Source organism: Pollicipes pollicipes, unplaced genomic scaffold, assembly GCF_011947565.3.
Source record: "Pollicipes pollicipes isolate AB1234 unplaced genomic scaffold, Ppol_2.1 Scaffold_4219;HRSCAF=4965_pilon_pilon_pilon, whole genome shotgun sequence".
Lineage (NCBI taxonomy): Eukaryota > Metazoa > Arthropoda > Thecostraca > Pollicipedomorpha > Pollicipedidae > Pollicipes > Pollicipes pollicipes.
The window spans coordinates 22042478-22110307 of NW_023596448.1; the positions used below are offsets into that span (position 1 = coordinate 22042478).

The following is a 67830-nucleotide window of genomic DNA, read 5'->3' on the forward strand; positions in this document are numbered from 1 at the left end:
AACGGCGTCCGCGAAGGAGACGCACGCCGACAGTGTCGTGCCAGCGTCAGCGACGGACGGCGTCCGCGAAGGAGACGCAGCGCGACAGTGTCGTGCCAGCGTCAGCGACGGGACGGCGTCCGCGAAGGAGACGCAGCGCCGACAGAGTCGCCAGCGTCAGCGACGGGACGGCGTCCGAGAAGGAGACGCAGCGCCGACAGAGTCATGCAGCGTCAGCGACGGGACGGCGTCCGAAGGAGACGCAGCGTCGACAGAGCGTGTCAGCGTCAGCGACGGGACGCAGCGGACAGAGCAAGAGCTACGACGATGCCTGGCTCTGGCGGTCGTGACAGAAACCAGTACCGAAAGAGACGTTAACGCGCCCTCGGGTGGGGGTCAAATTGACTCTCTGAAGGTTTTCAGAATGCTTTCCGAACGGTGCGGGGTAGTCGCGCCAACTTTTCTTGATTTGATTTGGGGTTTTAGGGCGCATCGACTGCTGTAGGTCATGCAGCGCCCATGCGCCAACTTTTCATAGCTGTAGGTAATTATGTAGTGGTGATGTAAAAAGCTAGATGTACCTTGCAATGTCACTGGCCTTTGACAGGTCAACATCAGGTTATGGATGTCAGCAAAGGGCATTTATGAGCAATCATCCAACGTGATGCGAAAACCGGGGTGTTAGGCAAAGCAATACACATCTGAAATAATTTATGAGGCAGTAAACCAAGTGAATTCATCATTCCAACCCATCCATTGATCGGGTAAGATGTGAAGGTCAGACCGAGGTCAAAACTAATATGTTTTTTATTCGAGAGCTTGGTGTATGGGGCAGTTTCTGGTGCTCATTTCGAATTTATTGATGACAGGGATCGCAACAGACATGTACCATTGACTTTTGAAAGGTCAGAGTCGATCGCTGACCTAAAATGACCCAGGCCAACATTTTGTTTTTACGAACATACTGCAGTATGTCCCCGTCCAAGAACGTGCCGTGCAGTGGTCGGAAGAAGCCGTTGGGAAACGGTCGACCACCCGTCCTAACCGTATCTTCGTGAGATTTCACTTCATTTGGTTCGTACGAGCGTTTGCACGCTTGCTTCGCTACGCTTATCCTCAAGCATGGATAATGGTTTGGTGTAGGCTTTGCAGTTGGATTCGCCACTCTAGCTACCCTGGGCGCCGGGATATGGCGCATAACGTGAAAAAGCATCACAATTGCAACAGTTCGCCTTGGTAGCTTGCGGTCTTGTGACACGGGCACGTGCGATACCACAATTTGTAGCCAGTGATTGTCCGTTCGATTTCTCAGCGAAGCACGCTGCTTTCCAGATCGCTCCCATGGTCCTAGGTTGGCCGACATCTGACACCAAAAACCGTGGAAACCATCGAAACATCTTGGCGAGCATGTGGACGTGTAACACATGACCCGTGCGATCGACAGCGCATTGGGTAGCGGCCAATTAGTCAAGGGGCTCCCAGTCGTGACAGGGTCTAAAGAACCGGCACATGGAGTTGACACGCTCGTTTTCCGAAAGGGCTCGTCCGATTGCTTTAAAACCTTCACCAACGATTTCATGCAATGAGGAGAATCATGAGATCGCAATGGCGAGACTTGACCTGAGGTCAAACACCTCAAAAGGCCCGAAGAGAAAATTCCATGCAATAGCAGACCGCTTAGATTTCAAAGCCTACAGCGCCGACAGCTGTGAACCTCACTTTGATGCGCCAAACCTGATTCCCTCTTGCAGTTGAAAATGTGTGGACCCTAAGTCCGAAATCTTGCTTACAGACAACTCAGTTCTCAGAACCTACCGAAACGATTCGAATCGTCCGCATAGCCATGGCTCGGGGCATAACTCGGCACATGGCTCGGCACATGGCTCGGCACATGGCTCGGCACATGTCCCGGCACATGGGCTCGGCACATGTCCGGCACAGGCTCGGGTACATGGCTCGGCAAAATGGCTCGGCGCATGGCTCGGCACATGGCTCGGCATATGGCCCGGCACATGTCCCGGCACATGGCTCGGCATATGACCCGGCACATGTCCCGGCACATGGCTCGGCACATTTCCCGGCACATGGCTCGGCACATGGCTCGGCGCATGGCTCGGCTCGGCGGCCCCGAAGCTCCAAGTCGAAAACTTTGACGGCTCGCCACTGCGGTGACCTCGTTGGCGCTCCGCTGTTAAATGCAGTGGTGCACGAGCATCGGGGTCTGAGCGAAGCAGAAAAGCTCTCTCACCTGCAGTCTTGCCTCTCACTGGAGTGGCACGTGACGCGGTCAGAGGTGTACGGTCGACACCGTGAATTGCAGACCCATGCTGAGATTTCGTACTCGGGGTCCTCCGAGTGCGTGAAACGGAGAGTGAGCCTAGGAGCACCTCGACTCAATCATTCTGTGCAACTGACAAGAAAAATCCGTTTTTTGACACATCATGCCAGAAACCCCTTCGAGTTCTGAGCGGATTTTGCATGGAGAATGTTCGGTTTTGAACAATCTTTGGGTTCTGCTCCAACAATCTCGGTTGTACAGCAAACACATCAGTTGGTCGTATTTTATATCTGCTTTTATTACAGTGGCAGCGCGTAAATAGGTCGACTGGATCGGCTAAAGGAGCAAAGACGGAAGTAAGTACATGAAACCACAAACCTTTCCAGACTTCAATCGGCCGCATTGAATGCTTTGCCTACGCCAGTTGGCACACTGAAGGATTGTTGTCGGTGCATTTTCTGTCGTTCCACTTGCCGTATATGAGGTGTTCACTCGACTTCGATCCCAAAATCTCCACACAATCTTCTTCATCGGATGCGTCATCGGGCTGGCCACGGGCCCATGCCTTGAAGTGCTCTCCCGTCAGTGGACGACCTTCCCAATCGACAAATAAGCCTTCGCTATACCGATCGTTGATGCCCAGCCACTTGTTCTCTTCACTGGCCATGACGGCGACGCACAGGTTCTCTTCACGACTGCGTGGCACCGCCAGGTGTGAGTTGATCTGTACACAGCTGGCCTCAGCTTGGTCGTGCGTCATGAACGCCTCTTGCAGTTTGTAGCAGTGTCCAGCGCACCACTTGAAACCCTCAGGGCAGCCGCACTGAGAGACACTGGGTTTACTCTCCGGCTGCTTCAGACTCCCGCAGTGAAACTCCAGCGCCTCGTTGACCACCTCCTGGAGGTACTGCCGCAGGGTGCCGGCCGTGTAGCGGTCGCCACCGCAGCCTGCGAGGCAGACCAGCGCCGAGAAAGCCGGCCACCACCGGATGCCGGCAGAACGCGGCATTCCTCTCGCGCGCGTCTAGAGCTGGCTCAGCCGCGTGAGATACTGCCTCTCCCAGTGTCTGGAGCAGACTGCACCACTGGCACGCGCCGTCCCATGGGCTTCTCAGCTGTCATGCAACGTTGAGTTTCCAAGTACAGCCAACCAGTAGCCGGGGGTCCCATAGTCGTTAAGCACACGTCACGTCTAATCCTGGCTGTATCAGTTGCCAGTGACAGGTCACGTGACGACAGGCCTTACGTGCCATGCTCATAAGGAAACTAAAAAATTACCACCGTGAGAGGCTTCGCATGTATGGTTCGCCGTAACTCCGCTGTTTCAGTGTGCCGAGGACTCGTACACATTCAAACTCCCCTGTGTGTAGAAGGTCCTGTTGTAACATTAATGTCCACCACCACTGGCACGCGCCGCTCCATGAACCTCCCAGCAGTCCCGCAACGTAGATATTCCAGGGACAGCCAACCAGCAGCCGGAGATATACTAACCACACATCCCGTGACGTCCTTCATGAATCAGTTGCCAGTGCCAGATTACGTGGCGACGGTGCTTATGTTCCATGCCCTTGTGTGAAGTTGAGAGGTGAGAACTTTAACTCCGAGAGAAGCAGCCTATCTCAAAACCAAAGTTCCAATGCTCATAGAAGTTATGTCAAGGAGGGTGTACAAGTTTAAACACTACAAAACGTACAATTTGGCTTGGGGTTCCTGTTTTTAAAGATATGACGCGTCACACTCATAACGTTTACAAACCTTTGCAAATCTGCTGCAAATGTATTCATAACATGGCTGATGGTCCTTAGATCATAATACTATGGCAGGATTGTGGGGTGCCGGGGCAATTCAACTTTGTGAAAAGACAGATTTCAGGACGCATCGGTACGGAAAATCCATGAGAGACGCCCTACCGATTTGTGCGCGATGCCTCAGCCCGCAAATTGTCTCCAACAGCCAAACAGCGGGAGGACTGCGGTGTCTGAACGTCACGCCAGTCTGTCAAAGCCGTGTCTGCTTGTCCGCATATCACACAAGCCCAATAGATTGTCTTCCCTCAACCCCGGCACTGGACGTCCTTTTGGTCAACATGGGCTGGGCTGGGGCTGGTCGAATTGGGGGGCTTTGGGGCTGGTCGAATTCGGCAGAGAGTGCAGGCAAGACTAGGAACTGAGCCCGTTCAGCGAGGGGCGCAATCACTTGCTGAGATCCACCCATAAATCGCCAGAGAGGCGACGGTTCTGACACGAAAAGATGATAAAATAGTGATATCTGACAGATATCATTATCATTATATTACGCTTCGATATGAATCCTGCTGAATCGTTGCGTTCAACGAAATGTTCCTGTACTGATTACTGTGGCCGCCGAAGCTACATTAGAAGCGCAAACTTGGTTCAGGCGTGGCTTCATCCCCGCTTTATCATAACTGGTACCGCCTCAACTACGAAGACACTTACACCCACCAAATCGAGAAGATGGTGGCTCAACATTTCCACGTGCGATGTGGGTATTTTGCGTGGCATTTGCGGCTGGGGCAACCTGACGGAGTCGCGCGCGATACGCCAGCGCAGGTTATCGATCGCGGTATTGTATACACGGCACAATACGGCACGGAAATGACGGAGATATACTAAAGGTCAAGCTTATCCGCTGTCTACAGAGGACCTATCAATCCTCACTAGTGTCACACTCCAGCGTGCATACACATAAGCCGGATGTCGGTTAATGCCACTGACTGATCTGGTCACGCGCTGTTCACATACGTCCTTGCACGGACGTAAAAACAACGCATAGATGTCTGTAGCGAATGATGTGCAGTGATGTGTAGTGATGTGTAGTGATGTGTAGTGAGCGATGTAGTAAGCGATGTAATGAAATGATGTCTGCGCGTTAACAAAACATTGGTAAAAATACTCCCACATGTCGTGTCCCTTGAATTGTGAATCTACCGCTCATATAGAGACAGCCCTATGCAATTGCAAACGCACCTTACACGTTTTAAAAGCTAATGGTCATGTTGAACTGGTTCCTGTTTTAATATAAAAGCTTTTACATGAGTTGTAAGGAGCATCTTCAATTCAAGGGCTCCAGTTACCGAACAAAGACATGAGCAAACGTTTGGAAAGAACTCAGTGAATGCTGTCGGACTCTTCCGCACCAGTGCGACTGCGGAAAACAGATGCGACCCAATATATGCTCCTAATTCGAACTGCATGATATTAGAAAGGGTCAGTCTCAGTCTTCTCAAGAGTGGTATGTTCACAGCCCACACGTCAGTATTTGCCACCGGTATCTACCTTGAAGCTTCTTACAAAGGCGCAAAAGTCGGGCAAGTGTTTGGAAGCTGCGTTTCAAGCCACTGTCAGTTACACTTTGTCTTTGTTGAAAACATGTCATTACGCAGCCTCATGTGGCAGCATAACACAACAACAATGCAATTATTTGAATGAGTGCTGTTGTTCAAGCGGCGCTATCATCTTCTGCAATCTTGCTCGCAACGTTGGTTGTTCATGCTGTTGTAAGACAGCACTTCCCATCCGTTAGCCTGCCGCTGCTGTCCGCCAGATTTCAGGAGAAAACACGACATACGTCGGAGCTAATGTCACTTGTTTCACTCTGCCGTTTCTCTGTGAAGCATCCAACCGCCCACCATTTGTACATCCGCGCACACACGTTAAAAGCACGGCCTTTAAGAGGAAAAAACACTACAATTTCGCTCCAGTGCACATTTTTTGTTCCAGCATAACGCTGTCCGAATCGGCAAAGTACGAACACGAAATCAAGCATCTTAAAGCTACCGCTGGATCGTGATTACACACAAGCAGGTACATACGCTCCATTTCACCCTTTGGTTATGGTGGGGAATATATTTATGAGGACTTCCTCTCGAACAGTAGCATACAGTTTTCAAGAGAGTACCATGTAGACGCGCATAATTGACATGCCGAAAGTTTGGCAATGTTATATTCATTCAAATACATCCCCCTGCTCTGTGCTCGCGGGCAGTTCATGCAGCGGGTAGAAGCGTTGTTTATTTCGAATAAACGGGGGATCTAGGACGTCAGTGCTCAGTTCCATTCATCTCACCTCTTGAGTTAAAGACATTTGGTTGATATCATGTTGGTATGGTGCTATCTAAACGCCACAGTACTTGCAACCAAAACCGGGCCATGTGAACGCTGGGTTGGCTCTTGTTTATTTACACAACACACTGTTGACGCGTTAGCCGCAAAAAGATACGAAACAGGGCGCGTCCGCTCCCACCTGCGCTCCAACATTCACTGCCGCCGCTCCGGAAGCGCTTGCTAACGTGTAAAGACCAGTAAATATCACATTGTTCACGGCAATTACACAAAGCACACATAACGGCTGCGTTCAACACGATAATATTCAAATACCCAGCCAGCAGTGGACAGCCCGGTGCAGCGATGTGCCCGGCACCTCACTCTCCTAGTAACAGGGCGAACCATGCACCCGTGGCGGCGGCGACCCTCATCTCTCAACTCACCACTCGGCCTCAAAGCTCTATCGCATGACAGTCAGCCATGCGGTCAGGATATGCATTCGGAAGATAAGTAGCTTGTTGTAATGAATCGCCCACTCGTGAAATCACACCTACACCCAGCGGTAGCCACGGACCTCGGATGTAGCATGCACCCGACAGCATTGTCTGGGTCATAACTTCCACCAACGGTGGGGGAGGGGGCAATCTACGCAGCTACGCAGCTACGCACTCAGCAGCTCTGCGTTGAACTGTTCTCTGCTGGGCAGCGAAAAAGCCAGCGGAATCGGACGCCCACAGCCACCTGAAACAGATAAAATGTTCTTAACACAGTTCGCAAATTCAGCTCACTGGTAATCTGAGCGATAGGTGAGATTTACACCCACTTTATAGTTTTCGTGTGGAATAGTTGGTGACAGTACAAGTCCACTGGCATACTTTGCACGCACAGCTGTATATTGTTTTCTTATAAGTCAACCATAACCATTCATTCTCGCACGTATCTTTCAGGATTTGTTTCCAACCTTTTGAATGGATGGATTTCTGGGATGAGAGCTCACGCTAGACACTGCTTGCTGTGTGAACCTTGACAACTGCAATCTGATCGTGCAGTTCCAGGTCAGGGGCAGAATTTAGCGGCAAAATTTCAACATGCCACAATATCCGGCACGATGCGTCGTGTCCTCTGACGTCATCTGAGCTTTAGCGCGGCCGCTGCCATCGGCCGCAAGCCACATCCGTCGAGGTCATAAAGCGAGAACCCAAAGCGACTCGATCCCACTCCACCACGGATGGGTGGATCGAAAGGTGGGTGCTCTAACCAACTGCACTATCGGGGCAGAAATACTTACCTCTTGTAGTCGACTTATATTTATGTATATCAACACATCCTATCCAGTCCAACCCAACTGCATCTGGGGCAAGCTATACGACCCAGATCTGAACTGGCACAGTGCACCCGAAGCTGCCTTATCGTTGACCAACCGACAGCAAATCGATTTCAGGGTAAGGGAGCATCTTGCAGGGTACCCAAGCTAGAGAAGAGATACCCTGCTCTATTATCTTTGCATCGGGACCTTGCGCTTTTTGCTCTTTGTCCTGCCCCACTCTCCGTTGAACTCCATTTTTTACTTCAGTGACGCACGCGCCTGAATACATGATGGAAGCGTTGTACGCGTCTCAATACATGATGGGAGCGTCGTGCGCGTATGAATACATGATGGAAGCGACGTACGCATATCAATACGTGATGGAAGCAGTTACATGTGATCCCAACACTACAGTTCGTCTACCAATATCCCTCGCAAACCCGGCTGCTTGTTTAGCCCCGTGCCAGCCGGCGGCCAGCGCCAGCTCGGCGCCCCTGCCGCTGGCGTCGTTGCTGGGCTGACCTTCGGGCGCTGGGGAGTCGCTGGCGAGCTGAGAGGCCGTCACCGAGCGCGTCTGCAGTGTGCTGCTTCGAGCCAGGTTGGTGCCCTGCAGGCAGACACCGGACCGTCAACTCGAGACGCCCGGACGGCCTTGCGTTGGCCCACGCATACTCACATCACTTTCACATCACATCACATCACGTCACATCACATCACATCACATCACATCACGTTCTTCACAGCTGCGCGGATCGCCGTCTGCAATCGTCCTGGCGCCGTGCAAATGCATTGTGATGACGTGCGTGCGTGACGAGATGCGCTGAGGCTTGACGGCGCGGAGGACTTTTTCCGTGTTTGTAAGAAGTCAACTCACAAAACCGTGCGTCCCCAAAACGACATAATCCGGTCTCCACCTCATCAACAATTGGCTGGTCTATTCTGCTTTAGCGTGAGTGCGTAATAGTCCTTTTCACGCAAACCTTTTGGGACTAAAACCTTCTTTGGTACCAAATTTGCAATCTCGAAAATATGACAAGCGGGAATGATATCCATGGTTCATCGTCAAACTTGCCAAAATAGACATAACGGTTTGCTCCAGAGGCGCTTTTGTTTCATCATCAAGCACTTATTTGTTAAGTCATAGTTGCAGTACTTAATGATTTGGTCCCATGCAACCAAATGCACAAACGTAAAATGGCGAGTAGGTACATGACGATGAAACAAAAACGCTTCCAGAGTCAGGTTTACCGGCTATTTTGATTTACCTGACGACAAACAAAAAGTTTTAATCGTGACTATCCCATTTTCCGTGTATTTCGGAACTAGGTGCATTTGGAATACTGCGGGGCAAATTAGGTAGCAGTGATGCGTGAAAGGTAAAAAGGCCTAATGTCTGAATGATGCACATGTGGATACCACGTGCAAAATGTGACCTAATACCCAAACCAAACATGTCTGTACAAATTGTTCTATCAGACGAGGAAGGTGCCAGAAGACGCACGCATTCACTGGTACAAAGGCACCAAGATTACACAGAGGGGAAGTTAGCTCCTGTTACTTAGAAACAACTCAGAGAGACTATGCCAGCCGTCACTGGCCCAGGGTACCGTCGAACCGGGCACATCACCGACCATTCCTGTCCAACGTCCCGCGCCAGCACCAGCCCGTTCCGGCCGCCCCCTCCCTTACTCTGTCAGCCCCAGCCCGTCCCGACTGCTCCCATCTCATACCCTCTCAGCCCCAGCCCGTCCCCACCGCTCTATTCGCCGTGTCCCGTCAGCCCCAGCCCGTCCTGACCGCTCCTCTCCCTTACCCCCTTAGCCCCAGCCCGTCCCGATCGCTCCCCTCCGCCGTACCCCGTCAGCCCCACCCCTTCCTGATCGCTCCCATACACCATAACACGTCAGCCCCAGCCCATCCCGACCGCCCCCTCCGCCGTACCCCGTCAGCACCAGCCCGTCCCGACCGCTCCCATACACCATAACCCGTCAGCCCCAGCCCGTCCCAGTCGCTCCTCTCCCTTACCCCCTCAGCCCCAGTCCATCCCGACCGCCCCCCTCCGCCGTACCCCCGTCAGCCCTAGCCTGTCCCGGCCACCCCGTCCCTTACCCCGTTCAGCAGGCGCCGTAGCTTGCTCAGCCGTTGCCCCAGCTGCCGGTTGTGCTCGTCCAGCTCCTGCATCCTGGTCTGCAGGGGGGCCTCGCCCTCGGGTCGGCCGCCGTCGGGCTCCTCCGCCGCCGGAGGAGGTGCGTTCTCCCCGGAGGAGGCCACCGGAGGCGGGGCCTCCTCCTCTTCCTCCTCCTTCGACGACTCTCGACCCAGCTCCGGCGGGGGTGAGGCGGGCAGAGCCGGGGGCGGGTCGGCGTCGTCGCCGGCGCGCGGCGCCTCCGGCTCGGCGTTGGTAGGCGGACCGGCGGCGGCTGCCGGCAGGCCGGCCGGGGCGGCGGGGCCGGCGCGTGCCAGCCGCTGGTACTCGGCCTGGAGGGCGCGGTTCTCCTGCTCCAGCTGGCGGATGACGGCGCGCAGCTGCTCGTCGCGCGTCTCGTCCGACACGCCCTCGGACGAGAGGCTCATGCAGTACTGCGTGATCAGCTGCAGCTCGTCCTCACTGCACAGACATGGGACGCCGGATGGGTTACTGTACGCTCGGCAGTGCTTCGCTTCCGTGGAGCAAGTAACGGCCACGCTGCGGAACGAAATCTGTGACAAAGGCCTATGGCGTGTAACTGCCCAGAGTTGCAATATGTCCAGGGTTCTAAGTGGCTGAAAGCAAACAGTTTCTTCTGAAAATCGCTCTGTAGGTCAAACAAGCAGGAAAATGACGACAAAATAGTAATTCGCTGCAGAGCTGAATATGTTCCGTTTCATTTTCAATTTTTGTCGTTCGGAGCATTTCGAAATATAAATTTTTCATAAACAAAATGTCATTTAACACTAAAACATTCCACAAATGCCGAAGGCCTTTGAGAAAAGAGCGCATGAAAGCGAGCGTGCACAAATACATAAAATCCCCATACTGCAAAGTCAGCCAAATTGACCTTTCAATTACATGAAGATGGGCTCCGAGAACGAACGACACAAGTACAGCTGATGTGGCAAGGATGACACTACTGACACTCATACACAGTGACACCCTGTAAAAAAACAATCAGGCGGCATCTTTTTTCAGAAGTGCCATGATACACTAGTCTATCAAACGTGTTAAACCCCATGCAGTTGAGTCCTCAAACAGCACAACCCCAATCATGTTTCAGACTGCCCGGACCGCCGCATCGCCCGACCCAGCACGAAACGTACCTCTCCGGACTGGAGAAGCTGTGAGCGTCCACTTCGGAGGTTGCGTGTCCGTTCGTGCGCGCGCCCTGGTCCAGTGAGCAGGTGCGCAGATGATCGGCGGAGGCGGCCGAAGTGACGCCCTGAGACGCCACACCATTTGACGTCACGGCATTCAGCAAACAACAGCGCTCATAACTACCAGGCCATGATGTGTTTGGAAATGAACGACCGCAAAAACATGACATGAAGACGCGTTGTTTAAAATAACTTACTTAAAATGACTTGACCGCTTAGAACGGAATTCAACGGACGACAGCGCTCGTAACTACGAGGTCGTAATGTGTTTGGAAGCGAACGGCCGGGCAAAACAGGACATGCATACGTATTGTTCGACATGATGCTTCGAAAAGTCGGGTATATCAAACGATTCTGGCAGAAACGAACTGAGTTTCGTTGAAAGGGAAAGGGTGACAGAGGAACGTCACGATGTGTTTGGAAATGAACAACCAGCAAAACATGGCACGAAGGCGTGTTGTTTAACATGACGCTTAGAGAAGTCGTTGGCCATATCGAACTATTCTAGCAGAGACGAACTGATTATAGTTGAAAGGGAAACTGTATGAGGGAAATATTAAAACAGCATACCGAACTCCAGCAGCCCTGAATGATGTGGCGCAGGTCCATGAGGCCGAAACCAAGGTATAGCTCCTGTGCTTCGTAACGGCAGCACTGATGCCGGCACCGCTAAAACATCGATGTTTAGGGACAACGAACCGGACGATTTATTGGCCAATACCTCAGCCATGGGCTGGACAGGGAGGTAGCCCAGCTTGGTATGCTTGCGGAAGTAGTGCTTCGACTTGAACCGGTTTCGTATCGACCTGGTGAAGTCCTTGATGTCATCGCTTGACGAACTCTGGAACACAGCCATAACGATAACAAGGCCCAACGCGAATCCCGAAAAGACAGCAATAGCAAAAACAAAGTTTTGTTTGCGAAACAGCGTGGTGCAAGACCAATCACGCAGCATCAATGGCACATGACATTCCCGAATAGAAAATGACTTATGAGCCAACCACCACTCAGCTTGATGATCAGCTTGAGAAATGCTTGTGCAACAATCATGTGCTCAGCGTCGCCCTTTACAACTCATCCCGCATTGCCGTTCAGCTTTGACGAACATGGTTCACAGAGGGGTGGGGAAGTAAAACAGTTGTATAAAATGAGTTTATTCAAATTGGCGGCACGCAACTCGGAGCGTGTGCTGAGGCTCTTTCGCCGAGGGAGGTAGTGATCTGGTCCAATGCATGCATCGCAGGCTATTTAAGACTATATTTCTTCCCTCCAGAGCATCTCAGCTGATGTTCGCTTACCTCTGTGCAATATTCGTGCATGGGATGACTGAGTTTGTGACTTTTGGCGACACGTCCGGTGAAGAAGCATTGCTGACACATATCGAAGTTGAAGCATTTCAGACACCGGTATCTGTAACGCAGGTACAACTGGATCAACTCAAGAGGATTGGGAACTGCGTGATGCGCGTGACTGGTTTCATAAAACCATAATTACGAGCAAGACAGTCCTAGTTACAATGAAGCAATGCAGCCCTCACACGGCGTTTAACAACTTTTAAGCTGTAAAGCTGACATATGCCACTTAATAATACGCTCCCTAACATCCCCAACACCGCATCACATTTTGATACCTAGCACATTAAAACCCGATATAATGCGAACACATATTCGATGCAAGATATGGAATTGAAAAACACGCAAAATCACCAAAAGAAATGAGCAGATTGGTCACCAAACTTTTGGTTTCGGTTCGATACCCAACCAAGCTCACGGAAATTTTATAGAATGCTTACTTTCAGAACGTGGACCATTTCCACTACAAAGAAGCATGTGACAACGCAATTTACCTTACTTTTTTACGTGTATTTCTGTAACGCCTTTTGCAAATCGGGCACTGGGAAAAAATCGCCAACACTCAAGTAATGTAAACCTCCGTGTCGCACTACGCATGCTTTCAGACATGCACGCTGCCTCTGCCGGCCCGAACCTGAAACCGACGATGGGGTACTCCTTGCAGCCATTGCAGCGGGCATGATGTCGGGACTTCTCGGCGCCCGCCACCCGGTGCAGCACCGGCAGCCACACCAGGCTCTGCGGCTCGGCGCGCAGCCAGTCCAGGACCTCAGCTTCGCACAAGGTCGTCTCCTGCTCCCCCTCCTTTTCGTCCTCTTCGTCACCGTCGGCCGCGGCGGCTGCGGCGGCGGCGCGGAAGCAGCTGGTGACAGACGGTTGCACGGCCGCGGGGCCGAAGGCGACCTCCTCGCCCATCTGGCCAGGTAGCTGTAGCAGTTGGCTCAGTAGCCGACCCAGCTGCTTCTCGTTCAGCCGCTGTCGGTTGTCGGCGCCCAACTGGAACATGTCTGGGAGGAGGGAGCAACAGGTGAAAGTCTGTCGCTGGCGGAGCCAGACCAGCGATGGCTTTGTGCACAGGGCCCCTTGTAACGAGTGATAGTGGTGAAACTGGACAGGCATGAAAATGCGTTTATTCTATTGTATTGCAGTATACTGTTTTGATCCTTTGGTACACAGTCACACACCGAGACATCATCCGCATCGCTTGATCCGATCCTTTCCCTTTTGTGCGCAGCCAGGCGTATCCCCGGGACACCTCCGCACGGTCTTCCGTGGGCTTTCCGGTTAATTCCTCTGATCGTTTACTGACCCGAGAAGTCCTCGACCCCTTGCAGCTGCTATTGATCAACTTTTCAAGGTCATTCACTGCAGTTCACAGTCATGCCCTTTGTAAGACTGTGCATGCTGTCGCCTGTAAGCTAGGTGCACGCAAACATGTGCAGATTATTTCACGCCGCCTAATTCGAAGTTACCCAAAGATGCACACCGTCATCAAAGCACCATAAAAACTCCTTCTCCAAGGCCATATTGTTGTTCAAGGTCCAGAAAGATATGGCTATTAACTTATTCGTGTCTGAAGTACGTCAGCACGCATCGTCTCGTCAGCGGACAGCAATTAGCTGTCAACTAGCTTCACGTCTTGAATGCGAGTCTCTATCACGAACGGCACGTTTTTGATACATAATACAGGCATCTAAGTAATACTACCAATTATGACCAGCATGATGTTAAGAATCAAATGAGCATGAAAAGCGCCGCCACCGAGAATGCGAATGCACCTGAAAACATGCCATCACGGAAAAATATGGAAGAGCACCACGACAAAGGGCCAAAACATGTGCACATAAATATCGACATCTTTACACACCCCTAACTTAACAAGCCACCTTGCGGCGAAATACAGTCCTATAAGTGGGTCAGCCCGTCCGCTGCAGTGGCAATGCTGCACTTACAACGCCAGTTTGGCATCGACTCTGATATTATAAAAACGTTCCATGACGTAATAACACAAGGCCGTATTGGAGAGCATACTTACAAAACAGTACAGCTTTGTTGCCACAGCAATCTTTTGCACTTTTACCACACCAATAATTATACGTGAGCCCTTTCCATCTCATTTGATGCCTGCCTAAATATCTTCAAATGTGGGACATTCCTTTAAGCCCTACACCGATATCCACATGTAGACAGCAGAATACGCACGGGGTGTACCGCTGAGCCTGCTCGATGGATGGTGTTCATTCCCTCTGGTGACCCAACCTGATCTCCCTGGGACCAGACATTCCGCTCGGAAGCGGTACGCCTAGCTGGTCCGTCGACTGCCAATGCTACTTACGGCCGACGCCGACATCTGACCCGGCTCAACCGTGCACATTGACCATGAATAATGAGCACTTAGCTCTGTATGTGCAGTGCACGATGCGAGCGTCCGCAGCGTTTGACCTCACTTCCATTTCGCGTCGGACTCGGCACTCACAGCGGTATTTCTCCTCCAGATGTGCCTTGCAGAGAGTGATGATGGCCAGTTTAAAGGAGCTGACAGGAATGCGACCAGTCCGACGGCTGCAACGAAGGTGTGATGTCATACTGGATGCCAGAAAACCACGCATGACATCATAGCGAGGCTGAAATACAGCGGACTAAGGAGTGAACGTGCCAAGTGCCTTGATAGTGCACAATATTCCGTGGTTCTTTTTGACATTTGCACGCCAGATGCAAAGTCAATTGCATACTCACGATTCCAGCTCGCATGATACAACTCACTTCCGAACAGCACACTACATCAGGCATCATCATTTGAGCGAGGGGGCAGCAAACCAAGCGATGCTTCGCTCACCCCACTGCGTATCCTCGCACGTCGTAGTCACCGCGCGGCAGCCGAGGCAGTTCCGATTCTCACTTGTAAACGCCAAGCAGCCAGCTGAGAGGAGGTCTATCCTCAGCGCCAGGTCCGCCGTCACTCACTTGTAAACGCTGAGCAGCCAGCTGAGAGGATGTCTATCCTCAGCGCCAGGTCCGCCGTCACTCACTTGTAAATGCTGAGCAGCCAGTTGAGACAGAGGTCCATCCTCAGCGCCAGGTCCGTCGTCACTCACTTATCGTAAACGCTGAGCAGCCAGTTGAGACAGAGGTCCATCCTCAGCGCCAGGGCCGCCGTTACTCACTTGTCGTAAACGCTGAGCAGCCAGTTGAGACAGAGGTCCATCCTCAGCGCCAGGTCCGTCGTCACTCACTTGTCGTAGACGCTGAGCAGCCAGTTGAGACAGAGGTCCATCCTCAGCGCCAGGGCCGCCGTTACTCACTTGTAGTAAACGCTGAGCAGCCAGTTGAGACAGAGGTCCATCCTCAGCGCCAGGGCCACCGTCACTCACTTGTCGTAAACGCTGAGCAGCCAGTTGAGACAGAGGTCCATCCTCAGCGCCAGGTCCGTCGTCACCGGAGGGTCCATACCCCCGTACAGCGCCACCAGCACGGCCACCACGTCGGGCACGGCCACGAGACCGGTCGCTGGAAGGCGCCACGCCTGCGCCTCAAACGCCTGCGCAGCCTCGGCCAGCGGCAGCCGGTGCAGCAGCAGGGCGCGTTGCAGGCGCCGCAGCTTCAGCGCGGTCCTGGCGGCACGGGGGTGAGATGAGATGCATGACGTGCTGAGGAAGACGGAGGTGAGGCGAAAGTCTGACGTGCTAATGGAGACGGGAGTTAGGTGAGACGATTAACGTGCTGGCGAAGCCGGGGGCAATGCGAGAGTCTCGCGTGCCGAGGGAGACGGGGGTAAGGTGAGAGCCTGCCGTGGCGAAGGAGACGGAGTAAGGTGAGAACCTGACGTGCAGAGGGGGACGGGGGTAAGGAAAGATCTTTGACGTGCCGAGGGGGACGAGGATAAGATGAGAGTTTGGTGTACTGAGGGAGACGGGAGTGAGCTGAGACAACTGGCGTGAGAGAGAGGAGGATAAGGTGAGAGTCGGACGTCCTACGGAGAAGGGATGGGGTGAGGCCGATGGTGCCCTGCCGCCGCGAGGGAACGAAGCTGGATTAGACAGCCGCGGTTCTGCCATGATGAGGAGGACAGAGGCGGGTGAGACAGCTGAAGCCCTATCATTCTGACGAATAGGGACGTAATTTCGCAGGTAATTTGAGGTACTGCCGTCCCCCAACTCGCGATGGGGTCGGGGGTCAGTCCCCAAGTCACGACTTGGTCAGCATCGATTGAGGGGGTTGAACGGTGAAAAATAACGTAACCCACTCTCAAAATACGCCGAATATAGGATTGCTGATCGAATTTCGCTGGAGGCCACGTTGGTACGTGGCCGGAGCCCCCACCCCCCTAACTGAGAAGAAAACGTGACTCCTGCTGACGGAAAGAGGTTGAGGCCCTGGCCAGTGTAAGGTCCAGAGGGCACAGCGGAGGGTCTCCTTGTCACAGCAAGTCGTTCAGCAATCCATATATCCGAACAAAGGGGAAGAAGAAGCTACAAGGAAGAAGCGGACGGCTTACCGACCATGACTGGCAGCCCACCGTTCACAGCAGCCCTGCCGGCTCACCTGTACGCCGAGAACCGGACGGCGTCGAGCTGCGGCAGGCCGCGCATGAGCTGGTCGAGCCGCGGGTGGTCCCACTGGGTGCGTCGCTCGCCGTGGTGCAGGTAGTACGGCACGCCGTGCTCGGTCTGGGAACGCTCCCAGGGCGGCTCCACCGAGCGGCCCAGGTCGGGCGGCGCCGGCGGCCCGCCGTAGGCCGCCGAGACGGTCGACGCCACCGAGTGCAGCCGGCCGTTGAGGGCGGCCAGCCGAGCGGCGTGCTCCGGGGAGAGTGGCACGCTGCACCGCACAGGCACCGGGTCAGACCGGGTCGGACCGGGTCAAACGGGGTCAGAGGCCCACCGACCGTTGGGGGCGGCCAGCCGAGCGGCGTGCTCCGGGGGAGAGTAACACACTGCGCCGGGTAAGACGGGGTCATACGGGGTCATACGGGGTCGGCTAGACAGGATCAGACGGGGTCAGGGGTCAGGGTCGGTTAGACAGGATCAGACGGGGTCAGAGGACCGCCTGTCGCAGCCCAACAACGGCGGGAACAACTGAGACAGATGTCAGACGTCACAGCGCAGCGCTGGGAGTCGCTGGGTTGAACAGTGCGCGATTAAGCCAAGGAGCAATTCAAAGCCAGACGTTGATGCATAGTCTCTATGTTGACTTCGCAACTAAAATAGGCATCGATGTAAAGCCAGACGTGGTTCAGCTAACGCGAGTTGAATGACTTCGACCGGGCTGTAGTCAACTTGACTTGAATCATTTCTAGTGCTTATCGGATTCTTCACCAAAGAGCGAATCTTTTCTCGTCGATCATCGACATCAATTACGCCCTAACAGCCCGTCGAACCTGCGCGCATCATATGCAATCACGCCATCATATACCGAGGCAGATCGCATTTACCACAGCCGATAAGCCACAAGCGTACAATCCGAGTCCGGCGAGCAGATCAGCAGCGCCGACTGCCGCACTCACTTGTTCTCTGCCAGCCGGCTGGCCTGGGCATTGACGTCATCCAGGCTTCGTTGCACCTCCAGCAGGCGGTCCTCTGCGACGTCACCGTTGGTGACCACGTCAGGCTGGGTCTGTTCGATGTCGTTCAGCCGCTGCTCGACCTCGTTCATGCACCGCTCCAGCACGTGCCTCTTCTGTGAAACAGGCGTCCGGGGGAGTAGAGTTTGAATAGCGATTGAAACGCCCAAGCCTTCTCGACGTAACCACACGAACGGTTGCAAGTTAATGGCAGTTTTCTTGCCCAAACGAGCAGCAACAGAATCAGCTTCTTTCTATTGAGAGGATGGACATTGGGATGCCCTTCCAAGGAGGTAGAGAGATGCGTGCTGATGCTCACAGGATAACCGACGCACTGAGAAGGAAAGGAGAGAAATGCTCATGTGACAGAGTTAAGTAGGCAAGGATACACTTCAGGGGCAAAATACCAAAAGCAGACTATTAAACGTAGGAGTTAGCGTGACCACTGCCATAGTTCCCACTCAGTTGTACTCCTTCAAGTCAAAAGGTGCTCGTGGCGTTTTTTCTATATCGAGCAGGGTTGACAAAATGCCCCCATTTTATTTTCTGTAACAATAAGGCATCTGTAGCTATCAATCAACCGTTTCGCTCAAAGACCATACAAACTCTGGACGTGGCTTACGGAGTGAATCTAGTTTTATAACTATTGTGTGATTTTAGGAAAAATGTGCAGCGCCGGTAGCTGGGCACACAATTTACGACATGCGATGGGAAATTTGACAAATCTTTAACACGCTTAACACACACTTAATCGTCATTCTCATTATCATGGCGCCAACCATCCAGCGATAATCGAGCACGAGCACGCACACAATATTTCGCCAGGAGACGACATCGTTTTGACCAGGACAGAACGGTGCCTGAAGTCTCCGTAAAGTGTGTGTCCGCCGGTCTCCCTCTACATAGCCGCTGGCTATAAACACGTTGGCTGTTGGCCCTGCCTCGTTTGCCAGCAAAGCCAAGTCACAAATCTCACAGCGGACAGCGGAAGACGATTGGCCTGATCGGCGGCGTCGTCGCCGGAACCGCAAACACCACCCACATCGCTCTCCAAACATTTGTGCACGCTGCGCTGCTATCTACGCCCAGGGTTCTGAGCTTTGGCAGATATATAGTGACGTAAACAAGGTGGCTGTGGTGTTTGCGGGTGTTGAACGGCCTGGTCTCTGGAGCATCGTTTTCTAGCACACGGAACCATGAGTCACTATGAAAATGATGCGGCCGTCGGCCACACCCGTCCCACTGACATGCAGTCGTTGAAAACTTGAACATTCAGTTAGGCACGAACGCCGGGGGCCAGTCGAGATCAAATTTCGGCGCACAAACAGCACCAAAAGCCGAACAGCAAGCTTGCGTGCATGACTTAACATCCCATTTTCCCGCACGCCTCCACGAGCGTGCTGTGGCATGCCACAGCGTGCCACACACCACATGCCACACGCCTTCACGGCGAGTGGCAAGCTCGCCAGCTGCTGAGTTTATAATTCAAATCGACATGCATTAGTGGACCACGACAGCGAGCAAAACATGGCGGCGAAGTTCTCTCGATGAGGGACCGCCATTGGTGGATAACCCGGTATGCCGAGTGCCGCAGTGACGACACCACCTTCGGCGGAAACTGCGCAGTTTCACATGCCAGGGAAAAGGCTGGAGGAAAAGGCTTCCATGGAAAGGTCGCTGTGCTGGAAATGCCTTTACGGCATTCTCCATCCCTGGTGATCACGTTTCCATAAGCTTCCTTGCGCGGAGGACCAACTTACTTCACGCAAAATTTTATCACGTGAGCCATTTCCTGCATGCAAACATGCGTCAAAACCACACAAAGCCAGGATTGGGCCTGGACTCACTGTTGGACCAGGACTCATATACATGACTCATTCCACAGGTGGACGGTGCTCAAATGCAGACTCATCGGTTCAAGACCAATGATCTTGAAATCACATTCCGCCGCAAAATCATAGTTCTCCATCCATAAAGAGCATAGGGCAGAGAGCGCTGGATGCAATGCGATGCACATGAATAGAAAGCAGCGTGCCGAGTAGATGAGAAAGCAGGGTGCCGAATACGTAAGAAAGCGGCGTGCCGAGTAAATAAGAAAGCAGCGTGCCGAATAAATAAGAAAGTAGGCACGATGCGAAGACAAAGCACCAAGGAGCGCCAATGAAAACCACGCGCTGACAAACTTCCCGTCGTCGCTCTGCCTTTGATACAATCTGCGCCTTACCCCCGGGGCCGCACTCAAGCCACCAGGAAGACAAAAGAAACCTCTCATTAAAAATCCGATCCTCTGCGATGAATGGGAGACCACCATCCCGCGCGAGCCGCGCGTCTCCAACGCCAGTGTTTAGGAACCGCCGGGTTTCCGTCCGTGGTCGTCCATTCACGGCGTGTTTTTTCAACCGAGTCATCAAGTCAACGGCATGTTTTTGGAGGCGGCCGGCGACATCTGTTTGCTTTTGGTCGGCGAGGCGGCGCCATATATCAGGGGCCGTCTCATCACCGCGGCTCCGGTGCACCACATGGCGCCGGAGAGCGCCGCGCACCGTCGCTTCACGGCGCCGGCGTCTCTCGTGGGATGGGGCCGCACGCGCCACCGTCACCACCGTCCGCGCCGATAGCAACGCAGGCAACCCGCGCACACCGGCAGCAGTCCGAGGTGGCGGAGCCCAACAGACCTCCGACGGCGACAAGACTGGAGCGATCCTTGCATGCGTTGAGGGTGAGGGTCAGGGTGGGTGGGGGGTGGGGTCGAGGGAGGGGAAAGAGGGGCACGGCCTTGTTGCCCCGAGAGTGGGGTGTCAATATGTCCGGTTCGACCAGCGGTCCAGCTCGGCATAAACCAAACAAATTGGGCGGGTCAGGCCGCCGGCTCCGAGGCCGGCACCGAGTGATGGACAGCAGCCAGATCCGTCTGCAGCTGGTCTGCGACGGCGAGGGGGGGCCGGCCAGGCAGCTCGGACAGCGCGGGGGACCCGGGCAGAGGCGGCCGGACAGCGCGGGGGACCCGGCCAGAGGCGGCCCGGACGGCGCGAGGCGCGCGTGGGACCCGGTCAGAGGTGGGCCGGACAGCGCGGGGGACCCGGCCAGAGGCGGCGGACGCTGGTGCTTTGTATGGATGTTGGACACAATTTTTGGTTGGACAAAACGGCATGCTCATCGCATTTACATGAAGCAAAAATGCGCTTTCGCTGCGCTGTCAACAGGTACGGCGAGGTTCTTTCCCTCGCGGACACCAGAACTGACGTCTCAAAACAATGACCGATACGTAACCTTTCTTCATATATATGTGCTCCCACAACCGGTGGCCTGTGGAGGGGTCCCGCAGCCTGAGTCGTGTCACCGAATTTAACATCACCCCCGTGCGTGTGTGGATGTCAAACATTAAACGCGCGATGAACAGACTGATTGGGCGGACAGACGGCTGCCTCCTCTGGATCTCGCACGCAGGAGCAACGGGCATATTGCAGCACACATCATTCATCACTGAGTCGGTGACAGGTCTCACCGTCCGGCGGCCGGCCGTCCGAGCGGCTCGCCCCACGCACCTCCGTCAGCCAGATGGCGTCAACGTCCCTACGGGGGGCGGGGGACACGGCACCGGCAGCCGCACGCCAGGGTGGCGGCGGCGGTCGGCCGGGGGGTCCCGAGAGCCGACGTCGCGGCAGCAGCAGCGGCGAGCGCGCCGCCCGCCGCTCGCAGCACAGCTCGGCGTAGCCGGAGACGGCGTCCGGCGGCGGCGGCGGCGGCGGGGTCAGCCGCGGCGGCTCAGAGACCGGGCGCAGCGCCGCCGGCGGCGTCCAGGTGATCGGGCGGACCGGCCGCGCTGCCATGGCAACGCCGGCTCTGTCACGTGACCACGCTCACACCCGCACCACGCCACAACGTCGCGAGGCCACGAGCTCCCGCGGCGACGCGTGGCACCGTCGCCGGCGGCGTACTCGGAGTCGCAACCGCGCGCGCGCGGGTCAAAGGTGACGCTCGCCGCCTGCCCGGAGGCGGTGCGCGCGCCGGCCGCGCGTCGTTCGGCGACTGAGGCGCCGCCGGCGCGAGGCGTCGGCCCGGTGGAGGACCGCACAGCCAGCTGTGCTGCCGCTGCAGTACGGCCGCGCTTTTTCAAGGCCCCGCAGATGCGAACAGATAACAGCAGTGCGATTTTCCAGGCCAGATGACAGCAACAGCAATGGCGGTCGCAGGCCGTACTGCTCAGATGCAGCAAGCTGTTAGCCCAGCTTCCTGCTTTGTTATTACATGTCAGTACAAATTCTCAGACATGGCGACTCCAAGACGTCGTCCCACATGCGTAAGTGCAACATGGGGGCCAACGCAAACAAGCCGTGGCCATCTCCCAGCCCCGTCTGCAGGGCCATCACCGCCACTGAAATCAAACGCCAAGTTTCTGGCCACCGAATCCTGCACCAAACATTGGCGCACACATGGCTCACCGCCCCCGCCCTCGTTTCCGGAACATGACCGCTGGCTGGTGGTGATACCCCTACGGCCCAGTGCAGGTCTCCTTGCGTGAGTGCTTGGTTGGCAGCTGAGCACCGCCTGCGCTGCGTTCGCCAGATCCTGAGCACCGTCTTCAGCTCCGTTCTCCGCCCCAGGGGACACTCCCATCGCCAGGAGTGTATTTTCCTATTCAGTTGTGGCAGGGGTGTGTTTTCACAAACAAGATTAGGGATAAGCGGGAGAAATAGCAACACCTGCCCTCAAAATGCAAAAAAGACGTTACAGGACTGGACTTCAGCATCCAAATTTTGGAAATAAAGTGAGCCATGTCTGTGGATAAATACGGTTTTGACTACTCTGGGGTAGACTAAGGCATTTTGTCTTGCTCAGTAGCTCCAACTAAATTTGCAAAACTACGCCTTTGGCCGTAGCGGTTCGTGGGTTGTTGAGCCAGACCAGGACATAGCAGCGGCCCAAGAAATATCATTAGAAAATAAACCGATGATGAGTCCGCAATGCCACTTGTGGCGCAATTTTCTCGTTTCTTTTGCAGCAGTGTTACCCATGTGTGATTCGAAGTCGCCTCGACATACTTGCTCCATGTTCAGTAGAATACATTCAACAACACACACACACACACACACACACACACACACACACACACACACACACACACATATATATATATATATATATATATATATATATATATATATATATATATATATATATATATATATTTAAGCTCACACGCACCAGTTTTCGGAAACATGCTTACTGGCACAGTGCTGCTTCTTTGCGGACCATATGCCGCTGGGCAAGCGGCAGACAGTGGCAAACGAACGCCTCGAACGAATACCAATAAGGGACAAATCGTGATAAGAAGGGGGCAAACAAACGCCTAGAACAAACCCCAAAAACGGGTGTCAACGCATGCGCGCACGGCTGACGACGGGCGCTTATGAGGGCAGATGATTTCGGAGGAGCGGTGGAGTAGCCTACAAAACATTAGCAACCTCGTCAGCGCCGGCACAGTCACAATCTGCCGGGCGGTGAAGCTACTCGGGTACTCGCATGTGTGCTGTGAATGGGTGCTGCACTGCTTCCGACAAGAGCAGAAGAATGCACGCGCAGAGGCTGCGCAGGAGTGCTTGATCAGTACGAAGCTGGCTACAAACAGGTTCCGGACTTAACAGTCACTTATGATGAGACGCGGGCGCATTTCTACGGCCCGCTGGCCGAAAACAAGAGCAAGGAATAAAATAAATCCGACGAGAGGACCTCACCCCAGCCCAAGCTCAGACACATGGGCGGGGGTTGTAGCGATTGGGGGGTTTGGTCGCGCCACTGCTACAATCATATTGCGCTGGCGCGCGGGTGGGATGGCCATGTGTACGGTGTTCTGCGACACAGACAGCACAATCAGCATCGACGTCCTTCCCGGGATAAGACGATTAACTCCACATAGTACTCCTCGCGCTGAAGAAGATTATTGGAGCCATGCCAAAAAAACACTATCCAAGCGAGGCCACAGATTTCAGCCCCATCACGACAACGCACAACCTCACGTCGCCGTCGTATGAGACGGCGACGCTTTTGAGAGGATGTGAAATCCCCACTGCCCAACACCCGCTCTCTTCGCCTGACCTGGCCCCGGCGACTTTTCCATTCTCCCAAAACTCAATTGAGTAAAAAGTGAAAAATAGTCTATCAGTGCCGAGGAGCTGGAACGGTATTGTGGCGCGTTTTCGGAGGCACCAGAAAAGGAGAGGCTGGTGCGGCCCTCAGGATAGGAGTGGAACGGCTTCGTAAGTGTGCACGGCTTGGATGCTAAGATATACTTATCTGTTGCATGTTGGCCTGGACTTTTAAAACAACATCCACAAATTCTGAAGCGGCCCCTACAACTCGAGTACCGTCAGTGGCAAAATCCAAAAATCGCATATGTCTCCAATCAGCGTGGTGAGAGGAAGGTTTGTGTGACATTTTGGTCGAGATCGGACCACTTTGCGTGGTGCAGCGCGGGCAAATCTGCCCCATAGGCTGAGCAATGGCCGGCGGGATTTGCTGCGAGCGACATAGCGACATCACATCAGTATCGAGCTTCTCCAGCCCTTTCACGGATCTTGGCACGGCTCTTGGCTCACTGTGTTCATGGACCGTGGTTGCCGTCCAATTTAAATTATAGCACAATTGTACCGCTTGTCAAAAACTTGTGTTTATTCCAGGAGCGTTTCTTTTGAAAAATCGGCTGCGGGGAAATGAACCGATAAGGTTAATCTAACCTACCCCAGAACCTGATTTGTTCCCGGATTTCGGCCACTTTGGTTTACGTCTCCGATAATGGAATAGAATAACTCTTAAATGATATTTCATGGATGATGACTTTGATGTGGTTGCGAAGGTGTGACTTCACATTTCAGAGCGATGTGAAGGTACATTTTTTAAACGGTTTAAAAGGAGTATGAATTACAGAAAAAAAACATCTGAGAAACTCGAGCCATTGTGATCAACGAACATATGTGTCGTCCATCGTTGATCGAAGGTGGCTCCAGGCGCAAAAGACAGTACGGTGGGAAATGGCGTGGTCTGGCACGTACGGACGAGAGCATATAGGATATTTTGAGTGCACTGCCACGATGTAACTAAATATCATGTGTATCAAAACATCATTTGTTTGAGCATTACATATCTAAACCTAAAACTTATTTTACACGACCTTCTCAAGAAACATGTTGATAATTATGAAGACAATTTGGGGTGATACTGGCGACCGGATGCGTCTTCGCAGCGGCCGCCTTAAAAAAATGTCACGACCAACGCTTTGACATGTGCCGGAAGTTGATATAAGCAAGAAGGGTTGTGAATCTTTATGCTTCGGGGATGATGAGTTGGGAGTTTGCATGCTGAAATTAATAAATCTTGCGCATACCAGAGGGTTGTGATAAAGCCATGTCATCAAAGAGGCATTGGTCATACAGAGGAAACTGTAGGTTTCGAAGCTGTGCACATGGCCAGATATATTCGCAAAAGGTGATCAACACCATCCCAACATTTCTTTTGCTCTGGAACAGAACCGCACAAAATGTTTACATTCCAACCCTTGACACCCTTTTTGTGGTACAAACTGGCGGAAGATACAGCACCGAACTGTACTTTAAATTGTCCTGCCCAGCAGAGCAGTTCAATCTGTTCCGATACATCGGCTGGTTAGAACGCCTGCATTCTGATTCACAGACCTGCGGCGGGGTGGGTTCGAGTCGCCTGAGTCGTGCGCTTTTCCCCTTTACTGGCACAGCCTACGGCCGGTGGCAGCGCGCGCGCCAGGAAAGCAAACAGACTGTGTCTGTGTGAAGCTACCGTTTTCACAAAGTGCCCCAAGTAAAAGTTAACTCACGTTTTACTCAGCGGTGACGAAAGTATTTCTCGCACAACCAAGACAGCGGTAGTATTCAATAACCACTCAATGGTAACGCGTGATAAAAAGCAATGGTAGTCAAACGTGATCTGCATTCGTCAAATCATTACTCCACAGAAGATGTCCCTTGAGGACGAGATTGAGGATCCTGTCAACACCACTCCAGAGAGCAACATCGCTACCGCTCTGATACCCTCCTAGGCGGCCCTGGGGCCACTTCACAGGCTCTAGTGTGACGAGGAGTAGCTTCAGCAACATTTTGCACGGCATGGACTTTCCTGGATTAGTTCAGCACTTCGTTTCGTTCACTGAATCGTTTCGCTGAAATGCACATCCAAAAACTGCCGTGCTGTGGCTTCTCACCCTGTAAAACCTTTCATGATCAGCAACTCAAACGTTCAACTTATTTTGCCTGGGCACACATCGGACAGAACTCAGCGTGGATCACTGGGCTCATCCCTTATAGTACGGACTTGGATCATGCAGAGCTGTGCGCTCGGGCCGTGCGTGTGGTATGCCCTGACGCTGCCCTGCGTGCGACATGACCTAACTCAGCAACCCCGGACTGGCAACGTCATCACCGGAGAGCCCTGCACCTGCTGCTCAGCGCAGTGAGTGAGCAGCCACGGCGGCGGCGGATGCCATTGCTGCAGCGTCCAATTGTGTCCAGATTGTGTGTCAATACGCCCAGTTACGAAAGACCATCTGAGCCTGCGCGGTAATGACCTTGCCCTATACAGCTCCGCTTCGCTCGGGAACTACACACCGGGTAAAATGCGCATTAGTTCGTAATCGCAGCTCAATAAATAGCTATACCGGATATGCGCGAGGAAGACCTCCAGATCCTATTTGTTTCGACTCGTAAGTTTTCATAGTAAAGATGGCCGACATTCCATAATAAGTGAATGCCAGGTTATCAAGCAGCGGTAGGTATGGAGAAAAATGGACGTTTCATGGTGACGCTGATGGTTACAAGCGCTACCATGAAACGTCACGTTTTCTCACAATGTATACAATGTATGATCTGATAAGTTGTTTAACCAATATCTTCTGGTACGTATACTGAACGCCGACCTTTGCAAAGAATTACTACTACGCCAACAGCTGGTAAAAGGACAGTCACTCATTTCAGCCCTTTCGCTCTTTTCGACAGCTGACCACCAGAGATAATCTGCTAGATGGTCCAGCGGCACATGTGACGGTTAGGATCACTAACACTGCAACCTCTCACGTCCAATCCCACGACAGAACCGGTGAAATGTTCGAGCAGTGCGCGGGATTCGAACCAACGTCCCAGTGCTGGACCCGGTATCGCACCATTCACGCCCGCTCCTCGTCTCCCCGTCAGCGCTGGCGAATGGTTTAGTTCCGCAGCTCACCGCCAGGGCCGAGTCAGCGCGTCGTCGGAAGAGTTCGGCGCGTCGGCCGAGCTCTCGCCACTTGTCCTGTAGCTTGGCCGCCTCCCGACCGATAGCCCTCGCCTGCTCCAGACTCTGGTCCAGCTCGGAGCGACGCTCCCGGCCGTAGCCATCGCGCTCGCCTCGACCTGTGGACACGGGTCAGCTCAGCGCGCGCCAATCGCCCACCACAGCCTGTGGACACGGGGCGGCTCGGGGCAAGCCAATCGCTCATCGCGGCCTGTGGATACGGGTCGGCTCAGGACACGCCAATCGCCCACCACAGCCTGTGGACACGGGTCAGCTCAGGGTACGCCAATCGCCCATCACGGCTTGTGGACACGGGTCAGCTCAGCGCGCGCCAATCGCCCATCACGGCCTGTGGACACGAGTTAGCTCAGCGCGCGCCAATCGCCCATCACGGCCTGTGGTCACAGGTCAGCTCAGCGCGCGCCAATCGCCCGACGCGCCAGACCGGCGCCGCAGCGGCGAGAGAGGGACATGATAGGCTAGTCGCCTGTCGGAAGAACACGCTCACTTGGGAGCGCGTGACACGTGACACGTGACGTGACGAGACGCGGGATGTGACGCGACATGTGATGTGACACGTGACACGTGACGCAGCACGTGTGCGATACGTGACACGTGACGTGTCGCACGTGACACGTGACACCCGCCACGTCCATGGATAAGGCATAGACGTGGGAGTTACGGGCACGCTGGCTTCGTTACGTGGTGACTGCTAAAATAAGTCACAATCTCAGTCACAGTTCGACGGAAACAAACCATCGATGGTACTGAGCTTAGAGAGAAAGGTATCCTCGGCGTCGCTGGCCGGAGGCACTTTATGCTGGGACGTTGCTGTCTTGCAACTAGATCAGGAGGGATCTTCACTGCCCCCACTGTAGCTACGAACTACTACGGACTACGAACTTCCACGGACTGCCCCCACTACAGACTACGAGCGTAGCCAAAAAGTAGGGCGTGACCTACTGGAATCCTGTGCACTTCCAGGCGGCAGCCGGGATCATACAACCGTTCATACGATTTGGGCCCCAGATAATCGTGTTGTACCCCCGGGGCTTAAGCCAGTCTCCAGAATCAATCGCCTGGCCATTCATCTGTCCCAGGGCGGCAAATCCTGGTGGACACGCCCTGGCAGGTGCCTCAGCTGTCACCAGGGACGGACACACCTCTCCCTGCCTAGAGTGACCCATACCTTCGCTGTCGCTAGACTCGCAGTGGATGGTTGGCTCAGCGCTATCCCTGCCCACTGTGAGCCATACCATCGGTGTTGCTGGCCTTGCAGTGAAGGGCGGGGGGGGGGGGGGGGGGGAGGGTTCGGAGCTCTCCGTGCCCAATGTGAGCCACACCTTCGGTGTCGCTAGTCTCGCAGTGGAGGGCGGGCTGAGAGCTCTCCCTGCCTACAATGGGGCATACCTTCACTGTCGTTGGCCTCGCAGTGGAGGGCGGGCTCAGAGCTCTCCCCATCACATGTGAGCCGTACCTTCAGTATCGCTGGCCTCGCAGTGTAAGGCAGGCTCGGAGCTGACCGCTCTGGCGGCGCTCAGCTTGCTACTGATGAGCGCCTGGCGGTCCGACAGCTGGCTCAGCAGAGAGCGGGCATCCTCCTGCGCAAAAGCGAACGCTGTGATTCGCAGCCATTATAGCAGAAACACGTAGCATCCCGCAGCAGAGAGCGGGTATCCTCCTGCGCGAGAGCGAACGCTGTGATCCGCAGCCATTACAGCAGAAACACGCAGCATCCCAGCTTGGAGAGAAAAGTGGGCCAGCTCCAGAGATATGCATCTTTTTTGCTACTGCCACAAGTTGGGTTAGATTTTGCAGTTTTCCTCCGCTCGGTCCTCCCAAAACAGTCTATTTTGCGAAATTACACCCGTATCCCAAACAATTTCTATCGGCATTCAGAAAGTGGATAGCTTGGATGATAATTTGCGTCGATTGTATGTGTCGTGGTACTGATATTTCTGCTATATCCAAATGGCATCCGCATGACCCCATCATCTGAATTTGTTGATTTATGTTCGCTGATTCACAGTTGCAGCATGCTGGCAGGCAAAAGTGTAACCGAAGAACAACATTCTTAAGATGCACCTTGACTCAACCATTTCGACGTCCCGTTTGAACCACAAACAAACTCCAGTCCCTTGTTCGTTTACAAAAGCAGCTAAATCGAACCCAACGACCGAACAAACACGAACTCGCCGCAAACGGCTAAACACTGCGTAAAATCAGCTGGCGCAGCGGCGAGACATTCCGCACACAATCAGCTGACAGAGCGGCCGAATATTCCGAGCCGCGTCGTCTGTCGTGGCGCGACGGCGCTGGCCGCTACCCGGGCTGCAGCGGAGCAACTGTCGGTGTCTCGCCGCAGCAGTGGTCAGACCCCGGCTGGTGCCACTGGCCGCTGCCCGGGCTGCAGCGGAGCAACTGTCGGTGTCTCGCCGCAGCAGTGGTCAGGCCCCGGCTGAGGCCACTGGCCGCTGCCCCGGCTACCGACCTGCTGCTGCTGGAGCGCCGCTGCGTCCGCGCGGAGCGGCTCCAGCTGATTGAGCTCCGTCTCCTTCCTGATGACCCACTCCAGCAGCTCCTGCAGGGAGAGCAGCAGCCCGCCGCGCCCCTCGCGGCCCAGCTCCGCCTGCGACCTGCGGACGGCACCGGCGCCGGGTCAGCCGAGGTGGACCTCAGCGGCCACTGCGGCGGACACAGGTGGTTGTATGTCTGAAGGATTGTATATCTGTTGATCTGTATTATTGTATATCTGTTGATTGTATATCTGTTGATCTGTAGGATTGATGGGGGGAATGCTGTGAAAAGTGAAGGTGGCAAAGGTGCGGAAATACACGTCTCTCAAGTTGAAGTAGGATCTTAGGCCAACTTTCATCAACGTTAGTGTGACCGTCGCCACGCCTGAGGCCGTACCTGCGATCTCCACTCTCCACTCATGTCCGCTCTGGACAAAGTAAGAGGAAACGCGTCTAAACGTGACGGAGGACACAAATCGCATGATACTTCCGCCGTGCCAGTCATATCTTGTCTGTTATCATAGTTATCTGTTATCGTAGTTATCTCTGGTAGATCATCAGAGCCTACTGGTCTCCGTGGTAATCGCGTGGCTCTCCGGTTCAAGCATTATGACCTAGCCGTGTAACCGTACGGCTGTGACGTCACTGTAGCCTGGCCGCGTGAATGTCAAGCTGACCTGGTTTTAAAAATCATCCTCAGTAATCGATCAACGATGGCACACACCCAACATGTGCGCAAACACGTGCCATAACTCACAACTCGAATCCTGTGTACTCCCGGCCCACTAGCGCGGCGTCTCGTTAGTTGCGGGCACGTCCGTGCGATGTCGCTGCTGATGAGAACAAGTGTGCAGATGGCGCTAATGCTTCCCCGCCTCGGCACGGATCCTAGCGCAATCAAGCATGCAGGCGCTCATGGATAACATGTTTCTGTCCTAGCCATGGTCATAATAACGTACTGTGCCGTAACACATTCTCTTCATGGAAGTAGACACAGAGCTTCCGTATTGAACTCAGATGACGGAATTGTCAACATGACGTGGCGGGAACGACACGATAACATTTAAACGTCAAGTGTTGTAAGACAATACATGACCGTAGTTGGCCGCTGCAGTTCAATTTTTGGCAAATAACGAAGCACCTTGGAAAATGTTCATGAAGCGCAAAGCGTCTAAGATCCAGGACTGAAGCTTTTCAGCGCGCACAAACAAGGCAGGGATGAAACCAGACGCAAACGTATCGCCAACGGTGCTGCATAGGAGACGCCTTCTCAGATGACAATTCAATTTGCCCAGAATGTTGTTGTATAATCTTAAAAGCCTTGTGTCTGCACCAGAATTAATGGGACAACGGATCAGAAACATGAATTCCTATTTCGAAGTGAAATGTTGGGTTAGCCAGGAAAATGAAGAACGATGTGCGCCAGAGGTCGCGCTGCGTTACTCTCGTTCCTCTTACCGCGATTCTCTCGAGAGCGTTACTCTCGAATCCAAGTGCATCTCACTCCTCACTTCAAGTGCCTTTGGATCTCTCCTCGCTTTCCGTTTGCAGCATCCACGCTCGCAGCGCATTCTAACCGCCATTAATTATTGTCTTTGCTTGGCGTCAGCTGTGACCCTCGGAAACGAAACGATGACGCAACCGTGAGTACCAAACTGGGGCGTGTTTGTCCATCGTTAACTCAGGGCATTGGGGGGACACCGCCAGTTGATTTTGCGAGGCTGGCTGCCGGGGCGGCGGAACCCACAGAGTTCACTGTATTTTTTTCCGGGACCCTGACGCGGTGGACGAGTGGTTCGAGGTGTTGCCCCAGTTGAGTCGAGCGGCATCCCACGGGAGGCCGGCGGCGGGAACACCAACAGGAGCGGGGGAAATCGATGACAAGAGTCACCTGGGAGCGCCGCAGTGAGCCGTCTTAAAAGGAAGGCGGCGGATGAATACGAATGACGCGTCCCATCAGGTCCCGTTTGTGTCCGCTATTGGTGCGGGCTTTCAGGCTATTCGTCTGTCTAGACGTGAGGGCTGACAAAAATAGTTTGATTTGATTTGATTTGTGGTATCTGTTGAGTTCTGGTCACTGTATTTCTGCTGAGATTAATTAAATGTTTTCTGTGGGATCCATATTGCTCGACTGGTAACAATGGTCTTTGCGCATGACCTCGATGGCTGCATGCGCCAAACAATACATGCTTTTACATGCATCTTGAACCTATCACCCGATAGCCGCTACCCTAGTTTTTTGGTCACTGCTTACAGCTCTTTGTGAAAGCGAGAAAAACGTGTTTTTTTCCCGGCGTCGCCTACCAAAACAGGCGACCTTTTCAGTGAATAACATCAGTCGTCTTTCGGGCCCTGTCCTCCGCCATGTCACGGCCCAGTGACTAGACGCCACGCTCTGTACGAGGGACGTGACCCAAGCTAGGCGTGTCGCAGACACGGGCGACGCTGGCATCAAAGCTGGTGACGGCTAGATGACACAATGGCCATTGAAACGCAAATCAGACGCGTGCTGGTCCAGGAAACAAATGCTAGTTTTTGCCAGACGACGTGGTAATAGCATGGTGGCAGGGGCACACCCAAGTGCGGAATAGCTGGGTGTACCTTCCTTCCCGTTCGTGTAGTGTTGTTTTTACCTGTTCAGTGCGTCGTTTGTGCGAATAAGTATACTGCTGATGGCGGAGAAGTGGGAGTTATCCCTGGCGAGAAAACCACAGCGACGATGAAAAGGAAAAGACCAAAACCAAAATGGAAATAAACTGCATCCGTGGTGTGGTATATCGAGAACGAGAACCGGCCACCTTGTAAGTTACACGACCTCTGATGCCTGGTGTCTGGACAGCCCAGATTTTCACCCAGACATCGAGACGTTTTCATGCCGCAGACAGCGGCTGATTGCGAAAGGTATTTGTTTGAAGTTCGTGCAAACATGTCTGTGACCACGCGTAAAGAAACCAGCATCAGATCTTAGAAAATGCCCAAGGTCAGTTGTGTAATGGCAAGTTTAAAAGGTCGTCATCAACTGCATTTAAATCAATAAAAAGGAGTGCAGACCAAGTTTTTTCCTCGTTTGGAATAAACCATGATCTCGATGGCCCATGGGCTGGCTCTTGATCGCGCACCCACGTTGGTGCGTGTGGGTCTTGATGGACGGCACTGTGAGAATGGCGCGCATTGACTGACATTGCGCCATGGCGTGCTTCGCTCTGGTGCGAGCTGACGTTCTACAGAGCATGGCATATCAACAAATAGCACAACATATACTCTGTTGTGCTGTCTTGCGATCATTCACATGCACGCCTGGTTCGGCTGATCGCAGCTGCTGGTCGTTGGTCCCCATTATGCCGTGGCACGCGCTTCATCAATTCGTCGCCTATTCGTGCTGTCGCGTTATGCGTGACACTTGCGGAACTCCATGGAGTTCGTGAAAGGTTGTCGTATGCAACAAGCAACCGTAACCCTGAATAGGTAAAAATAAAGCCCCCACTCGGTGCTGGATCATAACGCAGCTATGCACGTTCTCTCCCCGCCCCCTCCTCCCGAAGCCAATTTTAAGCTGTCGATCAACGTCTGTTTGTGATCGCTCCATCAATCCAGCAAGTGCATTATTGGCTTTGAGCCAGCAAGGTGCCCTGTTCGCATCGCGGACATGACGCCAAGTAGACCATGGCCCATCTCCTCACGCAAAAGTGTTGCATCAACCCAGCGGTCATGCCTGGTAAATGATGACCTCCATGAAGAGTCTGACCCACCCACTTTTTAGGACGTGCTTACTTCGCTGGAAGAGTCCCTGCCCACGTGCTCTGTCGCCAGTGCGTGACTGTCGCCGCAGACACCGCTCCAGACAACGAAGCAGAATTGACCGCCACGCCCCGGTCACGTCACCGGCCGGCACGCCGCCGCGCCGCGATCACGTGACTGACCGAGCTCATCGCTGATCCCCGCCATTGGTCGCCGGCATCTGCGCGGGCCCGGGCGACCCCTCCCCCCTCTCGGTGACCCCTCCCCGCCGGAGGGGTGCTGTTGACGTCAACTGTCGCGGGTGGCGAGGTAAATACGGCTGCCGGGTGCCATGTGGCGGGTGAAAGATCACAAGGGGATGGGGTGAGGCGACAAGTCCGCGTAACCAGTCCATCGATTCGGAAGAGATGAGAAGAGGGCTGACCTGGAGGCAGTGTCACTGTAGCCGGTTATGCACGTGCATTTATCAGATGTTATTGGAACGGTCACTCATATGATGGTATTTGGGGACATTTATTCGGACAGTCCGCCCGACTTCGAAATACTGGGCAGCTTTAAAAAATCATGGAAATTCACACCATACGTTGAGCGGTGGGGCAGGGGACTGAGCAGCAAACGGTAATGAAAGTTGCCCCCAAAATTCGCCAAAAATCCAATTTCGTTTCAGCTGTAGTACACTTTCTTCTCAAAGTTGGGGGAAGCTGAAACCCAGGATGGCGGGCGGATCTGGGACCCCCAAAGTGGGTAGGACATGACAACCACACGTACAAGCCTCTTACGTCTCTGAACTTTAGCTTCGGGGAAACAAGCGGCGTTAAGAAAAGATGGCTTGGAACTCCAAAGCTCCTACCAAATATTTTGAAGGGTTGGTTTTCGAAAGCTCGTATAAAATAGGAGAAAGATGCGGGGCATCTAATTTTGGGATTACTTTTGTAAAAAACAAAACTAGCGGGCAGTGAAACCATGTCGGACAGACAACACGACTCGGTAAACGATGCTCGCGATCAGTTATCGGACGTCCGAGGCACTGCATGCCGGTTTTGTTTCCACATGCAAATGCACAATATATATATATACATACATATATATATATATACATATATACAAATATATATATACGTATATATATATATATATATATATATATATATATATATATATATATATGCATGCTGTTGAATGTAGGAACTATAGTTCTGTGGCCTCAATCATCAAAAAGCCAGGCGAAGAGCCCAAGCACTTCGAAATCACGTCTGATGACTTACAAGCATACGTGTAAAGGACATCTCACTTCCGCTGACAAACTACGCTTAACTGCCGAAAAATAAGGATCTGGACCAATAGCGATACATTTCTTGACTCCCTTTAACATAGCACGGCGAGATTATAAAATGAATAACTTTGTAATTTTCCTGGTAAAACCTAAACCCAAGCCAGAAGTAGCTAGCGGCGCGAACAAACCCTTACAGTGCAATCAGGCTCTACCATAGCCAAGCTCAACCACGAGACAGCCGGAGGGCGCTGCGGAAACAGCGGCTCTGTTTATGTCGTTAAATCATAAAAGGGAATGCATGAAAAACATCGGCGTTTAAAACTCGTCAGCACACTTGCCAGACACATGACGGCGTCTTGTACACGGCGAAGGTTGCAGGATAAACAATTCTGACCTCGCAGACGTCCCAAGCTTGGTCATAAATATTGGCCGCAAACGAAGAGCGCAGGGATCTATGAAACATACATTTCCAGGATGTGTTGGGGTGCATCCTGGTCTATCATGAGCTGAGTGTTATTACACGTGATATCCCCCACGTTCAGAAGGGCATGGCTCATTGAACACGTCTGGCTAGAGGGTGTAAACTTTAATTTCTCCACCGCGCCAACCCGCGGGGCAGGGCTAAGTGCTCATGAAAACAGCAGTTACATGAGACGGGCTTTCCCTTAAAAACAAGGGACTCATAACGAGCGTCGGTACTGCACTCATAGCCTTGTGAGCTGCATTAACCTATGTAAACACACTCCAGGCGCTTGCGGTGTTCAGAACATGACACGGTGAGCAACGAGATCTGTTGTGGGGGACGGCATAGCTTGTCTGGAAGGCCTGCCGCGGGGGACACATGGCTTGTCTGCAAGACCTGCTGCGGGTGACACATGACTTGTCTGCAAGACCTGCTGCGGGGGACAGCATGACTTGTCTGGAAGACCTGCCGCGGGGGACAGCATGGCCTGTCTGGGATGACTATGGGTCAGCTCCAGCCGTAGCTGAAACGGTTGGGAGGCCATGCATACATCATACCTCCGTCCGCAACCGCTGTCATTTCCTGTGCGCTCTAAATAGTACCGCCGTTTCTCACTCCTCATTTGGCTTCATTTGTCATTCCAGCTGGGCTATAATTACTGTCATTTTCATTACATTTCTTACCATTGGTCAATTCCTGCAATCGCCCGTCACCAACGTTTCTCTGCGCTCCTCTCTGAGTTTCTCTGCGCTCGTCTCTGAGTTTTTCTGCGCTAGTCTCTGAGTTTTTCTGCGCTCGTCTCTAGTTTCTCTGCGCTTGTCTTTAAGTTTCTTTGCGCTCGCCTCTAAGTTTCTCTGCTCTCGTCTCCGAGTTTCTCTGCGCTCGTCTCCGAGTTTCTCTGTGCTCGTCGCCGAGTTTTTCTGCGCTCGTCTCTGAGTTTCTCTACGCCATCTCTGATTCTTACTGTTCCCCCCGCGATCTCATCCAACTACGAGCCAGCTCCATCGATGCAAGTAAACGACAGCATGTATGTCAACAGCAATAGCCGACAGAGAACAGCATCCAATGACATCCACACGAGGGTTGGACGCTTTTGTTTCTACATGGTCGCTCCTAGCCACAGCCGTTTTCCTGAACGCATACAATATGCGGGAGTGTAGGCTAAAGCTGTAGTAGCACTGCCGGAGTGGGAATCTTATATTGCCAAATCGTTTTAATCTTGCCAATTTCCCCCAAACTTGGAGTTGTTACTGCCAGATTTATCGAAACGCATTCTGCGCCGCCCGTGATTATCTCCCACACCCAACGCTCATCTCGGAACACCACCGTCTTCCAGTGCGCGCACATCCCCGGCCCATGTCGTTTTCCAGTGCTTCTTTTACACCGATTCCGTTTCAGGAGTCATTTCTGACCACAACAGTCTCCCGTTGCCATTTCTGACCGTTGCTGTCTTCCTTTGCTCACCTGTGACTAGCATGGGAAGTTCAACCATTTAATAGCCCGGGAGACCGATCTTTTTCATGCTATTGCACACACGCGATGGGGCCACTGGCTGTTGCTTCTCCGTTCGCTGGGCAACGACCAGCCTGCATCGGGTCAGATGGCGGTCAACCCGGCATCTGTGCGATTCGGGCAAGGCGAATTGAACGGGCAAGTCAGGATGTGAAAATTCGGGGCCAGAGGGCAACGTATTAACAGTAAGGGAGGCACAGCACGATGGAAGCGCATGCCGCTGAGGAGACAGAGGTCTGACACCATGAATTAATATTGGTCTCAGTGGCGCCCAACTGGACGAATTTAGCCACGCTGTCCCTGATTCCCGTCATCGCCCAGGCCTTATCACGACCTTCGGCCACTTCACAGCGCTTAATCTCCGACCAGCGCCGCATCACAGAGCTCATCCCCGTCCGACGCTCTCCGCCGAGCCGCTCTCTGACCGCCGGCGCGCCAGGACTACCGTTCCTAGGCTAACGACTTCGTTACATCTGACTGCCGCCGGTGCCCGGCGCCCATCTCGGGCCGCCGCCGACTCGCGGCCCTCGTCGGCTAACTGGGGCCGCTCCCGGCGCGTTGCACGCGGCCCGGGGCGTCGGCCGCAGCGGCCTTGATGGTTATTACGCGCGGCGGTCGGCCGGCCGGCCGGCAGAACGCCGCGGGCGCCGCCGCCGGCCGCCGCCCGCCACTCATGGTGCGTCGTTATCCCAACCCGTACACGGCCGGCCCGGTCAACGGAGCCGGCGGCGACGGCGGCGTGCACGGCCGGCCGACAGCGGGGTGGGGCCGGCCGCTGGCCGAGCACTGCGAGAACTGGCAGTGGTCGAGCTGCGTGGAGTGTTGATAGGAGCGAGAGCGTGATGTGGGGCTGGGGTGGGTCACGGGCTGCCCAGCTTGAGAGACAGCGTGTAAGAGAGGTCAACGGGTTTGTAATGCACGGAAAATAAGGGTGTTCCCTTTCTGCAGTAAACGTTACCACTTCTCTGCCCGGCGGTCGCGTCGACTGGGATATCAAAAGACACCCGGATCCCATTTCAAACACCAGAATGTCTGTTAAACATTTGACTGATTGCTAGGTCTAATTTCAGTAAATTCAGATCACCTTATTTCCATGGATGACACGTACAAGCGATAAATGACACAGATCAGCAGCCGGTCCAGGCAAAAACCTGGCCAGCCCTAATTGGGCGCTGGTTTAACACACCTCATTACTGGGGTCGCCAGACCACACGACGACCGCCGATGACAGCTGATATGTGTCGGTCACGGACCGGCACTCGGCAGGTGCCTAGGGCGATGATGGTCGGGTTCGGGGCGGGTAGGTTCGGTGTTCCGTTTTGCTGATTGACAACGCTCGTTTCGGTGATCATTGTGTTACGCTCCACTCTACATATGCTTAGGTGCGCTTGTTAGTCGGGTGTGTTTCTGCAGCCGGTTTTTGGTCGTTTTTATGTGTTCCTCGCTGTAGCGGAATGCGGCCAAAGACTCATTCAGAACTAATGTTGCACCGGTAATTGATTTAGTGCCCCACTGAAAACGGATTTGTGTGCTATTGGCGGTAGCCTTCGTGCCCCAGTGGTCGTCACTTGTGTTCCACCGCCAATGCAATTATCCACAGCGTTATATCCCTCTGATGCTCAGCTCACGCCCCACCGCTGCATCACCCCGGTAGCTGGGTCTGAACCCCGCTGCCCGTTCCACAGGCTGGCCGGACGCCGGGGCTGGCGGCACCAGTCAAAGCAGGGCAGCGTCGGTACCAGTAGCCGGCGCCGTGACCTTCACGGTCGAGCGACACCAGTGTGGAGGTGCGCGCCGGGATCGCGAGCCAGCCGGGGGACACTGTCAGCGGGGCGGCGGCCGAGGGGGTGGAGGTGGCTCTGATCCCAGGCCGGCACCGACGGGTCGTTTTCGGATGACCTGAGATGGTGGATCTGCGGTGAAGTTGGGTTGATGGCTATGGTTTGGAGGTGCTTCGAGTGGCGGGTTATTTTTGCCCCCTCCCTTCTCACTTTCGCCCCATCGTGCCTTTGGTCATCGGCATGAGGTGATGAGATCATGTCAGATGGGTCATGACGCCTGCGAACAAGTGTCACCGCCCGTCCAATGTGACCTCAATGTGTTATCTTGAAATCGGAAATATTCTTGCGGTCTCAGCACGTTGTCTCAGTTGACAACCCTAATCTACATCAAAAGAACAAACCTACGTGTTATTTGAACATCCGTCTTTGACGAGGGAAACGCTACATGCTCTGTCAGGGTCAGATCACTTCGTATTAACTAACGTTGATGTTGTGAATGAATCAAGGCCGTTCTGGTGTGTACCGGTTACATCAGTTCTGGCTCATTTGAGATTGTATGCTCACGCGCTCTGTGTAGCTTTCGACGCAGCATAATAACACAAGCAATCCGTTTCGGTCTCTACCTATATAATCAAAGAGGCCTCTTGACGTTTTTGTGCAGTTTCTTACACCGGCAATGACCGTGCATTGATGACAATATTCGTGTGGTAAAGACCGGCCGTCGGTCCCCAAGCAGCGTCCCATGCTGATGCTGTATGCCTGGCACAGTGAGCGAACCTCTAACAAATGCCGAACAAAATGCCAGACTCCGTTCTATTTTTGTTACGTGGCTATTTCGCATTATGGATTATCGGTCCTGCTCTACCCTCAGGCACATGAGGGTTCATTTTTATATCCACCATTGAGTGCAACCGGCCCCACGATTAACTTTCAGCGATCAAAGTCAGAATGACTGGAGGAAACATCGCTGGCTTGCTTAAGCTGCCATTTGGCAATATCTTTCGGAGGCACAAGGAGGCATCTTTCTTCTGCAGTGTCTTTCGGCGGCACCACGGCGTATCTTTCTTTCAACGGCATATTTCAGCGGCACGATGGTGCATCTTTCTTTCAGCGGTGTCCTTCAGCGGCAGTACAGCAGAGGCGAAGCATACCACCGGCCGGCGTTTCGATGAGTGGTTGGCGTGATGCGGTGATAGTTGGCGTGATGCGGTGATAGTTGGCGTGATGCGGTGATAGTTGGCGTGATGCGGTGATAGTTGGCGTGATGCGGTGATAGTTGGCGTGATGCGGTGATAGTTGGCGTGATGCGGTGATAGTTCATGTTTACGGGCCAGGGCGTCACTGACCACCAAATCATGTCATTTGTCAAACCGCGTGTTTTGGTACCCTATGAAGGCCACACAGACGGCGTGACCCCGAATGCCGTCTGGGTACGCCCGTACCCACACGGCACCAGCAGTCCCGGCCGACGCGGCATCATACCCGCCGCCGGCCGGTGAGCCACTGACCTGAAGCTGCTGGTCCGCTCCTGAGGCTGGTCCCAGTGGTGCTGACCCTGCTCCAGCTGGCTCGACAGCTGGACGACCTCCTTCGGCGGATGGGCATCCTCCGAGCCGGGGGGAATGTCCGCCGTTCTGCAGCCCTCGACATCGGTCTGCAGGTCCTGCAGCGGGATGAGGACCGTGAGGGCCGATGAAGAAGCACTGTTCAGATGCTGTTCGGGACGAGCATGTAAGGTGCGCGGGCCTGCAATACGCTGGCCGCATACGGCACATAAGAGACGCGCGCGTCGATAGTGATAAATTGGTACTAGAACGCGGGGATGAAACCGGACAGAAGAAAAAGACCGTAACTCACGAAAACGCCCTCTGCCGGCAGCCATGTCCTGCCAACCTGGCTTACCACCGATCTAAGAAAAAAATATTACCCTCGGTGCTTTTCAGGTGGCCGTCACCGAACGAAGAGTCAAGTGAATCTTCCACACAGCGCCCTGGCAATGGCACACTGCGTGCACCGCACAGCGTCTGCCAGTTTGGTAGCGATGCCCCGTTCGGGGCCTCAGCACGACCGTCGCAAGTGCCTGCCACCGGATCCTGACACCGACAATCTGTGTACCCGACCCCGCGATGTCCGCCACGGTTCCGACCGAGCCGTAAACATTAGGTCACTGTCGCATTCCTGTGTAGGCGGACGGCCACGAGGCCAGCTCATCTAGGCACCTATAAACAGGCATGTTGGGCGCAGCACTCGTCGCCATAGATGATGATGTTATTTTTTTTCATTTATTGATACAAAGTCCGCAGCTTTGAGGGGTTAAAAATAATCTTGATATTTATACTCCGAAGTTCGAAATAGCTATGGATAACCGAAACTGCCCTATAACCGAAGTGACCTCTCCTCAAACAGAAGCAATCAAGCCACACGTTAACTTCCACCATATGTGACCTAACTACGTCAGGGTGAGTCATCGTAGGATACAATAAGTTACGACAGGATATGATGTAAAAACCATGCCGGGGGTGGAGGACATGTACGGAAACGGAAATGTGATGTATGCTATTGACTATCATTCTTGCTTTTGCACCAGCCAGCAAGCGACCTCGCACCAAACCCGTTTGTTTGCTGCGATCGCGTTACTCTTCGAGCAGCATCACAGCCGCTGTTGTGGGTATCCAAGAACACGTCACTTGGACGGCCAGGGTCTGTTTTGTCGTAATGTCGTCAACTGGTTCCGCGTTGGCGTAAGCGCAACCACGGTCTCGGAAGCGCAAATCGTCCAGGATGCCTTGGAAAAAAGCGCATAGCCAGTCATTCCAGGGTGTTTATTCTAGGCTGCCCTTGACAACCGAAATGATGGGTAGCCAACGGTGACAGACGAAATGGCCAGAGTGCTGGCTGAAGCTCTCGTGGCCCGGCTCCCACTCACGCGGAGTATATACAGCCGGGATAAGACAAGACCGAATTTATCATGGTGAGAACGTATCGCGTCGATAACGTCAGCAAACACCCATCGGTTGATGCGGCGGTGAGAGTATTCAGAGCAAATGGCGTCTGCGCGTGCAGCGATGGGTCACGCACGCTAGTTAGGCTTGGCTGGGAGACTGTCACCATCGGTGCACGTCACCCAGTAACGTGTTCAAGCGGGGAGATGCGAACGGGGCACGGGCCCCCACTTCTTATCAAACTTGCACATGCATTATACGCGTCTGAACTGACGTCGACAGTTACAAATCAAGGTACATGTGGTGTTTTCAATCTACCCACCAGCAGACTGGAAACATCGGATGTCGTTAAACATCCCGCTTCACCCGCCTGCGGGGCGCTAAAATCAGTTTTTGGTGAGGGGATAGGCGTTGCACCCCGCCCAATGCAAAAACCTGCATACGTCCCTGACGTCACCGCTAAGGTCAACAGCGTCACAGCGCGTTACTCCAGTTGGCACGTGTGGAGCTCGTGCGTGCATTCGGTCGTGATCGCACCGGGCCCAACGTGACGTCATCCATCCGTCAGCTGCACTCAGACGAGCGCTGCATCGCATCCAACGAGTCTCGTGCAAAAGCCGACCAGGCGCCGGCGGCTTCAAAGAAACGGACTGGGGAAACACGAATGCTGACAGACGCGGTGCCACGCCGCCGCCGGCAGCCGCCTCTCGCGGGCGCCCGCGCCGGGTGCGGCGGCTGCCGAGGTGCACGAATTCCGCGGTCACGTACAGGGCGCTAATTTTGTACGGCCCGGGCGCGCATCGACGCCCGCTGCCAGCCCGCGCCGGGCCCGCGGTGGCGGCGACGGCGGCGGGGCCAAGCGGCGGGACCGAGGCGGCGGGACCTCCCGGGTCCCGACCGCCAGATGTGAGGTGACACACGGCCGCAGCCGCGGCGAGATCGCCGCACAACGCCGCACGCCGCGCCACAATTGGATCGGCGCGGGGGGCTAGTTTTCTGCAGGTTGTCAATTTGAGCCAGTTGTCATAACGCTGGCGAGCTGTTTGCAATGCATCGCGCGACGCCTTGCGCGGGTTTAAATTCGAGCGTGCAAATTTATATCGGATGTCATCTGCATATTCGCTGGAATGCCGGCCACAAAGAGCGAGCAAAGGTCACGACACTGAGGTCATTGTTCTTTCGGGCGACACAGGCTTGTGGAAACGGAAACAAGTCATACTGGCGGCGCGTGACGAATGTGCATATTTAGCACTGATCTACAGACGTTCTCATATGCGCCCTGCCCCTAATACGAGGGCTGACAGCAAATATGACCTTAACATCGAAAGCACGCACGGTCTAAGCTCGATCAGAAACAGGCTGGTGCTGTGACAAAAAAAAAAACGCAAGCCCGCCCGTGTAGCACATGGTGCAGTACCCCAACGACCGGCTAATTACTTGATGCCCATTTAACTTTGAGCTTGGATGTTCACAACCTTTCCACTCACTTCTTAAGCGCGAACTACGCAGGATGCATTTAAGTGCACCCGTTTGCTGAGAGCGCACTTCTGCTTCTGACTCTGGATCTAATCCTGTCCGGAACGACCGGGGTAAAGTCACGGTTTCCGTTATTCGCCTTTCCGCTATTCACAGTTCCGGTTTATGTTGTTGCGTTCCATGAAGCCATGTGAGCTCAGGCATGCCGCCTGCGCCGCCCAGCCGCGCTATTATTTACACTGTACGCTCAGATAACCACGAAGCCGCATTGTATCACGCTTCCCCGTGTGCGCCCATCCTTACGTGCATCTGAAACCGATCTAGACAACCTCCGCATACGCTCCGCTCCTTGAATGTCATTACCCGATTCAGCGCTCTTACGGATCACGAGCGAGCGACTCACGGAAACACGAGCGGCGGTGTTGGCAGCCGCCGCCGGTGACCACCGACCGGGACAGGTCACCACCGGTGACCGCTGGCCGAGACAGGTCACCGCCGGTGACCGCTGATTGAGACAGGTCACCGCCGGTGACCACCGACCTGGACAGGTCACCGCCGGTGACCGATGGTCGGAATACGTCACCGGTGACTCAGCCAGGCCAACAAGGTCCAGGACCGCGGCGGCAGCGGAGGCGGCGGCGCGGCCCCAGCGCCCGCTGAGATGTTGCAGACGGTCCGGCCGCCGGGGCCGGGGCCGGGGCCGACGTCCCCGGCCGAAGCAGACGGCGTCCCCGGCCAATGCAATGCGGTGACGGAACCGCCCGACTGGCGGCCGGCCGGCGTGGCGGCCGGGGGGGGGGGAGGGGGTCGGTACGGTGGGGGAGCGCCCCGCGACGGGCGTGGGGCGATGGCGGAGGGGTGTTCACCGCTAGCGGTTACAGGTCAAGGGTAACCACTGACGATTACAGGTCACTGGTACCGCTGACCGAAACAGGTCACCGCCGACCAAGAGGGGTTACAAGAGACCAGGGAAGGCCATCGCTGAGTAAGCGGCTGATCAGACCACTGATCAAGGCAGGTCGCCGCCGGTCGTCACATGCCACTGGAGATCCGTGGCGCGTCGTTTGAATGGAGATATGCATAGCGCGCCAAACGCCAACGGTCCAGAATCGGTCAGACGAGCAAGAAGCTGGCCAAGACGAATCCAAATATGATCCCGCGCGGATTATCAACGACCCGCGTGATCCAGATGACTAGAGCACTTCATAAGCAGAAACGAACCATACGCCCGGTGATATTTCCATCATCTATCAACAAGTAAAACTCTGAATCCCGCGGCGTCAGGTGAAGCCAATGAGGAAGAGTACGACAAACTCATCTTAGCCAACAGACGGCTGCTTGTCATGGCTGAGCGCAGCTTGAGAACCTATCACCCATCGCCACAAGTCTACCATCTTTCATCCCAACAATATATCAGTCTCTCAGTGAGCCTGCTAATTAATCACCAGTTGTTAAAGCGTCGCAAATGAGAGGAGGCGTTATGCCGACGCCTCCATCGCACCCCTTCTCGCCACGGACCATGCGCTGGCCCACTTCTGGTCTGGCGCCTGCTGCCGCTGCTCTGGCTCACACCCTGTCGCCATTGCTTGATTATCGTCGCGGCAGTGTCACTTTGGGGAGCGGCCAGCCGCCTCCCCCTCCCCCACCCTACTGACGGCCGGGCCGTGTATAAACAAACAGTGCACTGCCGCCGCCGCCGCCGCCGCCGCCACCTCGCCGGAGCATTGTCCCAACCTTCGCGAGGCCCGCAGACGAGGTCGCCCTCGCAGTCACAGACTGGGAAGGCGGCTGCCAGACGGACCAAATCTCACTGACGGCAACGGAAACCAGCCCAACGCACCGAAGAACCGCCACCGCAGCGTGTGAGGTCGCGAAAGCCACCTCACGTCCCCGGCACGCTCGCGCACCTCGGCACCGGCCGGCACCCTCGCCTTTCTGCTCGCCTCGCCGCGCCCTGGAAGCACGCAGCCGGGCGCAGCGGGCCGGGCGGCGGGGTTCCCGGTGGCAGGTGCGGAGCGGCGCCGCGCGGCGCACCTGATACAACCCCGGCGCAGACGACTGCGGGCGCTTCCGGTGACCGGGGCGAACCGGATGAGGGCCGGGACTCGGTGCACCGACCGGCCTGCGGTTCGTGTCGCGGTTGCCAGAGTCACAGTCATGAGTCGTTGCGGCTGTGACTCCGCAAAAGAGGCGTGCGGAGCAACCGCGGGAATGATACAGCTGACGAGTTGTGCATGCTTGCTCGCGTTGAACTTGAGCAAACCGGTGAACCGGTGAACCAGAGAGCCGGTGAGCCGGTGAGCCGATGAACCCATGAGCCAGTGCACCAGTGAACCGGTGAGCCGGTGAACCAGTGAGCCGATGAACACGTGAGCCGATGAACCGGTGAACCGGCGGACGCATGAACAGCGAGCCGATGATGACGGCTGGCGGTGTTCACCATACCGAAGATCAAAACCGACAAGTTATGTTCGCCTACTATCCATGGACGGTCAGCATTTCACCCGTGAATTCCCAGGGTCAGCAACACCACCGTTGGTCGGTAAGATCCGCGGCTTGCGATGACTACCCACACGGCCCGCGAACACGCCATCCGTTTCATCATCCGTCTGAGCACGCCGCCGTGACACCGTGATCCGCTTCCCCTCCCCCTTCCCGAGGTCCTGATGTGGATACAGGAGGTGACGTGCCGCGGCTGCAACGGGGAGGCGTCGGGGGGGGGGGGGACGGCACCCCAGAGCGGCGCCATATATTAGGAGCGGCGCTCAATGGCAGGCCGACGTACAAAAACGGCCTGTAACGACGTGTGACAGGCCACGAGCGCGCGTGGTCGGCCGTATAGGGTCTTTAGTCCTAGATATGGCGCGCCTCTTTCTCCTCTCTACATCCCCTCTCTCTCCCTCCCCCTCTCTCTCTACCCCTCTCTCTCTCTCTACCCCTCTCTTTCCCTCCCACCCTCTCTCTCCCCTCTCTCTCTCTCTCCCTCTCTTTCCCTTTCCTCTACTTCTCTCTCTCCTCTTCTCTCCTCTCTCCTCTCTCTCTCTCTCTCTCTCTCTCTCTCTCTCTCTCTCTCTCTCTCTCTCTCTCTCTCTCTCTCTCTCTCCTCTCTCTCTCTCTCTCTCTCTCTCTCTCTCTCTCTCGCTCTCTCTCTCTCTCTCTTTCTCTCTCGTTCCTTTTTCCTTATACCCTGCCGGCTGCCAAACTTTTTAGCGGAATGATCACGCAGTCGACGCCCCCCCCCCCCCTCATTTCTTTCCATCTCTCCAGGGCTGGATCGTCGATTCTTACATACTTAGTCCCTTCGTTCAAATCACCGCGTGATCTCAAAAAGACAAAGGACTGTTAGTTGCATGGCTTGTGGTAAACTAGTTCGAGTGACGAGATTTTACATTTACCCACGCTATAAAATACATATGTCACCGCCACACAGAGCGAGTGATTATGATCCACATTGACGATACAAAGGACACTATAAAATTCCACACCATTTGCTTATGTTCAGCATCACCAAACCGATAGCAGCTTGCATCTTTCCTTAGACAGTTTTGTTAGACGTCTCCTTTTGGTAACCTATTATATACGAACGCCTAAGACCTAAGGGAAAACTAACAATAACGCCTAAGGGAAAACTAACAATTTCCACGCAGCTCCACGCATAAACGATTCCATTATTTCACGTATCAACTTGTTTGAGGTGAAACATTCGGATGATTACGACTTCTCACCTCGTGTGCGACATTGAAGCGCTGCAGGCGAACAGGGCCGCCTATTTGTGCAGCACGCGGAATGGGCTGTGTCGAGCCGCCAGTCGCGTACGACATGCCTTTCCCTTCCTCAGCATGCTGGTATTCGCCGCTTCGTGGCCCCAATCCACGGCCCCGCCACGCAAGGACGCTGTACGGACAGCCTGACCCTAAATCTGAACACGGGTCGCCTCAGCCGACCGGTGGCCTCATCTGTCTACGAGCCGATGGCAATGACGTCATCTGTCAGCGGGACCAGTGGTCCAGTCAGCGGTCCAGCGCGCCGCTCGACTGGCGCTATCAGCGTGCGTGTTGTCAATACCACGGCCATATTGACATGGGCTAACAAGCATGTGATCCCTGGCGCTGAGGCAACGAGGTCCGCGCGGACTAGCGGTCCCGTGGCTTGAAACTTATCGCGATAACGAGGCGCGGTTGCGCAGACCTGCTGGAGTGACGCTGCGTTGCGCACCCCTGCGCCGGCGCCGCCGCCCAGCCCCGCCTGACATACTGACCGGAGCGACAATGAGCAACAAACACGCCTCCACCTGCGGACACCTTTGCAGCCGCCTTTGTGGGCCGGCAGGTCACGTTCCTCGAGTATCAGGGTGCCGAGAACCGGTTTGGGCCGGGCGACGCTGGAAAGTCGAGCTGATCTGACCTTCCGCCCGGCTGGCTGCCCACAATTGTCCCGCTTCCGTGCGCTCGGGCGCCCCCCGCTTCCGTGGCGGGGCGGGGCGGCGCGGCCGGGGACCGGGCGGGGATGAGGCCGTGGGGGAGCGCTGAGGGAACAGGTGGATGTCTGCTTGTGAGGAACTGGACACGAACCACCCCACGCGCACACAAATTATAGGATGCCGGATTACCCAGCGGCACAGAGCCTAGAGCGTCAAAACCATCGCCATGAGATCCACATTACATCGCTCGCCGATTATGTCGTTCGTAATCGTCTACCGGGACAGACAGCCTTGGCTTGGGCAGGCGTCAGAGTCCAATTGAGGATCACTGGATCAGAGACCGAGCAGAGGAAGCCAAATACGACGCGCGCGGAGTTGTTTGCGTTGGGACGGGTGGGGATGTAACGCGACAGCCAGGCATCTGAATCAGAGCGCACAAAGAATCGGAACAGGCAGCGGGAGGTATTTGTGAAGGATGTACGTGCGCACAAAACCACGTCGTGTTACGAGGCATCCGGCAACATGAAATAGAACAGGTGTGGAGGGTTTGAGGTCAGCACTAACACCCGGAATCGAAATGAATGAACACATACCTGAAAGGCACAATCAGATAGGAGAATTAAACGGGTACGAACCGTTCAGAACGGGAAGCCAAGTCTGCCAAATGCCAAAAATGACTGCGGATGTGCAAAAACCAGCAGGTCACTGATGCAGTTAGCGAGAGCACGGTGCCAGAGTTCGATCATTCGGAGGCCCAGCTGGCGCCCTGCGTGCGCTCAGAAACACAGGACCATTAGACCGTCAGCGGAGTGCAGCTGCCGTCGCTGTTCCGGCCCACGGGAGGGTGAGAATGGTGCTGCGCGACGAAGCAGGACGCTGCAGGCGACAGGCGGTCCGTGAATCAGGTGGCGCATCGGGCCCGGTCCGGCGCAAGCGGCGTTCTCAAGGCGCAGTTCTGTGAACAGGTGCACCAAAGACCTGTGCACTAAAGGAGATATGACCTGTGCACCAAAGATCGCATTACAGACCAAATATCTCATAGAAGACCAAATATCTCATAAAAGACCAAAGATCTAATTAAACACTAAATTTCTGATTAAAGCCCAAACATCAGATCAAAGACCAAATATCTGATTAAAGACCAAATCTCTGATTAAAAACCAAATATCTGATCAAAGACCAAAGATCCATGTAGCAAAGATCTTATTAAAGATCACATATCTATGCACCAAAGATCTGAGGCTCAGCTGAGGAGAAGTGCACTTATGGGATTGAAGATCACTCGATGATGACCAGGGACCACCATCATGGCCGTGATTTGTAGTTTTCAGGGACTTCACCGCGTTTCCTTTAATGTTGCGTGCTCCACTCCGCAGGCCTAACTACCGGCGCGCTAGAACAGCGCGCGTTCCACAGCGACAGCACACTACAGGCGCTAACGACACGCGACGTCGGGGACCCGTTTGACGACGCCCGCTATCGGATGAACTCACAGCAGCGCGAAAGCCGGCCACAACCCGGCCACTAGGTCGGCCTGTGCACGGCCGGCACGTGTGACCCCGCCAACGCGGGTCAGCGGGAGCACCGCCCCGCTTCGGCGGACGGGGGTGGGGGAGGGGGGGGGGGGGGGAGCTCGCCTCGACACGGCCGCCGAGTCCCGCGCTGCCGTGCCCCGAACCCGAGCAGTTTAGTCTGGCTCAGCTCGGACCGCGTGTAATCCATCGGACCAGCGCTGCGGCGGCACCGGCGGCGGCGGCGGTGGCGCGGTTTGCAGCGGGCGAATCCGTTGCGGTGACTCATAATGTGGCGCGGCGCCACAGAGAAGGGCGACGCGCCGCTGCACACCGGCCACCGCGGCGTTACGAATCTGCCGGGTCGGGCTAGGCCGGTGCCTTCAGGCCCACGGCATGACCAAGTTGGGTCAAGGCCAATGCCCAACAAAAACAGGCAAGACTCGCGTCCAAAGACTATGCAAACAGATCAGTTTAGCGGCTGACAGATCACCAACAAAGATCTGTTCAGGCCGGTGCAGCATCAGCAGATCTTCAAAGCAAATCAGGTCATGACAGCGCTCGTAGGTTATCAGCGGGGACTTGGTCCGGTCGGGTCCTGTAAAACATTCACACAAGAGCACTCTCATACCAGCGTGCTCAGTCCGGGTCACGACCTGATATCATTAGCACGGGTTTGCCACGGAGGCGGGCCCGACGGTGAGATTCGGCTGGAACGGACCTGGGACCGGCCATTCAGTCGTCCATTACCAGCTGTGGTTGGTGTGGAGGGTTCCCGTGCCAGGTGGCCGAATCGAACCGACATCAACTCGGGCTGGCTGTTACTACCACCAGCAATCGTTTTAACCACTGGTTTTACTTCGATTACCGGGTCCGTCTGTATGGATTGTTCCTCCTTCTCCAGAGCAAAACACGGGATTAATAGATGAACATTAATGACATAGGTTACGGCACTAACACAGGTAATGAAATAACTATGATTACCAAATGATCGGAAATGATGAAGGCTACGGCACTAACACGGGTAATTAAATCACTAATTGGCGGTCATAGGGATACACAGCAATACATCTTCATAGACAGCGGGACCTCTCAGTTTGTCCAGGCTTTTATGTACACCTAATCCCTGCCACTGACCAAATCGGTTAATTCACAGCGGCTGACAGCGAGGTCTCACACGTGGCGGTCAGGTTCAAGGTTCTTGCACCCTGGGTGCTGGCGACCGGTGCCGAGTCAGTACCGGAGGGGTACTCGAGCAGTACGCGGTACGATGACGGCACTTGGCTGGTACCGCGAACTGCTGGCATTCACCGGGCACGTTGCGCGCCGCCACCAGTGCCGATGACAGCCGAGAGCCGCCAGCTCCATGCCAGCACCCCTGCATCGGGGTTGGCGCCAGTTTTTAAACAATGCTTTACATCGCCCGTCGACAGATAGGGCGTGTGAGCTTCCTGTAAGCTACGTGTGCCGCTCAGTCTCAGGTCTCCAGGTGCGGCGCCGGCCCGCCGGCTTCGACGGAAGAGGGAGGGGAGGCGTCTGCTTCACACGTGGGCCGCCGCTCCCCGCCGCTCAGCCTCCCGTGACGAGCCGGCGTGCAGGCCGGCGAGGGTGGGAGGCTGAGGGGGAGGGGGCGGAGGGGAGGGAGAGTCACCGACAAGGTTGACCAGGCCGGCCCGCAGCGGCGGCCTGATGGGCAGACGATCGGGATTCAGCCCGTGTGAGCAGCGGAGCGCGCCTACATGTCTGCCAGATCGACTGCGACAGGGCAGTCGTCAGCGCTGCCAGACGTGACCAGCCGGTCAACGGTGCTACCAGATGCAACCGGCCTGTCAGCAGTGCTGCCAGTCTTCACCGGCCGGTCAGCAGTGCTGCCAGACGTGACCGGCCGCTTAGCAGCGCTGCCAGACGCGACCAGCCAGTCAGCAGTGTTGCCAGACGTGACCAGCCGGTCAGCAGTGTTGCCAGACGTGACCAGCCAGTCAGCAGTGTTGCCAGACGTGACCAGCCGGTCAGCAGTGTTGCCAGACGTGACCAGCCGGTCAGTAGCGCTGCCAGACGTGACCGACCGGTCAACAGTGCTGCCAGCCGTGACTGGCCGGCCAGCAGTGCTACCAGACGTGATCAGCCAATCAGCAGTGTTGCCAGACGTGACCGACCGGTCAGCAGTGTTGCCAGACTTGACTGGCCAGTCAGCAGTGCTGCAGATAAGACCAGTGCTGACAGCGTTACCCAGCCGGTCCTGCTGTGACGGTCGGGGCGGTTGTCTTGTCCTGTCGGACAGTTGTCCTGTTGTCCTGATGGTCCCGCTTTGTGTGGGTTCCAACGGCTGCGGCCTCTTCCGACAGCCTTGACGGCTCGTCAAGTCCAGACAGTCTGGTCTGCTGTCAAACGGGTCTCGCCTTAGCGTGAGTGAGGTTGTGTCATGCTTTCATTACGCCCCGCTCTGAGCTGTCCAGTCCTGTCCTGTGCTTCATGTCCTGCGCTCCATGTCCCGCACTCCATGTCCTGTGCTCTCTGCTCTATGCTTCTCCCGTCCGCTTCCTGTCTAGTGCTCTCTAACCTGAGCTTCTTCACCTCTGCTTCTTCCCCTCTGCTCCTCCCTGCACTCGTCCCGCTCTGTGCTCCCTCCGCTGGCCTCCCCCCGTTCTCTTGTGCTCTCCCTGTGCTCTCCCTGTGCTCCCGCTCCGCTGTGTTGCCTGTCAGTCGGCGTGGGCTCGCCATCGGCCGCCGTTAGCCCGTGGCCAGCCGCTGAACAATGCCCAGCCTCATTAGCATAGCTGGAGTGGCGCGCTGCAGCGACGCCGGGAGGAATGCGTGTCGGCCTGCCGGCGGCACGTGCTTCCTCGCAGGCACGGAACGGCGGCCAACACCTCCTCCGCTCGGCAAGTCAGAGCTGTGCTTACAGAGTCAGGGCTGGTGGGCATAGCTCACTTAGTAACTCACATGCAGTTAAGCTCCTGAAAAGCCAGGGTTGTGCTCACAACGTCGAGGTGGCGTTCGTAAGTCAGGCATAAGTTCACGGAGACAGAGTGGTGATGACAATGTCCGAGCTGTGGTCAGGGGTGAGAGCTGTGCTCGCCAAGTCAGGGCTGTGCTCACCGACCAACAATATGCTCACCAACCCAGAGCCGTGGTAACCAAGTCATCGCGGTGGTCACCAGGCCCTGGATGTGCCCGCCAAGTCACGTCAGCACCCATCAAGCAGGGCAGAGCTTGGTCATAACCATGCCTGCCAAGTCAGAGCCACGCCCACTGGGTCAGGGCTGAGTTCGCTAAGTTGGGACTGTTCTCGCTAAGTAAAGTCGCGGCTCAGCACGTCAGAGGCGACTATGATACGGAGTTGTACCAGCCTAGCTACAGCGCCGATCAGCGTGTTAACACAGGACTATCAGCCATCACCAAATCTAGTCTGTGTCCATGAAGCACGGGACTGTGCTAAACGAGTTTAAAGTTAAGACTCATGAGATTAACATGACGCCCGTCGACCAAGAGATCCCCCACTCCTTCTAAGGCAGGCTACAGAGCGTGCCGACCAATTAACGGTCTCGTGCCCCGCCGCAGCTGCGTCACTCATCGGACCGATCCCCTTCATAATACCATTCAAAAGCGATGTAATCTCCATCGGTTCCAAGAGTGTTGAACAGCACAACGCTGATATGAACGAGACGTATTTTTTTGATTGAGTGGCTAGTTTGGACGCTTTGCTTAAAAGGCCAGCCTAATGTGAAGTCTCAACAGGCGCTGCAGATTTAAAATGTCTGATACTCAGTCTAATGTCGGCGTCGAATGTTCAGTCGGGAGCATGATGTCGTTGTGAGACATATGCTTGCGTGTTGCCTTAGTGCCGACTCACTCATGGGATTAATTGTGTAGGACACCCCGTGTCGACTCCGGCACGGCCAACAGCAGCGCGGATACGTCAGATCGGGGCAACAGCAGCTCGGATCTGTCATGCGTCAGATCGGACCAACAGCAGCTCGGGTCTGTCATGCGTCACGTCGGACCAACAGCAGCTCGGGTCTGTCATATGTCAGATCGGGGCTACAGCAGCTCGGGTCCGTCAAGCGTCAGACCGGGCCAATAGCAGCTCGAGTCTGTCATATGTCAAATCGGGCCAACAGCAGCTCGAGTCTGTCATATGTCAGATCGGGGCAACAGCAGTTCGAGTCTGTCATATGTCAAATCGAGCCAAAAGCGGCTCGAGTCTGCCATATGTCAGATCGGGGCTACGGCAGCTCGGGTCCGTCAAGCGTCAGACCGGGCCAACAGCAGCTCGAGTCTGTCATATGTCGGATCGGGGCTACAGCAGCTCGGGTCCGTCAAGCGTCAGATCGAGCCGCCGGCAGCTCCCACAGCTTACGGCGACAACCCCGAACCGGCTGCCGGCTCTCGCCGCCCCATCTGCCTGACCACGTCAGTGCCATCCTGGACGCCGAGGCCCGACGCCAGGCCAGCCACCACGGACTCAAAGAGCCGGAAACGTGTTCACAGGAGCGGGACAGGCTCATTGTAGAGACACTGCAGTTGGAATGTGGATTGGCCGGCTCGTCTGAACACACAAAGACCTCGGACTCGGGCCCGATTGGGGCGCGTGACGCGGATCGGCCAGTTCACTTCGCATCGCTGGTGTGCCGAATACCGCCAGCCTCTTGTTAGCGATGCCGATCAAGACCCGCTCGCTAGGCTGGCTCGTTTGTGCTGGATTGGGGCGCACCGTGCCTTAGAACTTGGCGCGAATGTGCACCTGGTTTGAGGTTCGTGAGACGCTTCATAGCTTATCGCTTATTTAAACACGGCGGAAGAAACGGAATACGGTGTTCGCAAGGGGATGTGTTGTTCATAGCTGCGATTCAGGGAATTAAGTTGCAACAAATCTACAGACAGTAAATCAAACGGACTCTACCGGAAGGTGCCCCATATCCAGACACCTGATCTAGCCATTCTACGGTACTGAGCACGTGCCTCACAGGTCGTAACTCGGCCGAACTTTCACCCATGTACAGCCCTCCGACCTTTACAAAATGCACGGCGGGCCACAATTAGAGCCGACATGGGGTGCAAATCGCCGGTGGCGTCCGGTGACCGGCCGGGGCGACACCCGACACCGGGCACCGCTGACAGACCGGGTACCGCGCCCCCCGCACAGGGGCGGACCCGGCCCGTTCACCGCACCGGCACCGGGCGACACCCACCGCGTCGGCGCCGGCTCCGCACACAAAAACCCGCCTGCTTAACCGGCCAGCCAGTTCTTACGGTCGCGCGCCGCCGTGTCGCCCCCGTGTCGCCGGCAAAAAGCGGAGGCGACCGCGGCCGGCTGGCGACGGTCCGCAGCGCACTCACCTGCTGGATGCGCTCGCGCGTCTGCAGGATCTCCATGAAGAGGTCGAGCTTGTCGCCGAACACGCTGAAGCCGGCCTGTTCCGGGCTCGGACTGGGCGGCGTGGCATGGCCGTCCGGCAGCGCGCGCCGGCCGGTGTCGCTCGCGCACGCGCTCGACGCCGAGCTCACGCCGCTCGAGTCGTCCTCGCCGCGCTCCGGCAGAATCATGGCCGTGCTGAAGCCGTAGCCGCGTCCCCGTCCACCGCCGCAGGAATCCCACCCGCCACCGCGCCGCCCGCAGCCCGCACTGAGCTCGCCGCCGGTTGCCGTCGACGGTGGCGCCGCCATCGGCCGACGGCGGAGTTGCAGCGCGACGGTCGTTACGCCGCGGGGCATCGTAGCCCCGATGGGTCGGACGGTGCGCCCCCACAACTCGCGCTCCGACCCCGCGCAGGGCAGGCTCAGGTCCTCCCGCGAACGCCGGGGACGGAGGGAGTCAGGGTAGCGAGGGTCACGGCGGAGTGGGTCAGTCTGGAGTGTGTCCGAGAGGAAAGGGTCAGGGCAGAGTGGGTCAGGGAAGAATGGATCCGGACGCAGTGGGTCGGGAGCCGCGCATCGTTCACGATGTGAGTGTGAGCCAAGCCGTTGGTGTGGGTCAAGACGCCAATTTAGGCAGGGCTGTAGGTTCAGGCGTAGCTGTGGCATGTGCGGATGCTGGTGGGGGCCAGGGCGTGGACCAGCGCCAAAGCGCGGGTGCAGATGTGGACCACGCCGGTCAGGGTGGGGCTCCGAACGTGGGCCAGTGTGCTGGCGCAGGCCTGGGCGCGAGCGGGCTTCAGCCGGCACGTGCGGGCCCGGCGGGGCAGGTCTGTCTCTGGCGTCGTCCAGGCGGGCCTTCAGCCGCCTACAGTCGCAGCGACCGCCGGCCGCGGGACAGCGCAGGCTCATCCGACAGGGCTTTTCCGGGCAGGCGAGGTACGAACACGGCTATCTTTACCGTGCTGGATGGCCTCCGGCTCCTCTCAAGCGGTCCGGGGTAGCGGCAACATCACGATATCCAAGCCGACACCTATGTCTTATGATGCGTCATCACGGAAGAATTGGCGGCATTACATCCCGCCATGCAGCTTTCAGCATGGTCTGCAACATTAATGTCTCCTTAAATGCTTTATGGTGGATTCATCCTCTGCTAAGTTTTCTGCATGCATGCATGCCTTCAATCTCTCCCAGCTCACGAAATGTCACAGCATCTTCATGTCACACGATCAGCATTGCAGCGTTCGTCGGCCGCAGCCTCATCGCCTCCCAGTATACCTACGTAGTGAAACCACATCAGAAACCCTTTTCTGATCGCCGCTGCTGTACTCTTCCCTCTTGTTGGCACCCCGGCCCCGACAGGCCATTACTGCCTCCGTGACGAACTCGGTGCACGCTACGGAACGATAATTGTGCAGCAGGTTTCTAGGCGATGTACAAACTCTTCAGAACAAGTATCCTGAGGGTTGAGCTCACTCCGATTGGTCATTTCCTTCGGTCCAGTTTATGCATGAGCTCAGGTCAAACAATAAACTTAAAACCATATTGCACTGTCCCTGCCCCAAAAAACATCGAGTTTCTGTGCGCGGAAAAACGGAAAGAACCGGCGTATACCACTGGTACTGCATTTTGACTGAATGTGTGTTGATGCATGCTAATGCATGTTATGAACACTTGTGTCGAATTGGTGTCTTGTAAAATTGCGTAAGCTAAGGATGGTCTATCGCGATCGAATTCGGTGTTAATGCATCCCGCACTGGATGCATTTCACAAGGTAACACGACATGTTATTCAGCAGAAAGGTGACCAGACCTGCGAAAAGACTACAATAAAATCCAACCGTGGAATGTAGATAAAACATCTTAAATTTTCTGATGCATGATATAGTACGGATCTAATTATCCGCTTTTGCTGACTGTTAGTCCAATACTCACCAACGTTTTCATAAAAAGCGCCCTTGATCACTCATTTCTACCCAAAAACAGGCTGAGGTAACTGAAAAAGGTCCCCAATGTACCTTGACGCCCTTTGATATCCCCGAACCGACTGCGTTCCGAAGCCGCCCAGTCGGCAGTGGTCACCACTCTCCCCACACAATCCACAGGTATCTCCGCGTCCGCAGCCAGCAGTCACCGTTCACAGCGTCGCCACCGCCCCCAGCGCGCCCCAGCCCCGTACCGCCCCCGCTGCTGCCACCTGTCGGGTCGCCCCGCCCGAGCTCCTCCGGCACGGAGCTCCTCCGACCGCACTGACCACCGCCGCCGCCGCCGCCGCCGCCGCCTCCCGTCTCTCTGATCGACGCGATGCGGCGGCGGCGGCGGCGGCGGCGGCGGCGGCGCAGACGTCCCGACCTCGTCGCCCGCTCAGGGGGCGGTGCGACTTCACAGCCAGGCGCTCAGGTCCCGCCTCATCCGCTGGGGGTACGTCGGTCACTCCAGCTGGTGCTCTACAGACACGTGAGCCACTCCAACTGGTACTCTAGGGACGCGTCGATCACTCCGGCTGATGCTATACAGACACGCCGGCCACTCCAGGTGGAGCTCTACAGACACGTCGGCCATTCCGACTGGTCCTCCATAGACACGTCTACCTCTCCGGCTGTTGCTCTTCAGACACATCGACGACTCCTATGGATTCCCTTCGAACGCCTCCAGCTGACTCCTGTACCTATGCACGTTCCCTGGTCGGTGTACTGAACTCTGTCCTTGAACTGATTCTATACAAACGCGTCAGACGATCCACCTTATCTCTGCAGAGGCCACTCAGACGTCAGGAGATCCAGCTTATCCTCTGCAGAGGCCAGCCACTTCGGCTGACCATCTACAACTACGCCATCCACGCCAGCCGATGCTCCATTGAGATGTCAGCCACGGATCACCGGCGCCGAACTTCACTGGACACCAGTAATGGTGTCATGCAAAGGCACGTGCTCAGTTCCGGACGATCGAGCTCCGGGTATGGAGCTCAACGGCTATCGTCGCTGGTCAATGCTGATCATGAATTACAAGCCGTCTGAGTCCCGGTGATTGCGACTGATTTGATCATCCCCACGAGGCATGCCGGGACCGCAGACACAGGAGCTGGGCTGGTCCCATCATCGGCAAACAGCGCTCAATCGGCCCAATCTGCTAGAGAGTCGACTGGTCGCGCCAATCAGCTACGATTACAGCAGCAGGGCCGGGTCGTTTATATACGCTCAGAAGCAGCAGCGTTTAAATTCCCTGTTGGAGCAGCGCACATGGGTGAAAATGCAGGCCAATAGAATGCGACAGAGGTCTTTGTGGATGGTTGTGAACGCGATCAATGCCTGGGAAGTCAGCGGCTGGTACCAGCCGAGGATTGATGCGCTTCTGGCAGGTAGTCTCCGCGCTGTGATGAAGTAGTCACCGCGTATGTAGTAGTCATGGCAGGTAGTCACCGCGCTGTGATGAAGTAGTCACCGCGCACATAGTAGTCATGGCAGGTAGTCACCGCGCGCCGTCCTTGCAGGTGATATGTTGATGTCTCGACATGCACCACAGGCACCAGCTCGGTTTTGTCGGATGCGGAGACGATTAAATTGCGGAACTAATAATGCGGACGGCATTCTTGCGAGCATGAGTCTTTACAACCGATGTTGCAAGGAAAGATTAGATTGCGGATTGCATTGCTCGCTTGCCGCTTTTTGTAAACCATCCTGGACTGAAATACCTTTAGCCTCTAATCTTTGGCGGAAGTGTCTCGCCTTGCCCTACTTGCCTTAGGCGGTGGAAAGTGAAGGGTCGAGAGCGATTTCCCACGCCCTATTGTGAGGTCAAAGTAAGCAATTTTGTCATTTCCACACAAGAGGTGGAATACATTTTTGTGAACTGACCTCCTGGAAGAACAGCTCCCACATCATTTGTGTGATGGCTAAATTGATATTCATTTGTTAAACATATAAAATTTTCAGACGCACAGTACTTTATATGACCCTTGTCATATTATTCTGAACACCGCACATTAAACAACATTTTGCTTTCATCAAAATATCCCTCCTCCAGTGTCTCTCTTCGGCACTTACCAAGTGACACGAATGGCGGCCTACAAACAGTAAGACGGCGCACAGGTGCAATCCACATGGCACAACACTCAGCTGCCAAGAATGTCATGTTCCAAAACACACCGCACCGGCATCCGCAGCGATTCTGGAGCTTTAACTTCTGGCCCATTGTTTTCATGCGCCGCCAGATGTTTGTGGTATACGTCGTGCGTCATTGGGGCTTTACGACGCACTCAGCTGCTGAGGCTGAGGCTATATGGCGTCGCCTGCCTCTCACCCTGACAAGAAGGGCGGGCACCGCGGGGAATCAAACCCCGTACCTCTGGTTTCCCACACGCGCAGAGGTTAATGCAGACGCGTTAACCACTACACTACCGGCATCCCTTTGTGGTATGCGTATGGAACATTTCAGTGACCTCTTTTCAGTCATTTCAGTGACCTCTTATCGACAGCACATTAACTGGTACGGCTGCATCTTGTAGAAACAGAACGAGAGTGAATTATCCATTATGCGCATGAAATCAAGATTTAACCTTTGAACAGAAAAAAGGCCTGGGACGGCCTGCACGTATTCCAGGAGTAAATCGGTACTTCTTGAAAAGTCATGAGTCACCAAGAGCATGGCCACGGGTAACCATGAGCAGGGCCTGATCCACATTTGCAGATGGGGGGTTAACAACATAGATGAGAAAAGCCCACATGTGACTATTGATGTGCTTTGGCTGCCCTTAATAATATGTTTTCCTCCTATGGGCCTTTTCACGTCATCGTTTGATTGCGTCATGAAACGTCCTTATGACGTCAAAGTCACTTCTGGAGTTACCGCATCAAAATTACAGCTGTAGCGGCCAGAGCGACATACTTGGACTTCTACGGGTTGCATGGTTCAGCTGATGATTTGTGGAAGTTGTTCAGTGCATTGTCGAAAAACATTATTCACATAGATAAGACAGTAGCAATAGTCTTATTCCTGGGAGAAACCAAAAGAATGGAGAAATAAATGGGTTGGTATTTCGGCAATATGCCCTTATTGAAGCAATAACACTTCTGTTATTGCTTCAATAAGGGCATGTTGCCGAACTATCAACCCATCCACTTCTCCATTCTCCTGTTTTTCTCTCCGGGGAACAAGGCTATTATTACTGTATTATCTATGATGATTTATGTGTTAGAACTCACCGAACGAGGAATTCAAACAAGGGGCTTTGAAGTTTTAAGAAGGACATGACTGTGAATTGCACGGAAAGGCCATGCAAATGGCTATCTTATTCCAAAACTTCTATACAAATGTGGAACAGTTCCTTTAGTTCCTTAGAACAGTTCCTTTAATCAGTGCCTCTGTAAACCCATATCAACGCATTGTGCAAAGCCTGTGTCGGCTGACAACTATACAGATTGAAATGGAAAAACCGCAGATGTATTTCACCGCTCGCTGCCGGTGAAAGCCTTCGACTGAACGTTTACTGCTAACGCCCATATATCTCTGGAACTCGTTCAACCAGCGGTGCCGCAGCGCGTAGAGAAGGGACATGCTCTATAAGGTTTGATGGTAGATTTTCTAGCGCAATTACTGCTAACGGCGTAACTTCCGCGACATAACTTCTAACACAAATACTTATCCGAAGCATTATTTCTGCGTGCAGAAACTTCCAACACAGGGTTATGTAAGCAATATAACTTCTAATGCAATGATTTATACGCCACATTACTTCTAATGCACGAACTTCTACACGATATTACTTCTAATGCAATAACCCCTGACGCATGAACTCCTCCAAAACAAAAATGGTAACACAAAACTGATGCACAATATTATGTGCATTAAAAGAACTTCTAACCCACAAACTTCAACACGACACCACTTCTGAAACAAGAGCTTTTAACGTGAACATTGTCAATGGGTTCTTATTGCCGACGCGGGTAGTGTGTTCCTAAGTCCGAGCCTTAGGCTTTCGCATCGACGGAGCTTCTCCACCGCCTCCGCAAGGCTTGGACTCCTTTTTTCGTACCGGGGCTCTCTGCTGACTACCACTACCAACAGCCTGTGACTGGTACCTCTACCAGTAGGTCAGAACTGGGAACAGACCTCTCGGTCCGTTCATTCATCGCCTCAGAGGCCCGAGTGAGCTCGATCATCTGACAAGCATTCTGGATCCCTGGACCTGCACCGGTTTGGCCAATAGACCCAACAGCTTTCACAGCTCTTATCAGGAGGTAGTGGGCCGCTTTGCTAGGTACTAGAGGCCCTGCGACAGAAATGTCTTTTTATTGTTTGACAGTAGGGGCGTAGTTTCGCAAAACGTTTTCGGGGGGAGGGGTGGCAGAACAATGACAAATGACACAACCTATTCCCTAAATTCACCTAAAAATGAGGTTCTCCCCGGATTTAGCTCAATTTCTTCCCAAAATTTGGCGAGATGTAGCCCAAGTTGGGAGAGGTGGAACTCACCCAACTGGATAAGAAACTGCATCCATGTTTTAAGGTCATCTGAGCGATGCAGGAGACTCTATGATCAACATTATTGAGCCCTAATCGCGCCTTCATTCGGTTAATGAGACCCCTGGCTGATGCAGAAAACTGTGTCTAGTGCGGTACAAGAGACCCTGTTAAGTAACTCTACAGCCCCCGGGTCGAATGACAGGCTCCCCATTGTCTCTGGGCCCCCGGTTCGAGAGGCAGGCTTCCCCCCTTTGTCTCTGCGTCCCTGAGTCGAGAGACAGGCCCTCCCTTGTCTCTGGGCCCCCGGGTTGAGACCCCCACCTCAGGTATGGCCCCCGCCACACACACCTTTAACCTGTGGCGGTACCCCGGCCTCCCGGCCATCGTTGAAGAAATTGCTAAGCTCAACCATAGTAAGCTAGATTTACTGTTCATATCCCGCCGAACCAAAATAAAAACTGTATCACCATCCATTGGCGTCAAACATTCTTTTCACTCTCCTTATCATTCGTCACAGCCGAAAAGGGTCTCACTGATAATCGGCAATCACAATCCACCTTAGGCAAAGGATTTTCCTGGATTGCAGTGCGTTTCACAAGAACATATCGACAAATGGATTACAACCTTTAGGAAAATATGCCCATTCCTGCTCTCACGTACTATCTAAGCCGTTGCTAGTGCTGGCCTTAGGTCGGTTCACGATATGAACCAAGCGTGAGGCAACATTCGGTGCGTGACTCCGGCGGTCAGGGGCGACTACGAGTGTGACTCAGAGTCAGGAGTCGGTGCAGACGTGCGAAACGTGGAGCTGAAGTGCGAACTGCTGCGTCGGTCCTGCTCCTGAATCGTGCAGGTCAGGGCAGTGCGATGCATCAGACCATTAACTCACCACCCACAGTCGAATGGGACAAAGCACTGACACCGGGGGAATGCAAGCCATTCGCAGTGTCCACAACCAACCGAGTGAGACGCATGAGTTTGGTGTGTTCAAGGTATTTTGCATCAAAAAAATATTTCAGCGTTTTATTGTGCAAATGTTTTGGTCCATTGTTGCAGCGTACATGTATGGTGGTATGATGGTTAATAGCCGAAGCACAAACACAATCCGAAATCGCAGGTCACTGCCGACGATTGGCACCAGGAAGTTTCCCCACGTCTTAAGACCACCGCCGGACCCAGGAATGAAGGCCTGCAGTTCATCAGACTATTCGATCACTGGCAGGGATCTCTGGGGCCCCCGGTTAGCGGCTTCTTCATCTCACAGGTCCATGGACAGTCCACTCAAAACTTCCCGTGGCCCGTGGCACTCACGCCAGACTCCAGCTTCGGTTCAGCGGCCATGCTCAGCTCAGTTGCGCTGCTAACGGCCCTCCAGCTTACAGACAACGGCCGTCACATTCCTGTGCGGAGGATTAGTCCGCCGCCGCCGCTGTTGCACTGGTTGCCTGGCAACAGGCTTGCGAGAAAAATGTGGTCGATTGGCTTCGGCCGTCGCATGTTAGAAGCTGGGGTTTCCTTCTCAGGTCGTGCCAGTGGGAGGTGACGTGCTGCGCAGCTCCGCCGGTGTTTACTGCTGCATTTCAGATAATAAATTTCATCCAGCTGTCGACGCAGGCAAGGCTAGAAGAAAAAATGACCATTTTTGCGGAGCAAGGTTTCCTGTCTCGGATAAGCTGGCTGTCACGCGCAATGCCATGAAGGAATAAGGGGTTCATTAATCTCCGCAGTGCGACCGCGAGCAATGTCAGAATCAGATTACGAACAGCAGCCTTGCAAGGCCAGCCCAGTATTATTCAAATGTCGAGTCATGTGCGCTCCTTACACCGACCTCACGGATCTCGGATACGGGTAGAGCAAATTCGGCTGGGTAGAAAGAGGTTAAGAGAAAAACAGAGGCCGGCTTAAATGCTGGTGATATCTATCACCATTTCTCACCAAACGAGACGGGTCAGAGGCAATCAATGTTGAGAAATTTGAAACGTTAAGCAAGCATCCACGCCTCACGGGTTTCATTGAAACATCTCCCTCATGAGTCTCACCATAGGTTCATCATTTGGGAGAACGAGGTGTTGATTGTGTTTATTTCCATGCCAAGGTCATAAGCGCAATGCTAACTTCCTCAAAGACTTGGAGGACATGGCAGCGCAGCAGATTGTAACTGAGGCTTGTAGAGCTTCAGTAAAATCTTGTAAAGCTTGCAAGCTTGTAAAAGGATGTAACTGAAGCTTGGTGTCATTGAACGCTCTTTCAAATGCCGTCTTTGTCCTGAGCCTGGACAAGTTTGAAGACGCGAGATGGGAAGACAAATCGGCGATAAGTTAACTACACAAACATGGAACATAGAGTTCATCCCTGACACCTGACGTACGTGTAATTCGTAAAAACGACAACTCACTGCAGGCAAGGTCCAATTGAAATGACGGAACAATCAACTGAATACTCACCGGATCAGACTGAATTTTCGTAAATGTCATACCGTATCCCGTTCCTGAACAAAACATTACATTTGTGTTACGCATTAAATGAGAGAGGCAAAAAGAGAGCCAAAAGAGGCAAAAAGTGAGCAGCTGAAATGTTTTACAAACGCTGACAGTGATAATGCACACGTGAAAAGCTGAGCGCAGAGGATTCTGATCGTGACTGCCATCACTGGCTCTCTCTGTTGATAGTATCCACCGATGATAGTGGGGATCTCTTCAGATCTGATTGCACACACAAGCTAAAGGCGGACGAAAAGAGGTTTAAACTACTCATACCGAGTTGTTACTCTCAAAATGCATTGTTTGCATTACGCTTCCACGGTGTGTTTTCCAAACCATTACATGATTTATCGCCTTGTTGGAGTTGTCAATCAAGTCAGAAAAGCCTTCAAAGCGCAAGCTTTTGGAATATCACGAACTTCATCATGCAGACATTGTAAGTGATTCAGATGTCAACACTTTAACACTTTGTGTGGAGTTTGTTTACACATATCGTATGTCACGAGTGAGGCCTACTCGTCGGAGTTATGTCCATCACATTTCGCCCTCAGGCGTCCGATGACGTAGGATTTTGTTCTACAAAAAGTAATACAGTTTGTGGCAGAATATTCGTTTTACAAGGCATCTGCGCATTCATTTCCTGCATGTTCCACAGCACTGTGACCATCTGTATCATCTATGTTACCGAGGACTGATGGCGGCACTCGGGGAGTCGATGTCAGTGTGAGCAAGAGGACCCGGACGGAACGCCCAACTGGGGGGGGGGGGGGGAGGGGCACAGCCATCATGGACTGTCGCAGCATCCTCTCGGTGGTGTGGCAAGGCAAGGCTAGGCGCGGTGAGAATGCTGGATGAAGCTATGCTTGAGGAAAAGAGGGTCAATCCGTCTGCCTAATCAGGGACCTGTCTGCGTTTTGCGGGATCCGCGACTCATAGTCCAGCTGACCGGCCGTCTGGGGACCCATGAAGGTCCCTGGAGTCTGTCGACCTGTGACCGTCCCTGGAGTCTGCCGACCTGTCCATACTCCAGACCCACGCAGTCCGTTCGCAGAGGTTCGCGCGTATATAGCGCTGAGACCTGGTCGTGACTGCTGTTGATCCAACCACACAAACACACCAGCGATCGCACCGACACGGAGCTGCTTCTCGAGGTGATTCAGGCGACATCTATATGTGTTTCGTTGACAGCCGAGCGGCGCCCCCTGGCGGAAAATGTCTGAAGCTTGGTCGAGAGCGGACCGAGACGCATGTATTGGAGACAACTGTGGAAGACTTTGATTTGTAGATAGCAGCGCCGGAGAAAATGCGTGGAAGCTCAGAATAACACCAAGTAATATGACCGATAGAGAAGTGTGCAAATTCCGTGGTTCGGATCCCCTGGTAAAAGTTAAAATAACTAAAAACGCACGGAACAGGCTGTGAACGCAAACAGATTATGCGATCCGGTGGTCTAGAACATCAACGTCTTGAAATCTCCAACCTCTCATTTCATGCATATTGGATGTTGCTATGCCGAGTGTTTTAGCATTCTTTTTCTCGCTGTGACGCATCTCTTTTCGGAGACCAAACTGTGAAAATATACTATTGCCTCACTCTACAGAGACTGAATGCCGCTATCAATGATTCATGAATCATGAAGATAAATGTCAACAAGACTCAGCAATGTGGGCTGGAGGAACTTACCTGCCATGTTTTAGGATGAGTCCTCAACAGATTCATGTCCAGCCAGGGTTTCAATCTGTCCATCTGCTTCCGAAGGGCCTCCGTATCCCTTTCGAGATCCATTCGCAGTGGCGCTCCTTCCTGCCGGATCTGGTTCGGGCTCTGCCCAGATCCCATTCGCACCTGCCGGCCATTCTGTCCCACCACCGGCCGATCCTTCGCGAACGGCAAGAGGTGCCGTCCGCTACTCAGCTTCCGCGTCCGTCCCCTAGGTGGCGGTGGTGTGCCGATGAGGCCAACCTGGCCTTCTACGCGGCTCAGCTGAGACTCAATCTGCGACATGCGGGTGGAGAAGTGCTCCAGGGTGGCGTCGATGTGGCACAAGGATGAGACGGCCGCGTGCAGTCGTCGGCCGCGCGCCAGCACACTGCAACAGAACACAGGGATGGGGGGTCAAATGACGCCAGAGGCAGGCGAGGACGGGGTGTGCGGGAATGCGCAGGCGGCAGACGCGGACCCCGACAGCCAGTAGGACAGTTGTGAGACAGAGCAGAGCAGAGCGGAGCAGAGCAGAGCAGAGCAGAGCAGAGAGCAGAGAGCAGAGTAGGGCAGGGCAGGGTGGAGCGAGACAGCAAGAATATAAGGGCAAGAACAAGAAGGCAAACACATGCCAGGAGTGAAAGGTCAACAGGAATAAGCCAGCAGAAATATTCTAGCATGAAAAGACCAGCAACAACGCCCTAACAGGGACCGTCCGACATCGATATCCCAGCATGCCCGCGTCGGCAGGGTATGCTGGGATAAAAAAGGAACAGAAAAACAAAAACAAAATGGATCAACCAGTGTAAACTCGAACACAGCATGGACAAACGCCCGGGGACATACAGACTGGCAGGGACAGATCATCAGGGGCAAATCAGCAGAGGCAGACCAGCAGGGACAGACTAGCAGAGACTAACCAGTAGAGGCAGACCTGCAGAAACAAATAAGCAGGAACAGATCAGCAGAGACAGACAAGCAGGGACGGATCATCGGAGGCAGACAAGCACGCACAGATCAGCAGAGGTAGACCAGTAGAGACAGACAAGCAGGGACAGATTAGTTGAGGCAGATCAGCAGAGGCGGATCAGCAAGGAAATATCAGCAGAGGCAGACAAGAAGGGACACATCATCGGAGGCAGACAAGCAAGCATATCAGCAGGAACAGACCAGCAGGGACAGATCAGCAGAGACAGACCAGCAGGGACAGACAGCGGAGGCCGGGGCGGCTGCTCACCTGTCGCTGAGCCTGCTGTGCCGCCGCAGGATGTGCGTCAGCGCGCTGCCGACCTGACCCGTGTCCGTGTCACCGACCCCGGTCATCAGCCGCTGGCTCAGGCGGCCGAACTCCTCCAGTCGCGGCCGGGAGCGGCGCATCTCCAGGTGAAGTGCCTGACAGGTACGTCAGCCGCGCTCAGAAAACGACAGGCGCGTCAGCCACACTCAGCAAACGACAGGCACGTCAGCTACACTCAGCAAACGACAGGCACGTCAGCTACACTCAGCAAACGACAGGCACGTCAGCCACACTCAGCAACCGACAGGCGCGTCAGCCACACTCAGCAAACGACAGGCACGTCAGCCACGCTCAGCGAACGGCGCCATGTCGTGCAGGACGCTCGCAGCGCCTCAAGTAATGCTTAGGAATTACGCCCTGCATAATGCATCCACAAATGAAAAGTTCGGATTGAGTTTGAGATGGGCTCTGGTTGACAACTTAACTCAGCATCACATGGGGTATTTCGACACCCGCAATCGCCTTGTGGGGGAGGGGAGGAGTATCCGAGCACTTCAGGATCGCCGGATGGGAAAATGGAATGCAATCGATGGAGCATATAGCTTTACCCCTAGGCGATCGTGAGTGAAATGGTAACTACTTGTTTACTGATTTTGATAGCAAGTTCCGAAGAGTAGCCTGACAAATGAATCGCATCTACCTCTGTGGGAAATAAGCCGCACGTTACTGCACTGATGCCAGTGTGCAGGTCAGGCAGACACGACATGACACAACTGCTCCCTAGCGTCACGTGAACCCCGCTCCCCTCCTGCTCCCTGACCTAGAGCTCTCATCCCCTGGCGTGTCGCGTCCCGCTTCCCGTTATCACCTGTTTCTCTGTCTCCTGGCGTCTCACCTCCGGCTCCCTGACGGGGACCTCCGCTGGATGTCTCCCCTTTTGTTCCCTGACCTGGACCTTTGTTCACTGGTGTCTCACCTCTGTTCCCCGGCCTGGACCTCCGTTCCCTAGTGTCTCACCGTCTGTTCCTCGGCATAAACCCCCGTTTCCTGATGTCTCACCTTTTGCTCCCTGACCTGGAGCTCCAGCACGCAGGCGGCGTGGCCCGGCGGCGGCAGACGGCCCACGGCCTGCTCAGAGCGGTCCAACCACCGCAGCAGCTCAGCGACGGTCGCCTCCCAGTTCGCCCGGTCCAGCGCCTCTCCGGTGTCGCCGTCAGAGCTCGCTCGCATGACCAGTTCAGGGTCCGATCGCAGGTCCGGGTCCGGTGCGAGTAGAGCGTCCAGGTTTGGTCCCCGCTCGTGGTCACAGTCCAGTACCAGTCGGGGTTTCTGATCCTTTCCCCGCTCGTGGTCACGGTCCAGTACCAGTCGGGAGCTCTGGTCCTCTCCCCGCTCGTGGCTACAGTCCAGTACCAGTCGGGGGTTCTGGTCCTTTCCCCGCTCGCAGTCACGGTCCAGTACCAGTCGGGGGTTCTGGTCCTTTCCCCTCCCGTGGTCACGGTTCAGTACCAGTCGGCGGTTCTGGTCCTTTCCTCGCTCGTGGTCACGGTCCAGTACCAGTCGGGGGTTCTGGTCCTTTCCCCGCTCGTGGTCACGGTCCAGTACCAGTCGGGGGTTCTGGTCCTTTCCCCGCTCGTGGTCACGGTACAGTACCAGTCGGGAGTCCTGATCCGGTCCCCGCCCGCGGTCGTGTCCAAGTCGGTGGTCCTGTTCAGTTTCCTGTCGGTGGTCACAGTCGAGGCTCAGTGGATGGTCTCTTTCCGGTTTTCCCCCGATGATC

At 54.6% G+C, this 67830-nt stretch overlaps 1 protein-coding gene across 1 annotated transcript; it reads right to left on the reverse strand.

Moving 5' to 3' along the window:
• Window positions 1-6455: 6455 nt before the first annotated feature.
• LOC119095555 (dystrophin) lies at window positions 6456-54389 on the reverse strand. Its single transcript, XM_037218408.1, has 16 exons — window positions 54157-54389; window positions 39976-40130; window positions 29676-29820; window positions 28662-28785; window positions 27137-27303; window positions 17834-18006; window positions 16873-17148; window positions 15702-15941; window positions 14807-14892; window positions 12965-13337; window positions 12277-12388; window positions 11700-11819; window positions 10925-11043; window positions 9737-10235; window positions 8150-8234; window positions 6456-7062 (listed from the first exon to the last, which is right to left on the reverse strand). Exons 1-16 carry the CDS (start codon window positions 54361-54363, stop codon window positions 6983-6985), a joined length of 2961 nt encoding a protein of 986 aa, XP_037074303.1. The 5' UTR covers window positions 54364-54389; the 3' UTR covers window positions 6456-6982.
• Between the last annotated feature and the right edge of the window lie 13441 nt (window positions 54390-67830).

What these genes read in the sequence shown, in the direction of transcription:
- LOC119095555 (XM_037218408.1), bottom strand. Translation starts at nt 54,363, where the DNA reads ATGATTCTGCCGGAGCGCGGCGAGGACGACTCGAGCGGCGTGAGCTCG. An exon ending in TCTGGAGGAGAAATACCGCT is followed by an intron (nt 13,338 to 14,806) that starts GTGAGTGCCGAG and finishes CCCTCCTCCCAG; the next exon opens with ACATGTTCCAGTTGGGCGCC. An exon ending in TACGGCGCCTGCTGAACGGG is followed by an intron (nt 8,235 to 9,736) that starts GTAAGGGACGGG and finishes GTCTGCCTGCAG; the next exon opens with GGCACCAACCTGGCTCGAAG.